Genomic DNA, 54,422 nt, shown 5'->3' with positions numbered 1-54,422 from the left:
CGCGCCCACCACACCCCACCCCCCCCCCCCCCCCCCCCCTTTCTCCCATTGCAAGCATTCCCCATCATATGTGCAGCCTTCTAACTGTAAATGGACCCCACCACTAAGGATTCTCCTCTGAATTCTGGGAAGGAGGCTTTCCGTTGCTTTTGTGAACTGTCCAAACTGCCCTCACCCATTTGGTCTTCACTTTTGCTCTCAGCTGGGCTATCTTCTTCACCTTCTGGGCTGCCTTCTGGATTTTTGCCTTTGGGCCTGCGGTGGTAGACTTTTGTAATTAGATTCCCAACAAATATCTTCGTGAATGGAAATCTCATTTCCTAGAATTTGTTTGGGTTCTTAGTGCTGAAAGCTTAAATAGTATTGTGTGTTTCTAAACTCCACGTTTTCTTGTGATGTTGATATTCAACTTTTGAGTGTCCCACTTTATTAGGAACCTACAAACTCAAGTTCTGGTGTAGAAGCTCAACTACCAATCATTCTTTTTTTTATTTTTTTTCGGTTAAGTACAATTGACCAATCTTTGGTAACATGATTGTTTGCAATCAAAAGTTCCAGTGTAACATTTTGAGTGAATGTTGGATTTATTTAAGTTTTGATTGAGATTCTTAATTATGGTTGATGAATCTGTGAATGTATCCCAGGATGCCAATCATAGGTTGTTTCGTTCGAGTTGGTATGTCTAAAGTCGATTTAGTAGTCTATATTGTCACCTTTATTAAATGAGTTGGGATGACTTGGGCCACATGAAATGTTTCTCACTCATCTCTGGTCTAATGTTTTATCAGCTTGGCAATTACTTAAGTCGCTGATGGGAAACCCACATCAAAGTGGGCTAACCTAAATGCAGGAGTGCTTGCTTAAGTCGCTGACACATCTTTGTTTCCGACGGGTGCCTATTATTGTTTTCAGAGGAATTTCTTGCAAAGATGTTTCTAAGGTTGCAGGTGGTTTAGCACCCAGGGCTGCTGATTGAAATGATGCTATTGAAGCAGTGGAGAAATTGTATTAACTCTTTTGCAAATATTAATCATATAGTGAGGAAGACAGAGAAACTATGTGCTTATTGGGTTGAAAGGAAGTGTGGTTATGGAGTGATGTGTAAGTTTTGCAATCCAACTGAGGGTTTTAGGTTGTTGAAGTAGCATGAAGGCCAGTTGAAGGTACAATCAATTTTATTAAAGATCTTTTTCATTTTTAATTTTTGTTTATTTTTGGTGTTTTTTTATTATCAGCAGTTATGTGTGGGATTGTGTTGCCATCGGAATCTTCTAATCTTTATCCGGGACGTCGAGATGAAACTGTGAGGCTTTGGAATTGTCTCTGCATCTGCAAGTGCAAAATGACAGTGCACCCACCAACCAAGCCAATGGCTACTAGTTTGGCCATTTTTGCTTTTTTTGTCTCTCTATATGAAGCACCCCTGACAGAAAAAATATAAAAAATCAAAATCAACAGTGTGGGAGTGCTTCAATCAAATTGAAAAACGTTTTTTCACTCTCTAGTTTGCATGAAGGCATAAGAAAAAAAAATAGGGTTTTGTAACGAAGGATTATATATTTATATATACTCGGGCCCTAGGAATCATTTGTCTATCAAGATTCAAATTTTATAAGGATGTGAGACTGTATATTCATGATATACGAGCATACATCTATACAGGGGATGTGTGGGCATGTGTCCTATAAGCATGGTAGTATGTCAAGCCAAAAAAAATATCCAATTTTGATTTTGGCCTAATTAAACCTGAATTCAATTCCAAAGCTTGGGAAAGGATAACAATGCCCTTGGAGTATACTTACGGGTGTTACAATTATTATCTCTTTATAAGCTTATGAAAACCTATAAAGACTAACATAACTTCTGCCTTTGATTTTAAAGGAAAAAACCCAAGTGAAACAAGAGTAATCATCTATGAAGTGAACATAAAATCTATACGCTTCAAGTGAAACTAATGGTGATGGCACTCGAACATCACTGCGAACCAATTCAAAAGGAGTTGAGGATTTTATGCTAAGAACAAGAAAAGAAAATTGATGTTGTTTTCCAAACTGACCGTCTTCACAAAAAAGGCAAATAAAGTCATTTAAACATTAACACAATTGAAGAACTTTAATTACGTGGATGGCCTAATCTCTTCTTCCAAGTAAACATATCAGTTTTTTGAACATGTAAGGCTGAATTAGATATAACTGAACCGAAATAATTATGCACTAAACAAGATATAGATTCAAGAAAAATATATTAAAGGACAACAGTAGAAGAATATGAAGCTATTGTTGATGGAGTCTAGAGTTGATACAACCCATTCTCAAGTGTGCCCTATAGCAAAATGGTCTTTGATTCTTTTTCCTTCACAAAACACAAATCATAAGAGAATTCAGCAATAACATTATAATCCTTAGTAAACTTTGAAATACTAAGTAGGTTTTTTTTTTTTGTTTATTTTCAGCACGCAAAATTTGTTTTTCAAAAATAATAGTCTAATAGAAAACTAATGGAAGCCAGTACTTACATTATAAATTAAAATAAGTATAAGTGATAATAAGAGGTGTTAACTTCTCCCAAAGGCAAATAGAGGAATCTTTCCCCTCCCAATCAAGCAAGGGCTAGTCAAATAATCCAAATAACAATAATCTCCTCTCCTTTTTCAATACTCTTTCCCTTTTATATACAACTCATTAAATATTATTCTAATAATATATTTATTAAATATTATCTTGATCTTATATATAATATCCTAATATTATCCTAATATTAAATACATAATTCTAATCATATATTTTATCCTAATATAATATTATCTTAATATTATTATTATCCTAATCATATATTTTATTCTAATCTAATATTATCTTAATATTATTATTATCCTAATCATATATTTTATTCTAATATAATATTATCTTAATATTATTATTATCCTAATCATATATTTTATCCTAATTTAATATTATGGCAATTAATTATTATTATTATTATCAAGTTCTAATATTACTCACCTCTCAAAAATCACCTTGTTCTCAAGGTAGGGATGATTTATTATTTTCATTTTTATTTTTATTTTTTTACATTTATTCCTACCTATTTTGAAAAAAACCTGTCCCATTTTGCTATTATTCCAATTGCCCTTGTCCAAAAAAAAAATCAACCGCATACTTCCTCTTTCAATATATTCTACCTTCATCCCTAGCACTAAAATCTTTAGCAAATGAACAATTTCAAGTAGCTGGGGTTCACCAAAAACAACTGATTTTTCAATGAAATCAAATGAGTTACCCCAAAAATTGTCAAATCACCATTTTGGACCATCGTTGGCTTTGTGAATTCAATAGAACGAATTAATTCATGGTTAGAGTTGCTGAAATCTATCAATTTCACTTTTTGGTGATCAAAATCTACTATTTTTCGTTAGAAACCTACATCTCAGCAAAATCAGTTCCACTTTTCCTCTCTCATTTCTTATCGCTAACTATCAAAATGACATTGTCATGAAATCCATCCTCGTCCACTAGTAACACTGCTAACCATTTGAATACACAATTGTGATCAGATTCGGATTTACCATCACAATAGAGACATATTCCTTTTACCAACATATCTCCAGACTCCAATTCCTTTAGTTGTCGAAACCACAACGAACTCCCATCCTTATCTAGCATAGCATTGATTGGTCTCATTCCCGTACTACTCTGATACAATTTTGATAGAAACTCAATGTTTATATTACAAATAAGAATAATTATGGTTGACAATAAGAGATGTCAACTCCTCTCAAAGGCAAATAGAGTTGTCTTTTCCCTCCTAATCAGCCAAGTGTTGCCCAAATTATCGAAATAACAATAGAATAATGTTATGTATACCTACTTTTGATACATAATTCATATACATAGATGATGCATCATCATATTATTGGGTATTATTTTATCTTTAATTCAAAATCACCTAATCACATGATGACATATCATCTGTGTACACAAATTATATACCAAAAATAGATACACATAGTTTTATTGATAATAATAATTATCTCCTCTCTTTCAATGCTTACTCCCCTTTATATATAACTCATTAAATATTATCCTAATAATATCTTTATTAAATATTATCCTAATATTAAATATCTTATCATAATCATATATTTTACCCTAATATTATTTTTCTTATAAGTGCTAGAACCCTGAGACTTGACAATTATAAAAGGATCAGAACAAGGAATAAGACCTGTAAGATGGTCTTCCATATCATACACCCCAACAACGACAAGATTTGTGCTCTCTAGTATTTGTAGTTATCTTTTGCCAGCTTGGGTGTGACTGGTTATAAATTAGCCAATCACAGGTGTCCAAATGAAGTTATAGTCTTCTCAGGTGCAAGATCAAACGAATAACCCCTCTCCAGCGTGTTAAGTGCACTTGAAAAACAAGATAAATCAACCATTAACGTTTGTCAGTAACTCTGCTACCAAGGACAGAAAACAAATACAAGAGAAAATTTTAAATCAAGGAGAGAAAAGTGCTGTAAAAAAAGGACAAAGGAACTGACTTCAAGAAGAAAAAAAATACAGAGAATATAGCTACGAAAAGCAAGAATATATGAAAAATTAGAGAAATATAAAATTGAATAGTACTCAAACGTTCTCATTTTCATTACTCACACTGTTGAAGACTAATTACATCATATATTTATACGAGAAAAAAAGTCATCATTACAAAAAACTGAAAAACTAAATAAATTGAATCTAAAACAAATTTCAATCGTAGATCTGAAACTACGTTACCTTCTTCATGTCATCACTGTTGATTTTAGACTCAGACAATCCACACCTCTTCAAAAACTTCCAGATTCTACAAGTGTTGAACTGGAGAGAGAGAAGGAGTAGTACAAAATGTGTGAATGAAGTAACCCTAAACTCATTTCAAACGAAGATATGTTGTTGAGAAAAACAATGTGTTTTGATCACCGTTGCTCTTCTCCCAACACTGTTAACTCTTGTAGCTCTTTTGCTTGTACCTTAGTTAATTTTCGAAACCTCAGGTGAGTACAACACACAATTGCAGGAAAAAACAAATCTTCGTTTTTTTTTTTTTTTTAATTCTAACAGTGGGTGTCACTCTTAATGCAATAACCATTTTGATTAAAAGAGAGATGCTTTGAAACTTCATTGATTTGGTTAGTCTTTACGCATAGGAGTTCAATTTCTAAAATGGAATCTTTTGGTAGATGCAAACCTTGGTATTGTAATAAATTGTGCTTGACGCCATTTTGGATCAATATTACCTTATGCTTGCTGTTTGTGTCGTTGATTCGACAAATTCTTAAGGCTCGGATAAACCACAAAATCTTTTTAAATTATTTGTGCAAATTTAATTAATTATTTATTCAAAAAGTTAAGTGCATAAAGAAATTGATTATTTTATCAGTATATACTGAATGACAAGTCGTATAATTGCCATAGTAGAAAATGACAAGCTAGTTCTATTCATTAATTTAATGACAAACAAGCCTTCTGCCGTTTAAAAATTGACGTGCTAGCCATTTGGCTATGTAAGATTTATGTACATGTAAATCTTCATAAACTTTAGGTATCACAAATCGTGCTAGTTTGCTTATAGTAAACTACAATACATTGATGTCGTATTCAATGAATCAAATTCACAAGCAAAATTGTTCTAGATAGTCGAAAATGAGCTACACAATTACTATTAGGAATAGAAAAGTAGAGGCTTAACTGTCCTCCATATGTTAATAGAATCAACATTTGTAAATCTTCCTATTTTTTAAAATAGCTTGCTTTTCTTACAGTGTCAGCAACAATCAGCCTTATTTGTATAAGGAAGTTCCTCTAACTTACTAGCGGCCACTGTATTAAGTTACTCGCAGAATCATGGTAAATAAACACAGGCCAATAATTTTATTTAAAGGAAAACTATTGGGGATAGAGTGCTATCGAGAATCTATAAATGCCTCTTAAAGTCAATATAGCTAGCCTCTTAAAATCAATATAGCTACCATAAACAAAGTGAAGCACACTAATTTATTATTAAAGTTCAGTTCATCAAGCTAGCTATATACAATTACAGGCTCTCATGGATTCCATTTTATACTCTTAACAAGTATTTTCTATCTTGATTGCGCTTATATTGTCAAAAAAATATTTGTGCAATAAATGAAGCGATTTTCAATGTAATGGATTTCGGTGCCATAGCAAATGGGAAGAGTGATGACAGCAAGGTCAGTATAGTTTATATTAACTCTTTCCTTTTTCCCTTTTCTTTGAATGTGCTTGAGTACTTATTGTACTGGGCTTGGCAGAACTCATATTTAGAGACAATATCACTGTCTTTTTCATATATGCATTATCAAAACTTATGTTGAGTCTCAGGCTTTTACTGTTGCTTGGAAAAAAGCTTGTGATTGGAATGGCAAAAGCAAGGTATTTGTCCCACCAGGGAAATACTTGATCAGTTCAGTGGTGTTTGAAGGTCCATGCAAAGGTCCAATTTATTTTGCTGTGAAGGGATTTGTGAAGGCTCCTGCTGACCTTTCAACATTGTTGATAAGAAAATATGGATTGGCTTTCGATACCTCAACAACTTTACCCTCGCTGGAGGTGGAATTTTCCATGGCCAAGGACAAACCGCATGGAAACAAAATGACTGCCACAAAAACTCCAAGTGCGAGCTTCCAATGTTGAGTTACATTATATGCCTTGCATATCCCCTTTTAATACTTAAAACACTAGATTTTTTCAACGACTGAACAATTGAAGAAATAAAATCTATTAATAGCAAGAAAGTTCATATCAACGTTTTCGCCTGCTACAACTTGAACCTAAAATCTATCGAGATCTCAGCACCTGGGGATAATCCCAACACTGATGGAATTCACATCGGCTCATCAACTGAGATTAAGATTTATGATTCATTGATAGGAACTGGTGATGATTGTGTCTTACTCAGTCCCGAAAGTGAAAACATTCTTGTCTCCAATGTCTTATGTGGACCAGGACATGGTATTAGTGTTGGTAATGTTGGTAGTTTTGGAAGGACTCCCAATAAGAAATTACTGGTTTGACAGTGAGAAACTGCACCTTCACAGGCACCGACAATGGTGTAAGAATCAAGACATGGCCCGACTCTTATGAGGGTGTACTTTCCAATTTCACATTTGAAGACATTGTCATGAATAATGTCCAAAACCCCATTGTTATTGGTCAGGAATATTACCCATATAATGCTTGTAACAAGAAGGTATATGAACACAATACTAGTCGTTCACGGTTGATTTCTCAAGTAGTAATGCGACTAAACTAATTTTTCGCTTATCAATTTGTATAGGTTCCCTGAAAGGTGAAGACCAGCAACGTGAAATACAACAACATTTGTGGCACTTCCTCCGCCAAAGTTGCAGTTAATCTTCTGTGTAGCAGATTGAATCCGTGCAAAAATGTGGAGATTGGTGATATCAACTTGGTTTTCAATGGCACTGAAGCGGGTCCAACAACGTCTTCTTGTTTAAACGTTGAGCCAATCCTCAAAGGAAGACATATTCCAATTACTTGTGTCTAGGTCTTTTAATCCACAATAATCGTTTGAGGCATTTAGGTGATTCATTCTTATGTATGTTCAACTTCATCAAATCATACATTTAATCCAAAGCCCAACCTTATTTTTTTCTTCTACTTTTTTTATTTTTCTATGCACCCGCGGTGTTAGGTTTTTAATAACCTAACATATCTAATCTTCTACCCTCTTTGTGCCACGACATTGCTCTTCAAATTCCAAGGCATAACTTACTATGTCTTTTCAGTGTCTCCACATCACATTCTTGGATGTGGAGACATTGAATCCTCTTTCTTGAATATAAGAATCTATTATTTGAAATATGAAAACCGCTTTGTTTTAACTCCAATTCTTAATATGTTTGATTTTCATAGTCACAAAATCTCTTCCATAATATCATTTTCAAACACCCGAGACATGATAATACACAAAATTTACCCATTATTTTGTTGAAAAACACATTTATAGCACAATTAATTCTAATCACTCAAATCAAACCTAATATTTCACAATAAATTCTGAAAAACACTATGGATAAGTGCATTTTCAAGAACTTATCAACAGTTAAAAAAGAAAAAAAAATTATTTAAGAAGATAAAAAGTTGTTCATTTTTAGATCCCAATAGCAACAACAACTAAAATTGACCTTAATAAAACATTGAAAGTCATAGGGGATATTAAAAAGTAAAATGTTATATATTGTGCGCTCTTATTATTTAGAAATGTTGGAAGCAGCGTTTTAAAAATAAAGGAAAAAACGATGACGTCTAGTGGCTTATATATTTCTCCAGTCGAAGAATGTCGAGATTTTCATCAGATATTTTCACTATTTCTAAAATACAGCTCTCTGTCTCTTTCTCTAAAAACCTAACATACAAATCTTCAAATCAACTTTTATTTGATCAATGTTTCAATAGTCAGAAAGCATGATCAGATGATGAGTGATTTGATTTAATAGATATTTCTATCTGTTAGTCAGATTTTTTTCAGAAATACAAACAGTTGTAATCGTTTCTTCAATAAAAAATAGAGATATTTTTTTCTCAAAGGGCCTATTGTCTTTTTTTAAATCTTTTTTAAAATTCACCGTTGCTCTTCTCCTACCACTGTTAACTCTTGTAGCTCTTTTGCTTGTACCTTAGTTAATTTTCGAAACCTCAGTTGAGTACAACACACAATTGCAGGAAAAAAAAATCCCCCCCCCCCCCTTTTTTTTTTTCATTCTAACAGTGGGTGTCACTCTTAATGCAATAACGATTTTGATTACAAAAGAGATGCTCTGAAACTTCATTGATTTGGTTAGTCTTTACTCATAGGAGTTCAATTTCTAAAATGGAATATTTTGGTAGTACACAAAATTTATAGCACAATTAATTCTAATCACTCAAATCAAACCTAATATTTCACAATAAATTCTGAAAAACACTATGGGTAAGTGCATTTTCAAGAACTTATCAACAGTTAAAAAAGCAAAAAAAAAATTATTTAAGAAGTTGTTCATTTTTAGATCCCAATAGCAACAACAACTAAAATTGACCTTAACAAAACATTGAAAGTCATAGGGGATATTAAAAAGTTAAAAATGTTATATATTGTGCGCCTCTTTTATTGTTGGAAGAAGCGTTTTAAAAATAAAGGAAAAAACGATGACGTCTAGTGGCTTATATATTTCTCCAGTCAAAGAATGTCGAGATTTTCATCAGATATTTTCACTACTTCTAAAATACAGCTCTCTCTCTCTTTCTCTAAAAACCTAACATACAAATCTTCAAATCAACTTTCATTTGATCAATGTTTCGATAGTCATAAAGCATGATCAGATGGTGAGTGATTCGATTTAATAGCTATTTCTATCTGTTAGTCCCTTTTTTCTTTTTTCAGAAATACAATCAGTTATAATAGTTTTTTAAATAAAAAATTGAGATATTTTTTTTCTCAAAGTGTCTGTTGTCTTTTTTTAATGTTTTTTTAAATTCATGCGAAACCTTTCATGGTATCAAAGTTGTTTTGTGACTAGCATTATAAAATGGATTATTCATGGATTTCTTCTAGTTCTACTTTAAGATCTGATAGAAGCCTCGAATCTAATGATATTGTATTTACTCATTCAACCCATATCAAAAGTATTTCCTATGTTGAGCTTAATTACAGGCAGTCGATCCTACTGTTAGGAAAAAAATTGTCACTACTAGTGTGCATAGGCGTTTATTTTATTAGTTCGCACAATTTAGAGGAGCATTTATTCGGGCTAGTTGCTTGTCCTTAACATTTTTTTAGTTGTTCTTAACAATGAGTTTATGTCTGTTACAATTAAGAAAATGAATCCTGAATTTAGTGTGTGAAAAAAGTGTATGTAACATCCCCTTTAAAAATATTAGGGAAATTATATTAAATGGCCAAATTACCCATCCATCAAGCAAAAAAGCCCAATTTCCCTATTCATAAGCAAAAATGTCCAATTTTCATGTTCCTAAGAAAAAATGTTCTAAACTTTTTTTAAAATACCAAAATTACCTTGCACCACATCTATATAAACTCTCTCTCTCACTCTTATTACACACACTTCTCATCTCACTCAAACACTCACTCTCACTTTCATTTTTACTCAATATCAATTAGTACAGGTTCGTTTGGACGGAAGAAATTCGTATTTCTGAATTCGAATCGAAAAAAGGCTATTCGTGAAAAAAATATATTTATACAAATCTTAACCTAAAAACTTAATTTTATTTGTTAAATCTAGTTTATATGCCATGTAAATGGGGTACTTGAATATTAGATAATAATATAGGGGTTAAAAGATTGTTAGAGAACTATGGGGTATTTTGATATTATACAATATATAAAGAATTTAAATAACATGTTAATAATAGATAGGTATATTTTGATACAAGACAAATGTGTTAAATGAAGTGCTAGATAATTATGGGTGGTCAAATGAAATGTTATAAAAATATGAGGGGCATTTTGATATTAAACATTGTAAGAGCATTATAAATGAAATTTTAGGAATAGATAGATGTATTTTGATATGAGACAACATACAAGGGTGGGAAAGCAATGTTAGGTAATTATACGGGGTAAAATGAAATATTAAAAAAGTATAGGGGTATTTTGAAATCACATAATACATGAAGGATTTAAATAATATGTTAAGAGTAGATAGATGTTTTTTGATACAAGAGAATATAAAATGGTGTTAAATGAAATGTTAAATAATTATAAGGGGTTAAATAAAATGTTAAGAAAAACATGAGGGTATTTTGATATTTCATAATATATGAAGAATTTAAAAACATGTTAAGAATGAATAGATGTATTTTGAAAATAGAAAACATACTGGGTATTAAATAAAATATTAGATAAGTGTGGGGGCGAACTGAAATGTTAAAAAATATAGAAGTTATTTTGATATTAAACATTGTAAGAAAGTTTTAAATGAAATGTTAAGAATAGATACATATATTTTAACATAAGGTAACAGAAAAAGTTGTTAACAAATTATTAGATAATTATAGGGGGTTAAATGAAATTTAGGAAAATATAGGGATATTTTGATATTAAATATTGTAAGACCGTTTTTAATAAAATATTAAGAATAGATAGATACATTTTGATACAAGATATTATACAATGGTGTTAAAAAATATTAGATAATTATAGGTAGTTAAAAAAATATTAAAAAAATATAGGGGGCATTTTAATATTAACATTGTAAACACGTTTTAAATGGAATGTTAAGAAAAAATAGATGCATTTTGATACAAGATAATATACGAGAGTGTTACATAAATTGTTAAATAATTATAGGGGTTAAATAAAATATTAAAAGAATATAAAGCGTTTTTTATATTAATAATTGTAAAACTGTTTTACATAGTTATTACAAATTTTTTGTTATAAATGAATAATTATTTCTAAAAATTTGTCATTGTAGGATTGATAATTAAAATGGATGGTTATGCATCGGTTTGTTATCAAGAAAAATGGGTTCAAGGTAGCGACAACACAATAAAATATGTGGAAGATCCAAACAATTGATTAAAATTCCTTATGAAATAACATTTGAGGGATTTATTGAGCTTTTGAAGGAGTCTTGCGGTATTGATCCAATGAAAAACTACCTTCAACTATCAATGAAGCCAAGAAAAATTAAGTTTGATTGCCCCGTACAGATCCAAAATGATGAAGAGTCCAAGGTCTTATTGATATGTCTCAGTACTTACAGGAATGTATTCCTATTTTTGTTACATGTACTCCAATTGAAAGATAGGAGGAAAAAGATGAAGATGAAGGAGAAATTAGTGGGGTGAAAAAAGAATACGATTTGAAAAACTTAATTGATTTTAGTAATGACCCATTGTACATTGTAAACTTATGGGCTCATGAAGAAAAAGATAGGGTTCCCAACTGGAGTGACTTTGATGGAAATGATATGCCTAATATTCCTTTTGAAGAGGTAGAACCTGAGTATATGACACCAGTTACTAAGGGTATGTATAGTTTGCAGCTTGAAAATCCTATTTCAGGTGGTAGAAATTATTCTAAGCCATTTTTTGACAATATCCCTACTGATCCATTTAAGTAGCTTCTTAATTTTTGTCCACAGCCATTAACATTATCAGGTTACATTATCAGGTGGTACCAAATCGATCCAAGAAGAGAATGGTGTAAAGGTTGATGATATTTTCCATAATAAAGTATAATTGAAAGATGCTATGAAGCAATTTATCTTACTTAAAGGATTTCAATTCATGTTCAAGAAGTCTGATAGGGTGCGATGGGAAATTAAGTTCAAGGCTGAAAATTATGAGTGGTATATACATGCAAACAAGTCCAAAGTCGATAAAGTATTTCAAATTCCATATGAATCCTATCCACACATGTTCAGTTGATCAAATCATGTCATATCATAAACAAGTGTACTAATGAGGTCAAAATTTGTGTTGATTGATTGAATTTATCGGCCTAAGGAAATATTTGTGGACATCGTCGACCGGTATAAAATTGACATTTCATATTCACAGGCATGACGGGCAAGAAACTGGGCTATAAATTCATTGAAGGGCTTATCGGAGGAATTATTTATGCTCTAACCAAATTATTGCTACAATCTACAGCGTACTAATTCAAGCACCATTACTGTTATTGAAACAAACGATGACCATCGATTTACAAATTTTTTCATGGCATTAGGATGTTCCGCTTGTGTATTCAAAGACTGAAATTTAAATTTTAAACGTTGAAATACCTTAAACTATTAATAATCAAAAAATCGTTTGAAAATCTGGAAAATACGATCGATATATCATAAAATGGCAAAATTCAAAAAACAAAACTAAAATTCCATAGAATGTGAATAGTTAAAAAATCATTAGAAAGTCTGAAAAAAAGAGTCAATTTATCCTAAAGCAGCAAAAATCGAAAAAACGGAATTCAAATTCGAACTTTATAAGTTGAAATACGTAAGAATGTCACTAATTGAAAAATCATTTGAAAATCTGAAAAATACGAGTTGATAAATCATAAAACCACGAAATTCGAAAAAACAAAATTGAAATTCAAAAATACGAATTGATATATCCTATAAATAAAAAAATCGAAATATTGAGTTGAAATTACGTTATTACATCGTAAAATGTGTCAAAAAAGCACAAAAATCAAAAAATCAAATGTCAAATTAGAAAACTATATATCGAAAAACCCTAAAACAGATATAAAATTCGAAAACTATACGTCCAAAAACCGTAGATATAAAAAATATCAATTTACCCCCTGAGAAAATTTCTAGTACAAACAAGCTCAATATTAATCCCTTGCCCCCTCAGTAATTTTCTAATCTTTTAGCGCCCCTACAGTTTCAAAAAAGTACATTTTTCCTTCAACCCACGATATTCACAACATTAGCCCATTGTCATATGGCAAATTTCATAAACACACCCTGTGGACTTGCCGCTCTCCACCAGCTCCCTAATGTTTTGAAAACGCAACTTAACCCTCTAACCCACAATCAATCTCTCCTAACCATGGGATACACCGTTCCCACGGTCAGACTGTTGATCTTTTCGAACATATTTTTCGACCAAAAATTCGTTGTTTCGGCCTCCAATTTCAACACAAATTAAATCTATATAGGCTATAACACAAAACCCCTCAAGAAATTCAACGAAAATAACCAAGAATCAAAACATTTTAAGCATTGTTCAAAATCAAAACCCTAAAGTTTCAAACCACAAAATCTCACTCAAATGTCAATAATATGAACAATAACTTGATTTAAACAAGATTAGGGAAGATATACTAACTTTCTTTGTCATTTTCGATCATCAAAAATCTCTTCGCCCATGGGATGACCGTAAAGCAAAAATTTTCTTTGAATTTACACAGTGGAATCGTGGAAGATTACTGGGGGAAATAAGAAAATTTTCTTTGTTTATATACAAGGGTAGTTTGGTCATTTCACAAAAATGGGGCATTTTTTCTTAAACATGATTGTTTTGGATAATCTCACTTAGACTCTCTTAATTTTGGGCATTTAATATAATTTCCCAAAATATTATCCTTCAAAGGGAAACGTAAGTACATAAACTAAAAAAAACATGCATGACACTTAAAAGTGTTTATCCATCAAATCATAATTTTAAAAAATTTCGTAAATACCCTTTATTAAATTTAGATGCGAAAACATGCAAAAAATGTCTAAATACATAAAGATACTTAAATAATGTGTGTAACAAACCAAGATAAATCCATACATAGCACTCATTACCTAGAAAACATTAAAAGTAGAGGAGTGAGTAATAAATTACTTGGCCGTATTGAGGTTTTACTTAAACTTAATTAATCCCCATTATAACCTTGACTTGCTTCTACTCTAACTTAGTCATTAGAAGTACTTTTCTTGGACTTCAATCTTTAATGACTTTGTAATTAGAAGTGCTTCCAATCCTTTCTTAACTTTATCTTAGGAACACCTTTGGTCTCATATAGTCATCTCAAAAAACACTAGGGTCTCATAACTATGATAAAAAAATCTGTTGGTCATCTAAGATACACTTGAGATCTTATATTTAGATGACTTTTCCTCTAAATACTTGAAAACTCAAGTGAAAACACTTTGTACTTTTACAAAATACTTAAATTTATGTGCTGATCAAATTAGGTTAAAACATAGATTTGTCACCTTAGTCATGTAACATACTGTACAGTCTCATTTCCTTAAAAACATTATTGTATTGTGATATTGTATGTAACCCCTACTATGGGCTATTTTACCCTTCCACGAATATTCTGTCCTGCTAACTATGAGCGATGCTCTACTATGGGCATATATAGAAAGAGTCTTATAAGTGTCATCTCGTAACAACCCTCATGAAACATATCTACTAATGAAAGATAATGGTTTAATATGATAACACTAATTGGCATATGCTCATGTATAAACATACATGCATCTCGAGTCCCTAACTTAATTTAGACTCATAAGTAGTTTTCACCCTAATTTTTCTTTCTCTTATGGCCTAACTATATTGTTAAACTCTTTAGGCATGACTCAATACTATTATATACGATATACATCAGTATTATCCTTCAGACAACATTATGAATTTTTGGGTTCTTGACTTAACTCAACTTTACTTCCTTATTGAATGTACAATAGTACATCCTAGGGCTCATAGTCAAGTACCTAGTCTCTCGTACATGGTTAACTACTCACAAGCATCCTTGATCATGATGCACGTTCTTGTACATAGGTGTACACATCTTCCTCATTAATGACTTGGCCTTCCTCTTCATAGTCATGTTGAAACCCTAGGGATATAATCCACTTTTACTTTGTGAACAACCATATGCCCTTTTTGTACAGTCATCCACCATAACCTATTCTACATGTCACAGAAGGTCATTTTTGTCTTTTGTACGAACATCCACCAATTATAAAAAATTAGAATCAAATCAAATCAAAATCAAAATAAGATTAAATTAAAGTCAAAATCATATCAAATCAGAATCATATCAATCAAAAACAAGATCAAATTAAATTAAATAGTGTTGACTATAATCTTTATATGTTTATTATGATCTTTCCTTATTAATTTCTACCTATAATATTAGGAATAAAATGTTTTTGCATCATCCTGTTCATAACTCTTGAACTCTTAATCAATAATTCTCTACCTATTATACATTGTGCTTCAATAAATGTTATACTTCAAATTTTTTTATATAAGATTAAAATGTTGTGCTCATTCTATAAATCATCATTGTTATTTCCAATTAATTACCATAAATAAATAAATAGACAAATAAATAAATAAATATATATATATATATATATATAAAGGCATTTGTTATTTCCCCGCACTTTATAGTATAATAAATTTTTATAATGGGCAAAAGATTTATTCCCACCCAAGATTTAGTTTATTGACAAAATTATATATGTTAATTTTTAAAAATCTAAATATTTACTTGTTATTCAAATTTGTTAGTTTAATTGTAAATTATTAATTTACCCTTTTTAACACATATGTATACATACACATGAAAAATCAAAAATTGATGAAGGAGTGTATCATTTAAACAACTAACTTTTTCCCCTTGTCCAAGAGTTTCATATTATTCATAATTTTTCCTCTTACAACTACCCCCTAAGTTTTGAAACATTATACTTTCACCTGTGTCTTTGACAAACTTCTCCCCTCATCTTTGGTTGACGAGGAAAACCAAGGAACAAGGCTTACTCTTGTTAACTAAGAAAATCAACATTGCCAACAAAAAACTAAGGAACCGAGCCAACAATCATGTGTGCAAATAAAAAAAAGGATGGTTGAAACAAGATTCAACAAAGGAGGGAACTGAGCCAATGTGATGAGCATCAATGACCGAAGGAGAGTGTTGACTCTTGCAAAAAAAAAAAGAGTGACAATATCACCAAAAAAAGGTTACACTTTCATTAAGGATTTTGCTCGTTTACAATTGAAACTTTAATAAAGAGGCCAAAAATATTATTGGCAAGGGAGAGACTATCAACAAAATGAAAATTACATCGTCGGACCGAGAAGAAAGGTAATAAAAAGAAGAGAATGTAGTTGTGGGTGTAACTTTAATTTTATAAAAGTTAAGAGGGTGGTTGATAAGTTAAAAATAAGAAACCCTAACAAGAAGAAGTGTTAGTTTTCAAAGCTATGATGAAAAAAAATGAGTTTTTTAAAATTTAACTAAGCAAAAAGGATAAAATTTTATTTTTTTAATATTATTAAATACAATGACAATTATACTCTTATTATTAATAGATTTAATTAGTAGTTAGCTATTTAAAATTTAAAAGTTAGAGGACTAAACCTTGGGTAGAATAACTTGTTTTGCCTTCATAATTCAATTATAGGTCATATTAGCGGTTCCTTATAAAATATACTGAATTAAAAGGAGGTCATCAATTTTATATTTCAAATTATTAGTAATTAATTAAAAAGGACTAAAGTTTTAAATGTTTTATATAGGGGTACTGATGCGTTAGTACTGTTACACTTACTAACGACAGAGGACAAATCAGTAATTAAACATTATTTGCGATGCGTGGGAGTAGGATCAAACTTATGATGCGTCTGCCCCTGTACATTTCCCGTCGCACAAAGCTCTTTACGGCCGTTCACCAAGGAATTTCAAACTCCCTCTCTTCACAGATCCCCTCTTCGAAAATGTTTCTTAAAACTTCAATTATTTCCTTTAAATCATCTTTGAATGTTAGATTTTCATCTTCATTCATTCCTTCGTCACTGAAATCAGCCAAACGCACCACTACTATTAAACACCTTTCTAAACTTGATAATTTCCTCCATGTAAACTGCAAGTCGGGTAACTTTTCTCTTGATGAAGCTCTTGATTCTTTCGATTACATGATTCATATGGACCCCACTCCTGGTATGTCATCTTTCAGTATTTTGTTTTCTGCACTTATTAAGAAAAAATATTACGATGAATTCCTTGTGCTATACACGAGGTTCGTTTCAGCTGGGTTGTTGCCTAATTTGATTACTTTGAACATTGTTGTTAATTGCTTATGCAAAATGGTCCGGGTTTCTGACGGTTTTGTGGTTTTTGCGAGTATTTTTAGGAGGGGTTTTTACCCTGACGCCGTGACTTTTACTAGTCTGATTATTGGTCTTTGTAAGGAGGGCAAAATTGAGAAGGCGATTGAATTGTTTGGAAAAATGGTTTCTGTTGGATGTAGGCCTGATGTGGTTACAGTTGGGTGTTTGATCACTGGCTTTTGTAGAACAGGTAATGTCACTGTTGCCCTTCAGTTATTTGAGGAAATGAATAATGGGAATGGTGAATTTGGTGTCATTTGCAAGCCTAATGTTGTTTGCTATGCTGCTATTATAGATGGTCTTTGCAAATATGGCTTAGTAGACAAGGCGAAGGAACTGTTTTCAGAAATGAAGTCCAAGGCTGTTAATCCAAACGTGATTACTTACAACACTTTAATTTACGGATTGTGCAATACATCTAATTGGGAGGAGGCTAAAACTTTATTTGCAGAAATGTCGGATGAAGGTGTAAAGCCTGATGAGGTGACATTTACTGTGGTTATGGATGAACTTTGTAAGAATGGGAAGATTGATGAAGCCAATGGATTGCTCCAACTAATGATTAATAGAGGTATTCACCCCAACACAATTACTTACAATGCAATTTTAAGTGGTTACTGCTTGGCAGGTAGAATTGAGGATGCAAGAAAACTATTTGATTCCATGGAAAGTAAGGGGTGTAAGCCTAATGTTTTTAGCTTCAGTATTTTAATGAATGGTATGTGCTTGGCAAATAAAATTGATGATGCTAAGGAATTGTTTTCTTTGATGTTGAGTAAGGGATGCAAACCTAATGTAGTTAGCTACACTACGTTGATCAATTGGTATTGTAAGAATCGAAAAGCTGATGAAGCTATTTGTGTTTATAAGGAAATGACCTCAAAGGGAATTCAGCCAACAATTGTTACATTTAACACCTTGCTAAAAGGTCTTTTCATATATGGTAAAGTTGGACATGCAAAAAAACTATTTGATGAGATGCAACTTAGTAATGTTCCTCCCAATTTAATTACGTATAATATTCTTATTGATGGGTTTTGCAAAAATGGTTGTGTTTTGGAGGCTGTTGAACTGTTTCATTCTTTAAGAAACGGAAACATTCATCCTGACATCATTACTTTCAATTGTCTCATTGATGGTTTGTGCAAAACAAGAAGACTCAATATTGCTTTGGAACTATTTAACAGATGGCACAATGAAGGATTTGTTCCAGATGTTGTGACATATAACATTCTGTTGTATGGACTTTGTAAAGAAGGGAAGTTGGAGATGGCAAGTAATTTTTTATCAGATATGGAACAAAACGATTGTGCTCCAAATTGCAACAGTTTTAATACTCTTATGTCTGGTTTCTTGCAAAATAATGAGACTTCAAAAGTGGTAGAACTTCTTCACAAAATGAAAGAGAGAAATGTGAAGCCAGATGCATCCACGGCTTCAATTATTCTAGATTTACTACAAAGGTATAAAAACTACAGTGAAGTCCTAAATTTGCTACCAGCGTTCTCAAACCAAGAACGTACAGATAGTTGATTGTCAAGTAACTGCATTTTCTGAGGGAGTGCAACTTATCACAAGAGTCTTGCCAGATGTCAAAGTTTCTATGTAAAGGTTTGTGCCAACATTGTAGTGCTCAATAGGAAAATATGAAATTTCGGTCTCCTTATTAGGAAAAAAAAAAATCAGTCAACCAATAAATATCCATGTCAACCTTAAATTGTGCATGTTAACCAAGAAATATCCTGGTCATGATTTCTAAATTAAAACAAAAATCTAAATTTAAATGGTATTAAAGGTTGGACCTGTTTCTGTGTAAGAGAATGCAAGTTAGGTTTTTCAATAGGAAATTATGAAATTTCAGTCCATGCATTTAAAAAAAAAAAAGTTTCAATTTTTTTTATTCAAAAAACTAATAGTTCGGTGCATTCAAGTGTTGTTATTTCTAAACTAAATCGTTATATTTTATTCACTGCAATCCACATTTCAATCCTGTTAATCTGAGTAAAGTTGCAAGATGAATAGTCGATGGTGAATTTGCATCCTTATCTATGTTCAGTCTAGTTTCTCTCCACATTTGCAAAACCCATGAGGGTATTATACTAAATAATACGTTAATATTCAAACTCACTAGTATGGTAGTCCGCTTGAAGTCTATTATTTATTACAGTATCAGAATTTCTGAAGTCATTAGTGCTAGTATGGTTGAGTCTATGTATTTTTTCATGTTGGATTAACATGTTTCATGATAGCTGTTAGATTATTTATTTGAACACCAAGTAATGAATTATTTTGTGAACTTAATTAATTCTAAAATGATATTAAATTAGTGTAATGATACTCAACCCTAGATATTCGCAAATTATAATCCATATCTTCATTTTTGGTGGTTTAGGGTGACCATCGAGTTGCTGTTAGTATATGGCTGACACATCTTTGTTTCTAACAAGTGCATTTTTAATGTTATCAAAGGTTGTAGATGGCTTCACATTCAAGGTTGTTGATTAAATCGATGTGATTGAACTGGTAAAGAAATCGTATGAACTCTTTTGCAAATTATAATTGGATGGTGAAGAAGACTGAGAAAGTGTGTGCTTATTGTGTTAAAAAGAAGTGTGGTTATAAAGTGATGTGTAAGTTTACAATACTGATTTCTGGGTGTCATTTTAAGTAATTTTTTTTTTCATTTTTTTAGTTTTTATTGATTTCCGGTGTCATTCTTGTCATTGAATTAATGGGTTTATCATATGTGTGGGATTCTTTGTCATTACAATCTAATAAGATTTATCTAGGAAGTCAAGATGAAACAGTGAGGGTTTGGTATTGTCTATTTGTCTAGCCACGATTGTTCTTTTGGATTACTTGGTTTTTGATTTGTTGGTATTTAGAAAATTTCTTAATTCATTGATTATTTGATTTGTTTCTTTAATAAGGATTGAAATTAATTTATTTTTTATATTATTTTAGACTTTTTTTATTAGGAGCATTTAAGACTTTTGATAAAAAATCGTGTATTAGATAACGAAACTAAGGGTGTAAACAACGTTGAGTTGCTTATGACCTAGATATCTTAAGTTAGGCTTGGCTTGATTTAAGTAAAGTCAAGCTTTATCTTAAACCACTTGAGTTCAAACACTTGAGCTAGAGGTTGATGTTGGTTGGCTCACTAAATTGATGACTCAACTCGAGTAAAATATCAATATTCTACTAAAATTTTCAAATCTTGCATTTACACTCCAAAAATTTTATTTTTTATTTTTGAATATCAAAGGTAATTGATAAATATATAAATTATGAGGTTTATAATATTGTTTTGAAAGTTAAAGTGTTTGAATGTAATTTTTTGAGTCAAGATCGAATCAATCTTCTTGTCTCAAGCTCGAGCTTGAGTTCTCCTTTAATGTAATTAAGTGGAGCTCAAGCTAAGCACCACTTTACAAGACTCAGATTGATTACACCTTTAAATGGAACTGAGTAGTGCTACTTAGTTTCAAGGATTATATTGTCATTGAAAAATCAATGTGTCTTGAATTTGACCAAGTGTATATCTATCTCTAAGTATGTACCTCCTAGAAATTTTTGATGAGAGTGTGCAAAACACGGTTAAAACTATAAAACTAAATTGAACCATTCAATTTTTTTTGTAGTTTGGTTTGAGTTGGGTTGAAAAAAATTTGGAAAATGGTTTACAATTTGGGTTTTGGTTTAGGTGGTTTTGAAATTGAACCAAACCATAATTCTTTTTTTTTTGGGCAAAACGATATTGTTTTGTCCCCTTTATAACAAGATCAAATACAAATTGGTCAATTTCCACTATGTCATAATTGACATCACTCTCTTCTTGACATCATTCTCTCCTTGCTCGATAGTTGATGTTTCCACACTAATTCTTTATGAGAAGTTGTAAATTATCCCTAAACAATATTATTGCAAACCTGAATGATCGGCTAACTGACCTCCTAGCTGAGGGTTTCAATAGCTCCTTCAGCAGGTATCCCTAAACAATATTATTGCAAACTTGAGCCATGTTTGTAATGAGATTAAACAGAGCAGTAATCATATTTCATTTCATATTCATAATGTGAAAAATAGCTACAACAATGTTCCAAGAATGTAACAATAAGTTCCTCTGGAAATTCAAGAATCCACAAAAGGTGATAACAAAAGCAACAGAAACAGAAATAGAAATAGAAAATGAACAATAGTCCAGCTGGGTTTCAAAAGTCAGCCCTCTCCTACTATCTCTACCAACTTAGGGATAATATTCTGAATAATAATTCGCCCCCTTCCTATTCCAAGCATTCCCCATTATATAGGCAGCCTTCTTACCGTAAATGGACCCCACCACTAAGGATTCTCCTCTGAATTATGGGAAGGAGGCTTCAACTAATTTCAGTTGCTTTTGTGAACTGTCCAAACTGCCCTCACCCATATGGTCTTCACTTTTGCTCTCAGTTGGGCTATCTTCCGCACCTCCTGGGCTGCCTTCTGGATTTTTCCCTTTGGGCCTGCGATGCGATGGTAGACTTTTGTAATTAGATTCCCAACAAATATCTTCGTTAATGGAAATCTTATTTCCTAGAATTTGTTTGGGTTCTTAGTGCTGAAACGTTAACTAGTATTGTGTGTTTCTAAACTCCACGTTTTCTTGTGATGTTGATGTTCAACTTTTGAGTGTCCCACTTCATTAGGAACATACAAACTCAAGTTCTGGTGTAGAAGCTCAACTACCAATCATTCTTTTTTTTATTTTTTTTCGGCTAAGTACTACTGACCAATCTTTGGTAATATGATTGTTTGCAATCCAAAGTTCCAGTGTAACATTTTGAGTGAATGTTGGATTTATTTAAGTTTTGATTGAGATTCTTAATTATTGTTGATGAATCTGTGAATGTATCCCAGGATGCCAATCATAGGTTGTTTCGTCCAAGTTGGTATGTCTAAATTCGATTTAGTAGTATATATTGTCACCTTTATTAAATGAGTTGGGATGACTTGGGCCACATGAAATGTTTCTCACTCATCTCTGGTCTAATGTTTCATCAGCTTGGCAATTGCTTAAGTCGCTGATGGGAAACCCACATCAAAGTGGGCTAACCTAAATCCAGGAGTGCTTGCTTAAGTCGTTGTTTCTGACGGGTGCCTATTATTGTTTTCAGAGGAATTTCTTACAAAGATGTTTCTAAGGTTGCAGGTGGTTTAGCACTCAGGGCTGCTGATTGAAATGATGCGATTGAAGCAGTGAAGAATTTTTTTGTTAGGAGCATTTCAACCTATTATGAAAGATTATGTATTACATAACGAAATATTCATTGAAAAATTATTGTGTCCTGAATTTTACCAATGGTAAAATTATCTGAGTATTTACCTCCCTGAAATTGACAACAAATTTGTAGAAATAACTGAAGAATTACATAGTTTGTGGAGCATCAACAACTCCATTTGGTAGATGGCGATTGGATTAGTAGCATCATGAACCGAAAAATCTACAAATCTCTTAGTCTTTTAGAACAACATAAAAGAAGCCAATGGGTCACACATAAAAGAAGTTGATGAACTATGGAGGCATGAGGATTGTTCAAGTTAAATTCGGTCTGAATTCTAAATGGAGAATTTAGAGCCTTGGAAAGTTTATGGGCTCGAAAGTCCATTTTATTATACTTAGGGACCTTCGTATAATAATCATGAAAAACTAAAGGTGTTTGCAATAAATGACATGGGGAAATTATATTAAATGGCCAAGTTACCCCTCCATTAAGAAAAAAAGCCCAATTTCCCAATTCTTAAGCAAAAATGCCCAATTTCCCTATTCCTAACAAAAATGCCGTAAACTTTTTATAAAATACTAAAATTACCCTTCACCATATGTATATAAACCCTCTCACTCACTCTTATTACACACACTTCTCATATCACTTAAACACTCACTTTTACTCTCATTTTTACTCAATATCAATTAGTATAGATTCGTTTGAACGGAAGAAATTCTTATTTTAGAATTCGAATCTAAAAAAGGCTATTTGTAAAAAAAAGGTATTTATACGAATTTTAATCTAAAAACTTAATTTTATTTGTTAAATCATGTTTATATGTCATGTAAATGGGGTACTTGAATATTAGATAATAATATAGGGGTTAAATGAATATTAGAGAAATATGGGGGTATTTTGATATTATACAATATATAAAGGATTTAAATAATATGTTAAGAATAAATAGGTATATTTTGATACAAGACAACATACAAGGATATTAAATGAAGTGTTAGATAATTATGGGGGGTCAAATAAAATGTTATAAAAACATGGGGGGCATTTTGATATTAAACATTGTAAGAGCATTATAAATGAAATTTTAGGAATAGATAAATGTATTTTGATATGAGACAACATACAAGGGTGGTAAATGCAATGTTAGGTAATTTTAGGGGGTAAAAAAATTTAAAAAAAAATATACGAGGTATTTTGAAATTAAATAATACATGAAGGATTTAAATAATAGGTTAAGAATAGATAGATGTTTTTTGATACAAGAGAACATCAAATTGTGTTAAATAAAAGGTTAGATAATTATAGGGGGTTAAATGGAATGTTAAGAAAAATATGAGGGTATTTTGATAGTTTATAATATATGAAGGATTTAAAAACATATTAAGAATGAATAGATGTATTTTGATAATAAGAAACATACGAGAGTATTAAATGAAATATTAGATAAGTATGGAGGGATAAATGAAATATTAAAAAATATAGGGGGTATTTTGATATTAAATATTGTAAGAACGCTTTAAATGAAATGTTAAGAATAGATAGATACATTTTGATATAAGGTAACAAAAAAGGCTGTTAAATAAATTGTTAAATAATTATTGGAGGTTAAATGAAATATTAGGAAAACATAGGGGGTATTTTGATATTAAACATTGTAAGAATGTTTTTAATGAAATATTAAGAATAGATATATACATTTTGATACAAGATATTATACAAGAGTGTTAAATAAAATATTAGATAATTATAAAGAGTTAAATGGAATATTAAAATAATATAAGGGTATTTTGATATTAAATATTGTAAAAACATTTTAAATGGAATGTTAAGAACATATAGATGTATTTTGATACAAGATAACATACGAGGGAGTTACATAAATTGTTAAATAATTATAAGGGGTTAAATAAAATATTAAAAAAATATGAGGGGTTTTTTATATTAATAATTGTAAGACTGTTTTACATAGTTATTATAGATTTTTTGTTATAAATGAATAATTATTTCCAAAAACTTGTTATTGTTGGATTTATAATTAAAATTGATGATTATGCATCGATTTGTTACCAAGGAGAATTGATTTAATGTGGCGATAACACAATGAAATATGTTGGATGATTTAAACAATTGATTAAAATTCCTTATGGAACAATATTTGAGGGATTTATTGAGCTTTTGAAGGATTTTTGTAATATTGATTCAATGAAAAATTACTTTCAACTATCAATGAAATCAAGAAAAATTGAGCTCGACTGCTCTGTACAGATCTAAAATGATGAAGATGTCAGTTGGTCTTATTAATATGTCTTAATACTTATAAGAATGTATTTTTGTTTTTGTTATATGTACCCCAATTGAAAGACAGGAGGAAAAAGATGAAGATGAAGATGAAAAAGAAATTAGTGGGGTGAAAACAGAATATGATTGGAAAACTTGATTAATTTCAGTAATGACCCATTGTATATTGCAAACTCATGGGCTCATGGAGAAAAAGATAGGGTTCCCGACTGAGGTGACTTTGATGGAAATGATATGTCCGATATTCCTTCTGAAGAGGTAGAACTCGAGTCTATGCCATCAGTTACCGTGGGTATGAATAGTTTATAGCTTGAAGATCCTATTTCAGGTGGTGGAAATTATTCTGGGTCATTTTTTGATAATATCCCCACTGATCCATTTAAGCGAGTTCCTGATTTTCTTCCATAGCTATCAACATCATCAGGTACTAGATCGATCCAAGAGGAGAATGGTGTAAAAGTTGGTGATATTTTCCATAATAAAGTACAATTGAAAGATATTGTGAAGCAATTTGCTTTACTTAAAAGATTTCAATTCATGGTCAAGAAGTCTGATAAGACACGATGGGAAATTAAGTGCAAGACTGAAAATTGTGAGTGGTATATATATGCAAACAAGTCCAAAGTCAGTGAAGTGTTTCAAATCAACCAAATGAATCCTACCCACACATGTTCAGTTGATCAAATCATGTCACATCACAGACAAGCTAGGGCCCGAGCTTTAGGCCAATTAATGAGATCAAAGTTTGTGTTGATTGATCAAATTAATTGGCCTAAGGAAATAATTGTGGACATCATCGACAGGTATAAAATTGACATTTCATATTCACAAGCGTGACGGGCAAAAAACTGGGTTATAAATTCATTGACAGGCTCACCGGAGGAATCATTTATGCTCTTACCATATTATTGCTACAATCTACAGCGTACTAATTCGAACACCATTATTGCTATTGAAACGGACGATGACCATCGATTTAAGAATTTCTTCGTGGCATTAGGATATTCTGTTCATGTATTCAGAGAATATTTCTAACCTGTTATTTGCATTGACGCTGCTTTCTTTAAAGGCCAATATCTAGGACATTTATTCATTGCAGTGGCTCTTGACGGTAATAACCAAATATATCTCATTGGTTTCAGTGTCGATAAAAAAGAAAATCACGACACGTAGTGTTGGTTTTTTAGGAAGATTAAAAAATGCATCAATGACCTCTCCGAGCTGGCGATAATCTTAGATCAACATCATGTTATATACTTTGCAATAGTTGAAGTCTTTTCAGATGTCCACTATGGATGTTGTTGTCATCATCTTTTGTGTAACATATGGGCAAAGTATAAACGAGACTCAAAGGTAAAGTGTTTAAACAAGTATTAAAATTTTGAAATGTTTATCTTTTTCATACATTTTGATTATAAAGTTCTCATATTTTTTATCACCTCACAGGTTGTAGGTACATATTGGAAAGTCGTAAAATCATACACAGAAGCAAAATTTGAGGCGATAATGCGATCTCTTGATCCAATGAACCCTTAAGCTGGAGCTTATCTACGTGAGGTCAGATTTGAGAGTTGGGGTAAAGCATACTTTTCCGAGACATCGATACAATATCATAACAACTAATATTGAAGAGTCATTTAACGCCCTTGTCAGACATACATAGGGTCTGCCTATCACAATGATCATCAAGTTCATTCGTGGTACCATGCAACTATTGTTTTAAGAGAGGAGAAACCATACAAGTAAGTATCCAATCGTTAATAATTAAAAGTTTTTAATCATGTACTTTTTCCCCTTAGTTTTGGTTATTAACAAATGTGTTGTTAATATTTTTTTCAAATTATAGATAAATGCCTTAACTTTGTCACCCTTTGGACAAAAAAGAAGATTAGCAATCGTCTGTCAAAGTCTGCATGCTTGGAGGTTCGATCAATTACACCTACTTGGTATCAGGTTGTTGGTTTTGGTAGATACATAAGTATTATGGACTTCGGTGAAATGTTTTGTATGTGTAGAAAGTTTCAGCTTTCACATATTCTGTGCAAGCATGTCATTGTTGTTGCATGACACATGAGGCTCACAAATGTCAATGCACGAGTTCATCCATTCTTCTGCACTGAATTCTACTGTGCAATATATCAGAACCTATCAATCCTTTTGGAAACCAATCAGAATGGTTGCACTCACCAAAAGAAATAGTTATTCTGTCCCCTATCCTCGATAGTCGTTGTCTAGGTCACCCTTCCAATAGAAATTGATGTCCTTCACAAGGAGAAAATGTTACACCCAGGATTTGCAGTCGTTACCATGAACCAGGACATGTACGAACCCAATGTAAAAGCACAACACCTATCCCGAGCTCCGCCACGCAGCATTCATCCAGAAAAGGCAAAAGGTCAAGATCTTGACAAGCTTATGTTTAGTTTTGTTAGTTATATGATTCATCATTGTTATACTTCAGTGATATGTGACCGATGTAATAATTTTAATGTGAATAATTTCTTCATTTTATATTTGTTGGAATAAGCTGTTTGAGTGTTTCTTTATTTCATCTCATGTTTGATAGTAACATCACTCAAATCATATATAATTATTTTCGTGACAAGATTATTTAAAAAATGAAATCAAATACATATTCATATATAATGATAGATAAAGTACATCATACACATACGCACATACAATAAATATATACATAAGAACATATGAAGAATGACAAATAAATAATGAGGTAACTAAATATACACCTGTGATCTACTCAATATAGTGGAAATATAACTGTGATGCTAAACGTCGACGCATAAAGGTAGACAACTCTCAAGGAAAATCAACACTCTGTGATAATGCCAAACACTAAAAAAAATGTAACATAAACACACCACAGTCACCGAAACCTTCCCCCTACTGAGGGACATCCGTCACTGAATGTAACACGAGGGGATCACATCGTGGAGTCTGCTAATAAGCTGAATCGTATAATACCTCTGAATCGTATACTGTAATCGATCACTCATAAAAATCTATAACTCTGGCCACCCAATGTGCATAGTCGAAGTTTATAGGAATGTAAACCTATAAACAGTGACAAATTAAAATTGATTATAAACTAATTCGACGTAAAATGTAATGAAAATACAATTATACTATACCTTATCGACCATCCCCCATGGTTTGTAAAACAACCCTGGGGTGTAAGCTGCCTTAACCATCCTCGTGAAAAGCCTTGAAAGCTGAAACTCCTCATTTAGTGTGGTCTGCCAACTCTTTTAGGCCATCTCAATATGTCATACGAAGAATGTGTGGGCAGTAGTCCAGCGCTGTGAAATAGTCGAATGATGATCGTCCTAGTATCGACATAATATAGCCAAAAAAATTAGGGACACTTCCTCCACCAAAGTTACAGTTAATCTTCTGTGTAACAGATTGAATCCATGCAAAAATGTGGAGATTGGTGATATCAACTTGGTTTACAATGGCACTGAAGTGGTCCAACAATGTCTTCTTGTTTAAACGTTGAGCCAATCCTCAAAGGAAAACATATTCCAGTTACTTGTGTCTAGGTCTTTTAATCTATAAAACCACAATAATCATTTGAGGCATTTAGTTGATTCATTCTTATGTATGTTCAACTTCATCAAATCATACATTTAATCCAAAGCCCAACCTTATTTTTTTCTTCTACTTTTTTTGTTTTGATTCTAAAATGCATGGAACTTGATAAAGTTTTTTCTTTTTTAATGCATATTGAGTGGAACTATTTAGGAACATATTTTACCTAACAATAAGCTAAGTTAAATCAAACTATTCCACGGGGGAAAATCTAGACTATTCTATGCATGCCATAGCATTAGGTTTTTAATAACTTAACATATCTAATCTTCTACCCTCTTTGTGCAACGACATTGCTCTTCAAATTCCAAGGCATAACTTACTATGTCTTTTGAGTGTCGTTATGTCACATTCTTGGATATAGAGACATTGAATCCTCTTTCTTGAATATGAGAATCTATTATTTGAAATATCAAAACTGCTTTGTTTTAACTCTAATTCTTAATATGTTTGATTCTCATAGTCACAAAATCTCTTCCATAAAAAACTGTTAGTTCGATTTTTTTTTTTCAAAAATACAGACAGTTGTAATCGTTTCTTTAATAAAAAATAGAGATATTTTTTTTTCTCAAAGTGCTTGTTGTCTTTTTTTTAATATTTTTTTAAAATTCAGGCGAAACCTTTCATAGTATCAAAGTTGTTTTTTGACTAGCATTATAAAATAGATTATTCATGGATTTCTTGTAGTTCTACTTTAAGATCTGATAGAAGCCTCGAGTCTAATGATATTGTATTTACTCATTCAACCCATACCAAAAGTATATCCTGTGTTGAGCTTAATTACAGGCAGTCGATCCTAAACTGTTAGAAAAAATTATCACTACTAGTGTGCATAGATGTTTATTTTATTAGTTCGCATGATTTAGAAGGGCATTTAATCGGGTTAGTTGCTTGTCCTTAACATTTTTTAGTTGTTCAAAATGAGTTTATGTTTGTTACAATTAAGAAAATGAATCCTGAATTTGTTGTGTGAAAAAAGTGTATGTAACATCCCTTATAAAAATATTATCCTTCAAAGGGAAACGTAAGTACATAAACTTAAAAAACATGCATAACACTTAAAAGTGTTTATCCAACAAATCATAATTTTAAAAAATTTCATGAATACCCTTTATTAAATTTACATGCGAAAACATGCAAATAATGTTTAAATACATAAAGATACTTAAATAATGTGTGTAACAAACCATGATAAATCCATCCATAGCATTCATCACCTAGAAAACATTAAAAGTAGAAGAGTGAGTAATAAATTACTTGGTCGTATTGAGGTGTTACTTAAACTTAATTAATCCCCATTATAACCTTGAGTTGCTTCCACTCTAACTTAGTAATTAGAAGTACTCTTCTTGGACTTCAACCTTTAATGACTTTGTCATTATAAGTGCTTTTGGTCATTTCTTAACTTTATCTTAGGAACACCTTTGGTCCCATATAGTCATCTTAGAAAACACTAAGGTCTCATAACTATAATAACAAAATCTCTTGGTCATCTAAGATACACTCGAGATCCTATACTTAGATGACTTTCCTTCTAAATATTTGAAAACTCAAGTGAAAACACTTTGTACTTTTACTAAATACTTAAATTTATGTGTTGATCAAGTTAGGTTAAAACATAGATTTGTAACATACTATACAGTCTCATTTTTCTTAAAAACATTATTGTATTGTGATATCATATGTAGGCCCTACTATGGGCTATTTTACCCTCCTATGAATATTGTGTCCTACTGACTATAAGCGATGCTCTATTATAGACATATGTAGAAAGAATCTTATAAATATGCTCTCGTAACAACCCTCATGAAACATATCTACTAATGAAAGATTATGGTTTAATATGATAACACTGATTGGGATATACTTATGTATAAAGATACATGCATCTCGAGTTTCTAACTTAATTTAGACTCGTCAGTAGTTTTCACCCTAATTTTTCTTTCTCTTATGGCCTAACTATATTGTTACACTCTTTAGGCATGACTCAATACTACTATATACGATATACATCAGTATTATCCTTCGGACAACATTATGAATTTTTGGGTTCATGACTTAGCTCAACTTTACTTCCTTATCGAATGTACAATTGTACATCCTAGGGCTCATAGTCACGTACCTAGTCTCTCATACATGGTTAACTACTCACAAGCATCCTTGATCATGACGCACGTTCTTGTACATAGGCGTACACATCTTCCTTATTAATGACTTGGCCTTCCTCTTCATAGTCATGTTGAAACCCTAGGGATATAATCCACTTTTTACTTTGTGAACACCCATATACCCTTTTTGTACAGTCTCATTTGTGTCTTTTGTACGAACATCCACCAATTGTGAAAAATTAGATTCAAATCAAATCAGAATCAGAATAAGATTAAATTAAAGTTAGAATCATATCAATCAAAATGAAGATCAAATTAAATTAAACAGTGTTGACTATAATCTTTATATGTTTATTATGATCTTTCCTTATTAATTTCTACCTATAATATTAGGAATAAAATATTTTTGTATCATCCTGTTCATAACTATTGAACTCTTAATCAATAATTCTCTATCTATTATGCGTTGTGCTTTAATAAATGTTATACTTCAAATTTTTTTATATAAAATTAAAATGTTATGCTCATTCTATAAATCATCATTGTTATTTTCAATTAATTACTATAAATATATATATAAATATAGTAATTAATTATAAATAAATAAATAAATAAATATATATATATATATATATATATATATATATATATATATATATATATAAGGCATTGTTATTTCCCCGCACTTTACAGTATAATAAATTTCATAATGGGCAAAAGATTTATTTGCACTCAAGATTTAGTCCATTGACAAAATTATATATGTTAATTTTTAAAAATCTAAATATTTATTTGTTATTCAAATTTGTTAGTTTAATTGTAAATTATTAATTTACCCTTTTTAACATATATGTATACATACACATGAAAAATAAAAAATTGATGAAGGAGTGTATCATTTAGACAACTGACTTTTTCCCCTTGTCCAGGAGTTTCATATTATTCATATTTTTTCCTCTTACAACTACCCCTTAAGTTTTGAAACATTATACTTTCACCTATGTCTTCGATGAACTTCTCCCTTCATCTTTAGCTGACGAAAAAAATCAGGGAACAAGGCTTAATCTTGTTAACTAAGAAAATCAACATTGCCAACAAAAAACTAAGGAACTGAGCCAACGACCACTGTGCAAATCAAAAAAAGGATGGTTGGAACAAGATTTGACAAAGGGAGGGAACCAAGCCAATGTGATGAGCATCAATGATCGAAGGAGAGTGTTGACTTTCACTAGAAAAAGAGTGAAAATATCACCAAAAAAACGTTACACTTTCATCAAGAAACTTTAATAAAGGGGCCAAAAATATTCTTGGCAAGGGAGAGAGTATCAACAAAATGGAAGTTACATAATCGGACTAAGAAGAAAGGTTATAAAAATAAGAGAATGTAGTTGTGGGGTGTAACTTTGATTTTATAAAAGTTAAGGGGGTGATGATAAGTTAAAAATAAGAAACCCTAACAAGAGGAAATATTAGTTTTCAAAGCTATGATGGAAAAAAATATGAGTTTTTAAAACTAAGTTAAGGAAAAGGAAAAAATTTTATTTATTTTTTATTACTAAATACAATGACAATTATACTCTTATTATTAATAGATTTAATTAGTAGTTAGGTATTTAAATTTTAAAAGTTAACAAGTGAGATTTTTGTTAGTGGACTAAACCTTGGGTAGAATAACTTGTTTTGCCTTTCATAATTCAATCATAGATCATTCTAGAGGTTTCTTATAAAATATACTGAATTAAAAGGAGGTTATCAATTTTATATTTCAAATCATTAGTAATTAATTAAAAAGGATTAAAGTTTTAAATGTTTTATATAAGGGTACTTATGGGTTAGTACTGTTACACTTAGTGGCAAAGCAGGACAAATCAGTAATTATACATTATTTGCGATGCGCAGGAATAGGGCCAAACTTATTATGCGTCTGTCCCTGTACATTTCGCGTCGCACAAATCTCTTTACGGCCGTTCGCCAAGGAATTTCAGGCTCCCTCCCTTCACAGGTCCGCTCTTCGAAAATGTTTCTTAAAACTTCAATTATTTCCTTTAAATCATCTTTGAATGTTAGATTTTCATCTTCATTCATTCCTTCGTCACTGAAATCAGCCAAACGCACCACTATTATTAAACACCTTTTTCAACTTGATAATTTCCTCCATGTAAACTGCAAGTCGGGTAACTTTTCTCTTCATGAAGCTCTTGATTCTTTCGATTACATGATTCATATGGACCCCACTCCTGGTATGTCATCTTTCAGTATTTTGTTTTCTGCACTTATTAAGAAAAAATATTACGATGAATTCCTTGTGCTATACACGAGGTTCGTTTCAGCTGGGTTGTTGCCTAATTTGATTACTTTGAACATTGTTATTAATTGCTTATGCAAAATGGCCCGGGTTTCTGACGGTTTTGTGGTTTTTGGGAGTATTTTTAGGAGGGGTTTTTACCCTGCCGCTGTGACTTTTACTAGTCTGATTAATGGTCTTTGTAAGGAGGGAAAAATTAAGAAGGCGATCGAATTGTTTGGAAAAATGGTTTCTGTTGGATGTAGGCCTGATGTGGTTACAGTTGGGAGTTTGATCACTGGCTTGTGTCGAACAGGTAATGTCACTGTTGCCCTTCAGTTATTTGATGAAATGAATAATGGGAATGGTGAATTTGGTGTCATTTGCAAGCCTAATGTTGTTTGCTATGCTGCTATTATAGATGGTCTTTGCAAATATGGGTTAGTAGACAAGGCAAAGAAACTGTTTTCAGAAATGAAGTCCAAGGCTGTTAATCCAAATGTGATTACTTACAACACTTTAATTTATGGATTGTGCAATACATCTAATTGGGAGGAGGCTAAAACTTTATTTGCAGAAATGTCGGATGAAGGTGTAAAGCCTAATGAGGTGACATTTACTGTGCTTATGGATGAACTTTGTAAGAATGGGAAGATTGATGAAGCCAATGGATTGCTCCAACTAATGATTAATAGAGGTATTCACCCCAACACAATTTCTTACAATGCAATTTTAAGTGGTTATTGCTTGGCAGGTAGAATTGAGGATGCAAGAAAACTATTTGATTCCATGGAAAGTAAGGGGTGTAAGCCTAATGTTTTTAGCTTCAATATTTTAATGGATGGTATGTGCTTGGCAAATAAAATTGATGATGCTAAGGAATTGTTTTCTTTGATGTTTAGTAAGGGATGCAAACCTAATGTAGTTAGCTACACTACGTTGATCAATTGGTATTGTAAGAATCGAAAAGCTGATGAAGCTATTTGTGTTTATAAGGAAATGACCTCAAAGGGAATTCAGCCAACAATCGTTACATTTAACACCTTGCTAAAAGGTCTTTTCATATATGGTAAAGTTGGACATGCAAAAAAACTATTTGGTGAGATGCAACTTAGTAATGTTCCTCCCAATTTAATTACGTATAATATTCTTATTGATGGGTTTTGCAAAAATGGTTGTGTTTTGGGGGCTGTTGAACTGTTTCATTCTTTAAGAAACGGAAACATTCATCCTGACATCATTACTTTCAATTGTCTCATTGATGGTTTGTGCAAAACAAGAAGACTCAATATTGCTTTGGAACTATTTAACAGATGGCGCAATGAAGGATTTGTTCCAGATGTTGTGACATATAACATTCTGTTGTATGGACTTTGTAAAGAAGGGAAGTTGGAGATGGCAAGTAATTTGTTATCAGATATGGAGCAAAATGATTGTGCTCCAGATTGCATCATTTTTAATACTCTTATGTCTGGTTTCTTGCAAAATAATGAGACTTCAAAAGTGGTAGAACTTCTTCACAAAATGAAAGAGAGAAATGTGAAGCCAGATGCATCCATGGCTTCAATTATTCTAGATTTACTACAAAGGTATAAAAACTACAGTGAAGTCCTAAATTTGCTACCATCATTCTCAAAAGAAGAACCTACGGATAGTTGATTGTCAAGTAACTGCATTTTCTGAGGGAGTACAACTTATCACAAGAGTCTTGCCAGATGTCAAAGTTTCTATGTAAAGGTTTGTGCCAACATTGTAGTGCTCAATAGGAAAATATGAAATTTCGGTCTCCTTATTAGGGGAAAAAAAAATCAGTCAACCAATAAATATCCATGTCAACCTTAAATTATGCATGTTAACCAAGAAATATCCCGGTCTTGATTTCTAAATTAAAACAAAAATCTAAATTTAAATGGTATTAAAGGTTGGACCTGTTTCTGTGTAAGAGAATGAAAGTTAGGTTTTTCAATAGGAAAATTTGAAATTTCGGTCCCCGCATTTAAAAAAAAAAAAGTTTCAATTTTTTTTATTTAAAAAACTAATAGTTCGGTACATTCAAGTGTTGTTATTTCTAAACTAAATCATTATATTTTATTGACTGCAATCCACATTTCAATCCTCTTTATCTGAGTAAAGTTGCAAGATGAATAGTCGATGGTGAATTTTGCATCCTTATCTATGTTCAGTCTAGTTTCTCTCCTCATTTGCAAAACCCATGGGGGTATTATACTAACTAATACATTAATATTCAAACTCACTAGTATGGTAGTCTGCTTGAAGTCTATTATTTATTACAGTATCAGAATTCCTGAAGTCATTAGTACTAGTATGGTTGAGTCTGTGTATTTTTTCATGTTGTATTAACATGTTTCATGATAGCTGTTAGATTATTTATTTGAACACCAAGTAATGAATTATTTTATGAACTTAATTAATTCTAAAATGATATTAAATTAGTGTAATGATACTCAACCCAAGTTATTCCCAGATTATAATCCATATCTTCATTCTTTGGTGGTTTAGCGTGACCATCAAGTTGCTATTAGTATGTGGCTGACACATCTTTGTTTCTAACAAGTGCATTTTTAATGTTATCAAAGGTTGTAGATGGCTTCATATTGAAGGTTGTTGATAAAAAAGATGTGATTGAACCAGTAAAGAAATCATATGAATTCTTTTGCAAATTATAATTGGATGGTGAAGAAGACTGAGAAAGTGTGTGCTTATTGTGTTAAAAAGAAGTGTGGTTATAAAGTGATGTGTAAGTTTACAACATTGGTTTCTGGGTGTCATTTTTAGTAATTTTTTTTTTCATTTTTTTAATTTTTATTGATTTCAGGTGTCATTTTTGTCATTGAATTAATGGGTTTATTATATGTGTGGGATTGTTTGTCATCAGAATCTAATAAGATTTATCTAGGAAGTCAAGATGAAACAGTGAGGGTTTGGTATTGTCTCTTTGTCTAGCCACGATTGTTCTTTTGGATTGCTTGGTATTTGATTTGTTGGTATTTAGAAAATTTCTGAATTCATTGATTATCTGATTTGTTTCTTTAATAAGGATTGAAATTAATTTATTTTTTATATTATTTTAGACTTTTTTTATTAGGAGCATTTAAGACTTTTGATAAAAGATCGTGTATTAGATAACAAAACTAAGGTTGTAAACAACATTGAGTCGCTTATGACCTTGATGTCTTAAGTCAGGCTTGGCTTGATTTAAATAAAGTCAAGCTTTAGCTCAAGTCAGTCGAGTTCAAACACTTAAGCTAGAGGCTGATGTTGGTTGGCTCGCTAAGTTGATGACTCAACTTGAGTAAAATATCAATATTTTACTAAAATTTTCAAATCTCGCATTTACACTCAAAAAATTTTACTTTTTATTTTTAAATATAAATGGTAATTGATAAATATATAAATTATGAGGTTTATAATATTGTTTTGAAAGTTAAAGTGTTTAAATGTAATTTTTTGAGTCAAGATCGAATCAATCTTCTTGTCTCAAGCTCGAATCAATCTTCTTGTCTCAAGCTCGAGCTTGAGTTCTCCTTTAATGTAATTAGGTGGAGCTCGAGCTAAGCACTACTTTACAAGTCTCAGATTGATTACACCCTTAAATGGAACTAAGTAGTGCTACTTAGTTTCAAGGATTATATTGTCATTGAAAAATCAATGTGTCTTGAATTTGACCAAGTGTAAATCTATCTCTAAGTATGTACCTCCTAGGAATTTTTGATGAGAGTGTGCAAAACACGGTTAAAACCATAAAACTAAATTGAATCATTTGATTTTTTTTGTAGTTTGGTTTGAGTTGGGTTGAAAAAAATTTGGAAAATGGTTTACAATTTGGGTTTTGGTTTAGGTGGTTTTGAAGTTGAACCAAACCATAATTCTTCTTTTTTTTTAAGACAAAACAACGTTGTTTTGTCCCCCTTTATAACAAGATCAAATACAAATTGGTCAATTTCTACTGTGCCATGATTGACATCACTCTCTTCTCAGCATCATTCTCTCCTTGCTCAATGGTTGATGTTTCTACGTTGATTCTCTATGAGAGGTTGTAAATTATCCCTAAACAATATTGTTGCAAACCTGAATGATCGGCTAACTAACCTCCTAGCTGAGGGTTTCAGCAGCGCACAGCAGCTCCTTCAGCAGGTTCCAGGCACAACTCCTTTTTACAGATTCACAATCCCAGTTCCTTTCCAACAACAATCCAAACGACATCACCAAATCTCTCACAACAGTAAGGGAGATGGGAGATAATCATGGACATAAACTCACTCTCATTGTTCTTTTCATCAATTATACTTGAGCCATGTTTGTAATGAGATTAAACAGAGCAGTAATCATATTTTAATTCATATTTATAATGTGAAAAATAGTTACAACAATGTTCCAAGAATGGAACAATAAGTTCCTCTAGAAATTCAAGAATCCACAAAGGGTGATAACAAAAGCAACAAAATCAGAAACAAAAAATGAACAATAGTCCAGCTGGGTTTCGAGAGCCAACCCCCTCCCACTATCTCTACCTACTTAGTAACAATATTCTGAATAATAATTCCCCCCCTTCCTATTCCAAGCATTCCCCATTATATGTGCAGTCTTCTAACCGTAAATGGATCCCACCACTAAGGATTCTCCTCTGTATTCTGGGAAGGAGGCTTCAACTAATTTCGGTTGCTTTTGTGAACTGTCCAAACTGCCCTCACCCATTTGGTCTTCACTTTCGCTCTCAACTGGGCTATCTTCTTCACCTCCTGGGCTGCCTTCTGGATTTTTCCCTTTGGGCCTGCAATGGTAGACTTTTGTAATTAGATTCCTAACAAATATCTTCGTTAATGGAAATCTCATTTCCTAGAATTTGTTTGGGTTCTTAGTGCTGAAAGCTTAAATAGTATTGTGTGTTTCTAAACTCCACGTTTTCTTGTGATGTTGATATTCAACTTTTGAGTGTCCCACTTTATTAGGAACCTACAAACTCAAGTTCTGGTGTAGAAGCTCAACTACCAATCATTCTTTTTTTTTTTTTTTTTTTTCGGTTAAGTACTATTGACCAATCTTTGGTAACATGATTGTTTGCAATCAAAAGTTCCAGTGTAACATTTTGAGTGAATGTTGGATTTATTTAAGTTTTGATTGAGATTCTTAATTATTGTTGATGAATCTGTGAATGTATCCCAGGATGCCAATCATAGGTTGTTTCCTTCAAGTTGGTATGTCTAACGTCGATTTAGTAGTATATATTGTCACCTTTATTAAATGAGTTGGGATGACTTGGGCCGCATGAAATGTTTCTCACTCATCTTTGGTCTAATGTTTTATCAGCTTGGCAATTGCTTAAGTCGCTGATGGGAAGCCCACATCAAAGTGGGCTAACCTAAATCCAGGAGTGCTTACTTAAGTCGCGGACACATCTTTGTTTCTGAAGGGTGCCTATTATTGTTTTCAGAGGAATTTCTTACAAAGATGTCTCTAAGGTTGCAGGTGGTTTAGCACCCAGGGCTGCTGATTGAAATGATGCTATTGAAGCAGTGAAGAAATTGTATTAACTCTTTTGCAAATATTAATCATATAGTGAGGAAGACAGAGAAAGTGTGTGCTTATTGGGTTGAAAGGAAGTGTGGTTATGGAGTGATGTGTAAGTTTTGCAATCCAACTGAGGGTTTTAGGTTGTTGAAGTAGCTTGAAGGCCAGTTGAAGGTACAATCAATTTTATTATGTGTGGGATTGTGTCGCCATCGGAATCTTCTAATCTTTATCCGGGAAGTCAAGCTGAAACTGTGAGGTTTTGGAATTGTCTCTGCATCTGGCTGCGATTGTTGTTGGTACAAAGAAAATTTCTTGATTCACTGATTATTTAATTTGTTTATTTTATAAGGGTTGAAACTATGGTTTATATTATAGAATTTTTTTGTTAGGAGCATTTCAACCTATTATGAAAGATTATGTATTACATAACGAAATATTCATTGAAAAATTATTGTGTCCTGAATTTTACCAATGGTAAAATTATCTGAGTATTTACCTCCCTGAAATTGACAACAAATTTGTAGAAATAACTGAAGAATTACATAGTTTGTGGAGCATCAACAACTCCATTTGGTAGATGGCGATTGGATTAGTAGCTTCATGAACCGAAAAATCTACAAATCTTTTAGTCTTTTAGAACAACATCTACTATACTTTAATCCCAATTGGGTTTCAAGAATGCTTATTGATGGTGGTTGTGCGTGATATTCTGAGATGTTTGTTTTGCAAGCGAGGTCTGGTTTGAATATGGATAGTCTTGTTTAACCTGATTCGGTACGTTTGGTGAGGGAAAGTAAATGAGTGATACATAAGAAAACCACTAAAAATAAAACAGAATTTGCAGTAATAATCACAATGTGTATGGAATCTGTACTCCTTATAAAACCCCACAAGGTAGTTGAATCTGTTAGGAAAATTCCTGAGATTAGGACTAGTTGTAGCTTTTGGCTATGGCGGAGATTGACAGTATTGACAATGGTTAGGAACCTCTTAACAAGAGAACAAATATTCCAACACTGAAGAACTAGTCAGAATCTAACAACTGAATTCTCGAATCTACTGATACCGCCCTCTTGATTGTCGTATTTGATCAACTGAACCCCAAATTCTATCAATTCCATTTTTTGGTTCATTGTCAGCTTAATATCTTCGTCTAAACTAGCAGATTTTGTGTCAAAATTTACTGTGTCGACCAGATCAGCTTCATTCTTCTTTCATCGCTCATTGTACACGATCAAGATGGCATCGTTACCCTATCAGATCCAGTCATGATTTGCAATGACAGTCATGATTTGGTTTCTATTTGCTTTTACAATGGAAATAAATTTTACTCTCACCTATTGCTCAAGCTTTCAATTTTGTTAGTCATTAAACTTAAGGGTGGATGAGTTGAGCTCGAACACTCTCCACCTACAATTTGGTTTGAATATAAAATGATCTAATTCAAATTCATCGAGCTAAAAGTAATGATGGTTTGAGTTTGACTCGAATAAAAAATAGTTTGGTGTGATTTGATTTAAGTTTGACTCGAATTCATAACTCGAGTTTATAGTTCAAATTTATATTTTGGATTTGTGATTTGAGTTCGTAGCTCATTGAAAAAATAATATAACATCACCCATTATAAACTCATTAACAAAACAATATTATTTTATCTAAATAATAGGTAAAATCACCCATTCAAACTGAATTGAGTTATAAATTTAAACCATCAATTCGGATTATGAATTCAAACTGAATCGAGTCATAAATTCAAACAATCAATTTAAATAATAAATTTAAGCTAAACTTAAGTCAAACTGAACTAAACACCTTCTATTGTATACCCAAATTGTCCATTTGCATGCAGATTATACGTATTTATATACTTATTTTGGTTAGATGGTGCTTATATTTGAGAAATTATTGTTTAGTCTCCTTCAGAAAGAGAGCAAATATTTTGGTTATAGTTAATATTTGGTTTTGATTTATGGTGATATTGGCTGTGAAGGGCTTTCCATATGGGAAAAGGCAAGTAACAGAATCTGTTGCAGCTTGTGAAGGGCTTCATTTATAGGTAATTGGTCTACTGTGTCGCGGAAGACAGATATTCATCAGTGACAGCATTTCATGCATACAATATATAATTTTAATGTGTTATTGACTTATCTAATTTATAAATTGTTTTGTCATATTGTGTCGTACTAATGTAACTTTAGAGAGGGCAGAGATTTTCCTTTTTTAATCAATGAAGAACCCAATTTTGGATTGGACTGTTCGGCCATCGAAACTTCAGGTTTAATGAATAGTTTTATAACTATTATATAAGATAAGTAAAAAATTTGATTTTAATATGTCGTCAATAAATTTCAAATTCATATCTTTTTTACTATTTGATTGTCATAATTTTATCATTCAAATTACCTCTTGAGGATAGGATTCAAGTATTATCTCTCTTACGAAATTCTTTAGTATGATGCTTTGGCTACTGGTCTTACTAGGTTTGCAATAGGTCTTTGTTTTGTTCTTGTGTAGACATTGCAGGCCTGACATCGCCCAGGTTCTCCTTTTTGCCACAACCAGCAGGAATACGATCTGTTATTATAGTAGGCTATATAAAATTAAAAAAAGTTACATCTGCAGGTGCAAAATGACAGTGCACCCACCAACCAAGCCAATGGCTACTAGTTTGGCCATTTTTGCTTTTTTTGTCTCTCTATATGAAGCACCCCTGACAGAAAAAATATAAAAAATCAAAATCAACAGTGTGGAGTGCTTCAATCAAATTGAAAAAACGCTTTTTCACTCTCTAGTTTGCATGAAGGCATAAGAAAAAAAAATAGTGTTTTGTAACGAAGGATTATATATTTATATATACTCAGCCCCTAAGAATCATTTGTCTATCAAGATTCAAATTTTATAAGGATGTGAGACTGTACATCCATGATATACGAGCATACATCTATACAGGGGATGTGTGGGCATGTGTCCTATAAGCATGGTAGTATGTCAAGCCAAAATAAATATCCAATTTTGATTTTGGCCTAATTAAACCTGAATTCAATTCCAAAGCTTGGGAAAGGATAACAATGCTCTTGGAGCATACTTAAGGGTGTTACAATTATTATCTCTTTATAAGCTTATGAAAACCTATAAAGACTAACATAACTTCTGCCTTTGATTTTAAAGGAAAAAACCCAAGTGAAACAAGAGTAATCATCTATGAAGTGAACATAAAATCTATACGCTTCAAGTGAAACTAATGGTGATGGCACTTAAACATCACTATGAACCAATTTAAAAAGAGTTGAGGATTTTATGCTAAGAGCAAGAAAAGAAAATTGATGTGGTTTTCCAAACTGACTGTCTTCACAAAAAGGTAATTACTTTGCATTGCAATCAGACAAATAAAGTCATTTAAACATTAACACAATTGAAGAACTTTAATTATGTGGATGGCCTAATCTCTTCTTCCAAGTAAACATATCAGTTTTTTGAACATGTAAGGTTGAATTAGATATAACTAAAACAGAATAATTATGCACTAAACAAGATATAGATTCAAGAAAAATATATTAAAGGACAACAGTAGAAGAATAGGAAGCCATTGTTGATGGAGTCTGGAGTTGATACAACCCATTCTCAAGTGTGCCCTATAGCAAAATGGTCTTTGATTCTTTTTCCTTCACAAAATACAAATCATAAGAGAATTCAACAATAACAATATAATCCTTAGTAAACTTTGAAATACTAAGTAGGCATTTTTTTTGTTTATTTTTGGCACACAAAGTATGTTTTTCAAAAATAATAATCTAATAGAAAACTGATAGAAACCTATACTTATATTATAAATTAAAATAAGTATAGTTGACAATAAGAGGTGTTAACTTCTCCCAAAGGCAAATAGAGGTATCTTTCCCCTCCCAATCAAGCAAGGGCTAGGCAAATAGAGGTGTTAACCAATTGTCCTCAAGGTGGGGATGATTTTCATTTTCATTTTTATTTTTTTTTTACATTTCTTCCAACCTATTTTGAAAAAAACTTGTCCCATTTCGCTATTATTCCAATTGCCCTTGTCCAAAAAAAAAAAAAATCAACCTCATACTTCCTCTCTCAATATATTCTACCTTCATCCCTAACACCAAAATCTTTAGCAAATGAACAATTTCAAGTAGTTAGGTTCACCAAAAACAACTGATTTTTCAATGAAATCAAATGAGTTACCCCCAAAAATTGTCAAATCACCATTTTGGACTATCGTCGACTTTGTGAAATCAGTAGAATGAATTAATTCATGGTCAGAGTTGCTGAAATCTATCAATTTCACTTTTTGGTGATCGAAATATACTATTTGTTTGTTAGAAACCTACATCTCAATAAAATCAGTTCCGCTCTTCCTCTCTCGTTTCTTATCACTAACTATCAAATTGACATTGTCGTGAAATCCATCATCATCCACCAGTAACACTACTAACCATTTGAATATACAGTTGTGATCAGATTCACATTTACCATCACAATAGAGACATATTCTTTTTACCAACATATCTCAAGACTCCAATTCCTTTAGTTGTCGAAACCACAACCAACTCCCATCCTTATCCAGCATAGCATTGATTGGTCTCATTCTCGTACTACTCTGATACCATTTTGATAGAAACTCAATGTTTATATTATAAATTAAAATAATTTTGGTTGACAATAAGAGATGTCAACTCTTCTCAAAGGCAAATAGAGGTGTCTTTTCCCTCCAAATCAACCAAGTGCTGCACAAACTATTGAAATAACAATAGAATAATACTATGTGTACCTACTTTTGATACATAATTCACATACATAGATGATGTATCATTATTGATTAGATATTGTTTTATCTTTAATTCAGAATCACCTAATTACATGATGACATATTATCTGTATACACAAATTGTGTATTAAAAATGTATACACATAGTTTTATTGATAACAATAGTTATCTCCTCTCTTTCAATACTTACTCCCCTTTATATATAACTCATTAAATATTATCCTAATAATATCTTTATTAAACATTACCCTAATATTAAATATCTTATCATAATCATATATTTTATCCTAATATTATTTTTCTTATAAGTGCTAGAACCCTGAGACTTGACAATTATAAAAGGATCAGGACAAGGAATAAGACCTGTAAGATGGTCTTCCATATCATACACCCCAACAACGACAAGATTTGTGCTCTCTAGTATTTGTAGTTATCTTTTGCCAGCTTGGGTGTGACCGTTTAGCCAATCACAGGTGTCCAAATGAACTTATAGTCTTCTCAGGTGCAAGATCAAACGAATAACCCCTCTCCGGCGTGCTAAGTACACTTGAAAAACAAGATAAATCAACCATTAACGTTAGTCAATAACTCTGATACCATGAACAGAAAACAAATACTTTATCAGTATATACTGAATGACAAGTCGTATAATTGCCATAGTAGAAAATGACAAGCTAGTTCTATTCATTAATTTAATGACAAACAAGCCTTCTGCCGTTAAAAAATTTACGTGCTAGCCATTTGGTTAGGTAAGATTTATGTACATGTAAATCTTCATAAACTTTAGGTACCACAAATCGTGCTAGTTTGCTTATAGTAAACTACAATACATTGATGTCGTATTCAATGAATCAAATTCACAAGCAAAATTGTACTAGATAGTCGAAAATGAGCTACACAATTACTATTAGGAATAGAAAAGTAGAGGCTCAATTGTCCTCCATATGTTAATAGAATCAGCATTTGTAAATCTTCCTATTTTTTAAAATAGCTTGCTTTTCTTACAGTGTCAGCAACAATCAGCCTTATCTGTATAAGGAAGTTCCTCTAACTTACTAGCGGCCACTGTATTAAGTTACTCGCAGAATCATGGTAAATAAACACAGGCCAATAATTTTATTTAAAGGAAAACTATTGGGGATAGAGTGCTATCGAGAATCTATAAATGCCTCTTAAAATCAATATAGCTACCATAAACAAAGTGAAGCACACTAATTTATTATTAAAGTTCAGTTCATCAAGCTAGCTATATATAATTACAGGCTCTCATGGATTCCATTTTATACTCTTAACAAGTATTTTCTATCTTGATTGCGCTTATATTGTCAAAAAAATATTTGTGCAATAAATGAAGCGATTTTCAATGTAATGGATTTCGGTGCCATAGCAAATGGGAAGAGTGATGACAGCAAGGTCAGTATAGTTTATATTAACTCTTTCCTTTTTCCCTTTTCTTTGAATGTGCTTGAGTACTTATTGTACTGGGCTTGGCAGAACTCATATTTAGAGACAATATCACTGTCTTTTTCATATATGCATTATCAAAACTTATGTTGAGTCTCAGGCTTTTACTGTTGCTTGGAAAAAAGCTTGTGATTGGAATGGCAAAAGCAAGGTATTTGTCCCCCCAGGGAAATACTTGATCAGTTCAGTGGTGTTTGTGTTGAATTAAACTTAATTTTCTATAAAAAACTTTTGGTTTTTTTTTATTCAAAGTTCAATGTTCATAGCATAAGTTCATGTTCATACATGATTCATGTACAAGTTCAAGTTTATGTGCATACACAAGTTCAATGTTAGTAGCACAAGTTCAATGTTAGGTGTTAATGGCTAATGTACAAGTTCAATGTTAGGTTCATGTATTTAGGATTTTAAAAGTCATCCTTGTACCTATAAATACTCTAGTTGTTTTGTATTTGGAATAGAGAAAAATCAGAGAATTATAAGTCTTCCTCTCAAATAATTCTTTCACACAAAGCCTTTCCCTTATATAAGGTTACCTCCCTTTTCCAACAAAGTGGTATCAGAGCTATGGCGAGCTCCAGCGTGACATCGTTTGGACAAGTTTCGTTGTCGTGTCTTACAAAGAACAACTATGATAAATGGAGTATACAAATGAACGCCTTGCTCGATGCACAAGACGCATGGGAAGTAGTTGAAATCGGCTACGAAGAGACGAAAGTAACAGGTACTATGACAGCGAATCAATTGAGGACATTAAAAGAAACCCGTATGAAAGATAAAACTGCTCTTTACCTCCTTTTTCAAGCAGTTGATGAATCTGGTTTTGAGAAGATCGCCGGCGTGACAAGATCAAAGGAGGCATGGGACATTTTAGAAAAGGCGTACAAAGGTGCCGACCGAGTAAAACAAGTTCGATTACAAACTCTACGTGGCGAGCTTGAGGCGATGAAAATGAAGGAGTCGGAAGGCGTGTCCGACTACATAACGAGGGTGCAAACTGTTGTCAATCAACTTAAAAGAAATGGCGAGACTCTAACCGATGCAAGAGTGGTAGAGAAAATACTACGATCTTTGACAGATGATTTTGAGAATGTAATATGTGCGATTGAAGAGTCAAAAGACTTAGAGGGGATGACCATCGACTATCTCACAAGTTCATTAGAGGCTCACGAACAAAGGAAAAAGAAAAAAAAGCAAGAATTGTTAGAAGAAGCGCTGCAAGCGAAAGCCACGCTAAAAGAAGAGAAACCAAGCAATGTTGATAGAGTTAGAGGTCGAGGTCGTGGCAGCCATAGAGGTCACAGCTTCAGTCATGGTAGAGGTCATGGTCGTGGACATAGTGAGAACGAAGAAAGAAACTTCAATAATTTACGTGGTGGAAGACGTGGTCGTGGAAGAGGCGGCCGACCAAGTAAGTATAATGTTGAATGCTACAATTGTGGCAAATATGGTCACTATGCAAATGAGTGCTGGTCCAGAAAAAGGGTGGAGGAAAATGCTAATTTTGTTGCTAAGGAAGAAACAGAAAATAATAATGTTGTTTTGTTGGCGAGTAAGGAGAACGGTCCCGAAAAGGAGAAGGTGTGGTATCTTGATACGGGTGCAAGCAACCACATGTGTGGATACAAGCATATGTTTACTGAATTGGAGGAGATTTCAAATAGTCATGTCTCTTTTGGTGATGCTTCCAGAGTGCGTGTCGAAGGGCAAGGTAATATTTTGATTAAATTGAAAGATGGGACACAAAAGTTTATTTCAAATGTTTATTATGTCCCAGAAATAAAGACTAAAATTTTGAGTTTGGGACAATTGTTGGAACGAGGTCACACGGTGTCCATGAAAAACCGATCTCTTTGTTTGCGAGACAAAAATAATCGGATAATAGCCCAAGTTGAGATGAACAAAAATCGGATGTTTAAATTGGATTTGGTAAACATTCAAGCACAGTGTTTGAAGGCTTGTGTAGAAGACAAAATTTGGTTGTGGCATTTGAGGTTTGGACATGTTAATTTTGGAAGTCTAAAAGAAATGGCTAGCAAGAACATGGTGTATGGACTGCCATCGATTGATTTTCTTGACAAATTTTGTGAAGGGTGTGTGATTGGCAAACATCCGAGGAGTAGCTTTTCGAAAATGGCAGACTATCGAGCAAAGAAGCCTCTTGAATTAGTGCATACCGATATTTGTGGGCCGATCATGCCGAGCTTAATTGGTGGGAACAGGTATTTCATAACTTTTATTAATGATTTTTCACGCAAAACTTGGGTTCATTTCATGAAAGAAAAATCAGAAGCTTTTGCAATTTTTAAGAAGTTCAAAATTTTTGTTGAGAAACAAAATGGTTGTTACATCAAGGTTTTGAGATCGGATCGAGGCGGTGAATTTATTTCGACCGCATTTAATCTGTTTTGTGAAGAACATGGTATTCGGCGCCACTTGACAGCGCCATATTCGCCACAACAAAATGGAGTCGCGGAGCGTAAGAATCGGACTATTCTCGACATGGTCCGAAGCATGCTCAAGAGTAAAAACATGCCAAAAGAGTTTTGGGCGGAAGCAGTGAATTGTGCTGTCTATTTGCTAATCGTTGCAAAACATCGAGCTTGGAATATATAACTCCACAAAAGGCATGGAGTGGTTTAAAACCAACGGTGGCACATTTAAAAGTATTTGGCAGTGTGGCGTATGCGCACATACCGGATCAAAAGCGCGTGAAGTTAGATGACAAGAGCTTGAAGTTGATTTTTGTTGGGTATGATGAGAAATCTAAAGCTTATAAACTCTTTGATCCTATTAACAAAAGGATGCATATTAGTCGTGATGTGCAGGTAAATGAAGAAGCCATGTGGGATTGGAATTCAATGTTGGAAATCATACATGAGAAGGGAAGAGATGAGATGCTCACATCGATGAATATATCAAAGTCGACATCCAACAACCATGAGGAGGCACCAACGATTGCGACATTCGAGTCGATTTCTTCGGATGATGAGGCAAGAACCCAGAAAACTAGGAGTATATGTGGCTTATATGAGGTGACAAGTGAATTGCACTTGGTGTGTCTCTTGGCTCAAGGTGAAAATAGCTCTTTTGAAGAAGCGATTGTAGATGGCAAGTGGCGAGCCGCTATGGATGATGAGATGCATGCAATTGAAAAAAATGGCACATGGAAGCTCACTTCTCTTCCTGAAGGTCATAAGGCTATTGGTGTCAAGTGGGTGTACAAGAAGAAAATGAATCCACAAGGCGAAATCGAGAAATACAAAGCTAGATTGGTCACAAAAGGTTACAAGCAACAAGCCGGCATCGATTATGAAGAGGTGTTTGCACCAGTGGCTCGAATGGAGACCATTCGACTTTTGATTTCTTTTGCGGCTCAATTGAAATGGCGTATTTATCAAATGGATGTCAAGTCGGCCTTTTTTAACGGGATTTTGGAAGAAGAAGTATACATTGAGCAACCCCCCGGGTATGAGAAAAAAGGTAATGAAGATAAAGTTTTAAAATTAAAGAAGGCTTTATATGGCTTGAAACAAGCCTCTAGGGCTTGGAACACTCTGATTGACCAATATTTTAAGTCGCATGGTTTTGTGCAATGCCCGTATGAACATACACTGTATGTGAAGGTTAAAAATGGAGACATGCTAATTGTGGCTTTGTATGTTGATGATTTAATTTTGATGAGCAATAATGGAGAAATGATTGATGACTTCAAAAGGGCCATGAAGAGTGAATTTGAAATGACTGATTTGGGACTTATGTCCTATTTTCTGGGTCTTGAAATAAAGCAGGTTAGTAATGGCATTTTTGTTTCATAAGAAACCTATGCTAAGGAGATTTTGAAATGTTTCAGAATGGTAGATTGCAAGCCGGTCAATACACCGGTTGACTGTGGCGTCAAGTTATCTAGGAATGACAAAGGGAAGGTGATTGATGCAACATTGTACAAAAGCCTAGTTGGAAGCTTGCGATATTTGACATGCACAAGGCCGTATATTTTGTATGGAGTTGGCCTTGTGAGTCGGTACATGGAGGAGCCAAGATCGACACATTGGAAGACTATCAAACGGATTCTTCGTTACATTCGAGGTACTCTATCACTTGGGTTATTTTATGGTTCATCCGTTGACAAATTAGCAATTTTTGGTTATTCGGATAGTGATTGGGGCGGAGACACAGATGATAGAAAAAGCACCTCGGGGTTTGTATTCTACATGGGTGATACAGCTTTCACGTGGCTTTCAAAGAAACAACCAATAGTATCGCTTTCAACATGTGAAGCAGAGTATGTGGCTGCGGCAACCTGTGTGTGTCATGCAATTTGGCTAAGGAGGTTGCTTGAAGAAATAAATTTTCCACAAGGTGCAGCTACAGAAATTTATTTGGATAGCAAGTCGGCAATCGAATTGGCTAAAAATCTGGTACATCATGAGAGAAGCAAACATATCGACGTGCGATTTCATTTTATGCGAGAGCATATAAAGGAGAAAAATATCGAATTGGTTTATGTGAAGAGTGAAGATCAAGTGGCCGACATTTTTACAAAGCCATTGCCTGTCAAGTTGTTTGAAAAATTTAAGAATCTTTTTGGCATGAAGGATGGAGACAAAATTAAGTTTAAAGGGGGTGTTGAATTAAACTTAATTTTCTATAAAAAACTTTTGGTTTTTTTTATTCAAAGTTCAATGTTCATAGCATAAGTTCATGTTCATACATGATTCATGTACAAGTTCAAGTTTATGTGCATACACAAGTTCAATGTTAGTAGCACAAGTTTAATGTTAGTAACACAAGTTCAATGTTAGTAGCACAAGTTCAATGTTAGGTGTTAATGGCTAATGTACAAGTTCAATGTTAGGTTCATGTATTTAGGATTTTAAAAGTCATCCTTGTACCTATAAATACTCTAGTTGTTTTGTATTTGGAATAGAGAAAAATCAGAGAATTATAAGTCTTCCTCTCAAATAATTCTTTCACACAAAGCCTTTCCCTTATATAAGGTTACCTCCCTTTTCCAACAGTTTGAAGGTCCATGCAAAGGTCCAATTAATTTTGCTGTGAAGGGATTTGTGAAGGCTTCTGCTGACCTTTCAACATTGTTGATAAGAAAATATGGATTGGCTTTCGATACCTCAACAACTTTACCCTCGCTGGAGGTGGAATTTTCCATGGCCAAGGACAAACCGCATGGAAACAAAATGACTGCCACAAAAACTCCAAGTGCGAGCTTCCAATGTTGAGTTACATTATATGCCTTGCATATCCCCTTTTAATACTTAAAACACTAGATTTTTTCAACGACTGAGCAATTGAAGAAATAAAATCTATTAATAGCAAGAAAGTTCATATCAATGTTTTCGTCTGCTACAACTTGAACCTAAAATCTATCGAGATCTCAGCACCTGGGGATAATCCCAACACTGATGGAATTCACATCGGGTCATCAACTGAGATTAAGATTTATGATTCATTGATAGGAACTGGTGATGATTGCGTCTCACTCAGTCCCCGAAGTGAAAACATTCTTGTCTCCAATGTCGTATGTGGACCGAGACATGGTATTAGTGTTAGTAATGTTGGTAGTGTTGGAAGGACTCCCAATAAGAAATTACTGTTTTGACAGTGAGAAACTGCACCTTCACAGGCACCGACAATGGTGTAAGAATCAAGACATGGCCCGACTCTTATGAGAGTGTACTTTCCAATTTCACATTTGAAGACATTGTCATGAATAATGTCCAAAACCCCATTGTTATTGGTTAGGAATATTACCCATATAATGCTTGTAACAAGAAGGTATATGAACACAATACTAATCGTTCACGGTTGGTTTCTCAAGTAGTAATGCGACTAAACTAATTTTTCGCTTATCAATTCGTATAGGTTCCCTCAAAGGTGAAGATTAGCAACGTGAAATACAACAACATTCGCGGCACTTCCTCTGCCAAAGTTGCAGTTAATCTTTTGTGTAACAGATTGAATCCGTGCAAAAATGTGGAGATTGGTGATATCAACTTGGTTTACAATGGCACTGAAGCGGTCCAACAACGTTTTCTTGTTTAAACGTTGAGCCAATCCTCAAAGGAAAACATATCCAATTACTTGTGTCTAGGTCTTTTAATCTATAAAACCACAATAATCGTTTGAGGCATTTAGTTGATTCATTCTTATGTATGCTCAACTTCATCAAATCATACATTTAATCCAAAGCCCAACCTTATTTTTTTCTTCTACTTTTTTTTTTTTAAATTCTAAAATGCATGGAACTTGATGAAGTTTTTTCTTTTTTAATGCATATTGAGTGGAACTATTTAGCAACACATTTTACCTAACAATAAGCTAAGTTAAATCAAACTATTCCACGGGGGAAATCTAGACTATTCTATGCATGCCATAGTATTAGGTTTTTAATAACTTAACATGTCTAATCCTCTATCCTCTTTGTGCCACGACATTGCTCTTGAAATTCCAAGGCATAACTTACTATGTCTTTTCAATGTCGCCACATCACATTCTTGGATGTGGAGTCTTTGAATCCTCTTTCTTGAATATGAGAATCTATCATTTGAAATATCAAAACTGCTTTGTTTTAACTCCAATTCTTAATATGTTTGACTGTCATAGTCACGAAATCTCTTCCATAAATCATTTTCAAACACCCGAGACATGATAATACACAAAAATTTGCCCATTATTTTGTTGAAAAACACATTTATAGCCCAATTAATTCTAATCACTCAAATCAAACCTAATATTTCACAATAAATTCTGAAAAACACTATGGATAAATGCATTTTCAAGAACTTATCAACAATTAAAAAAGAAAAAAAAAAATTATTTAAGAAGATAAGATGTTGTTCATTTTTAGATCCCAATAGCAACAACAACTAAAATTGACCTTAACGGTTCTTTTACTGTTGGAAGAAGCATTTTAAAAATAAAGGAAAAAATGATGACGTCTAGTGGCTTATATATTTCTCCAGTCGAAGAATGTCGAGATTTTCATCAGATATTTTCACTATTTCTAAAATACAGCTCTCTCTCTCTTTCTCTAAATACCTAAGACACGAATCTTCAAATCAACTTTTATTTGATCAATGTTTCGACAGTCATAAAGCATGATTAGATGGTGAGTGATTCGATTTAATAGATATTTCTATCTGTTAGTCAAATTTTTTAAATTCGATTTAATAGTTGTAATCGTTTCTTCAATAAAAAATAGAGATATTTTTTTCTCAAAGTGCCTAAAATTCAGGCGAAACCTTTCATGGTATCAAAGTTTTGTGACTAGCATTATAAAATGGATTATTCATGGATTTCTTCTAGTTCTACTTTAAGATCTGATAGAACCCTCAAGTCTAATGATATTGTATTTACTCATTCAACCCATATCAAAAGTATTTCCTGTGTTGAGCTTAATTACAGGCAATCGATCCTAAACTGCTAGAAAAAATTATCACTACTAGTGTGCATAGATGTTTATTTTATTAGTTCGCACAATTTAGAAGAGCGTTTAATCGGGTTAGTTGCTTGTTCTTAACATTTTTTAGTTGTTCAAAATGAGTTTATGTGTGTTACAATTAAGAAAATGAATCCTGAATTTGTTGTGTGAAAAAAGTGTATGTAACATTCCCTTTAAAAATATTAGGGAAATTATATTAAATGACCAAATTACCCATCCGTTAAGCAAAAAAGCCCAATTTCCCTATTCATAAGCAAAAATGTCCAATTTTCCTATTCCTAAGCAAACATGCCCTAAAATTTTTTTAAAATACCAAAATTGCCCTTCACCACATCTATATAAACCCTCTCTCCCACTCTTATTACACACACTTCTCATCTTACTCAAACACTCATGCTCACTCTCATTTTTACTCAATATCAATTACTATAGGTTCGTTTGGATAAAAAAAATTCATATTTCTAAATTCGAATAGAAAAAAGGCTATTCATGAAAAAAAGATATTTATATGAATCTTAACCTAAAAACTTAATTTTATTTGTTAAATCTAGTTTATATATCATGTAAATGGAGTACTTGAATATTAGATAATAATATAGCGGTTAAATGAATGTTAGAGAAGTATGGGGGTATTTCGATATTATACAATATATAAAGGATTTAAATAACATGTTAAGAATAGATAGGTATATTTTGATATAAGACAACATACAAAGGTGTTAAATGAAGTGTTAGATAATTATGGGTGGTCAAATGAAATGTTATAAAAATATGAGGGGCATTTTGATATTAAACATTGTAAGAGCATTATAAATGAAATTTTAGGAATAGATAGATGTATTTTGATATGACACAACATACAAGGGTGGTAAATACAATGTTAGGTAATTATAGGGGTAAAATAAAATATTAAAAAAATATAGGGGGTATTTTGAAATTACATAATACATGAAGGATTTAAATAATAGGTTAAGAGTAAATAGATGTTTTTTGATACAAGAGAACATAAAATGGTGTTAAATGAAATGTTGGATAATTATAAGGGGTTAAATAAAATGTTAAGAAAAACATGAGGGTATTTTGATATGTCATAATATATGAAAGACAAAAACATGTTAAAAATAAATAGATGTATTTTGATAATAGAAAACATACGAGGGTATTAAATAAAATATTAGATAAGTATGGGGGCTAAATAAAATGTTAAAAAATATATGGGGTATTTTGATATTAAACATTGTAAAAACATTTTAAATGGAATGTTAAGAAAAAATAGATGCATTTTGATACAAAATAACATATGATAGTGTTACATAAATTGTTAAATAATTATAGGGGTTAAATGAAATATTAGAAAAATATGAAGGGTTTTTTATATTAATAATTGTAAAACTGTTTTACATAGTTATTACAAATTTTTTGTTAAAAATGAATAATTATTTCCAAAAACTTGTCATTGTAGGATTGATAATTAAAATAGATGGTTATGCATCGGTTCGTTATCAAGGAGAATGGATTCAAGGTGGCGACAACATAATAAAATATGTTGGAGGATCCAAACAATTGATTAAAATTCCTTATGAAATAACATTTGAGGGATTTATTGAGCTTTTAAAAGAGTCTTGCGGTATTGATCCAATGAAAAACTACCTTCAACTATCAATGAAGCCAAAAAAATTGAATTCGACTGCCCCGTATAGATCCAAAATGATGAAGAGTCCAGGGTCTTATTGATATGTCTCAGTACTTATAAGAATGTATTCCTATTTTTGTTACATGTACCCTAATTGAAGGATAGGTGGAAAAAGATGCGGATGAAGATGAAGATGAAGGAGAAATTAGTGGGGTGAAAAAAAAATATGATTTGGAAAACTTGATTGATTTTAGTAATGACCCATTGTACATCGTAAACTCATGGGCTCATAGAGAAAAAGATAGGGTTCCTGACTGGGG

The 54,422-nt window shown here is 32.4% G+C and overlaps 2 protein-coding genes and 1 pseudogene across 11 annotated transcripts; all 3 read left to right on the top strand.

Moving 5' to 3' along the window:
* The first annotated feature begins 6,189 nt into the window (after positions 1-6,189).
* Positions 6,190-7,571, top strand: LOC123228746 (annotated as a pseudogene).
* Positions 7,572-17,185: 9,614 nt separating this feature from the next.
* LOC123229466 (pentatricopeptide repeat-containing protein At1g62670, mitochondrial-like) lies at positions 17,186-39,220 on the top strand. Of its 4 annotated transcripts, XM_044655288.1 has the most exons (5): positions 17,187-17,489; positions 17,683-17,849; positions 17,955-18,230; positions 22,851-22,880; positions 38,743-39,220. In XM_044655288.1, the coding sequence occupies exons 2-4, from the start codon at positions 17,780-17,782 to the stop codon at positions 22,877-22,879; spliced, it is 375 nt and encodes a 124-aa protein (XP_044511223.1). In that variant the 5' UTR covers positions 17,187-17,489; positions 17,683-17,779; the 3' UTR covers position 22,880; positions 38,743-39,220. The 4 variants fall into 4 exon arrangements, 3 of the variants coding, with proteins under 3 accessions (XP_044511221.1, XP_044511223.1, XP_044511222.1); XR_006504880.1 differs by lacking the exons at positions 22,851-22,880; positions 38,743-39,220 and adding an exon at positions 20,129-20,557 and having other exon boundaries at positions 17,186-17,489; positions 17,955-19,270; XM_044655287.1 differs by lacking the exons at positions 22,851-22,880; positions 38,743-39,220 and adding an exon at positions 18,847-18,986.
* Positions 32,868-39,191, top strand: LOC123229464 (pentatricopeptide repeat-containing protein At3g22470, mitochondrial-like). 7 transcript variants are annotated; one of them, XM_044655283.1, is made up of 3 exons: positions 32,868-33,181; positions 33,375-34,962; positions 35,823-36,186. In XM_044655283.1, exon 2 carries the CDS (start codon positions 33,472-33,474, stop codon positions 34,882-34,884), a length of 1,413 nt encoding a protein of 470 aa, XP_044511218.1. In that variant the 5' UTR covers positions 32,868-33,181; positions 33,375-33,471; the 3' UTR covers positions 34,885-34,962; positions 35,823-36,186. The 7 variants fall into 7 exon arrangements, with proteins under 7 accessions (XP_044511218.1, XP_044511219.1, XP_044511217.1 ...); XM_044655284.1 differs by lacking the exon at positions 32,868-33,181 and having other exon boundaries at positions 33,188-33,541; positions 33,803-34,962; XM_044655282.1 differs by lacking the exon at positions 32,868-33,181 and having other exon boundaries at positions 33,188-33,541; positions 33,647-34,962.
* Positions 39,221-54,422: the final 15,202 nt, after the last annotated feature.

Source organism: Mangifera indica, chromosome 11 (genome assembly GCF_011075055.1).
Source record: "Mangifera indica cultivar Alphonso chromosome 11, CATAS_Mindica_2.1, whole genome shotgun sequence".
Taxonomy (NCBI): Eukaryota; Viridiplantae; Streptophyta; class Magnoliopsida; order Sapindales; family Anacardiaceae; genus Mangifera; species Mangifera indica.
The sequence above is the reverse complement of the archived record's forward strand: the minus strand, read 5'-3'. Positions and strand labels throughout refer to the sequence as shown.

Coding starts and splice junctions, on each gene's coding strand:
- LOC123229466 (XM_044655286.1), top strand. CDS start 17,780: ATGGTTTCTGTTGGATGTAGGCCTGATGTGGTTACAGTTGGGTGTTTG. Junction 17,850..17,954: donor CACTGGCTTTTGTAGAACAG/GTAATGTCACTG, acceptor CTGCTATTATAG/ATGGTCTTTGCAAATATGGC.
- LOC123229464 (XM_044655281.1), top strand. CDS start 33,328: ATGGCCCGGGTTTCTGACGGTTTTGTGGTTTTTGGGAGTATTTTTAGG.